Below are 57,090 nucleotides of genomic sequence, written 5' to 3'. Positions count from 1 at the left end.
GGGTTGATCCCGTCACTATGATCACCCAATAAGATGAATTTTCAGACTGTTCTAACATACCCAAGTTTTGACCCCTGCTAAGGGTCTCACTGATTGACATATCAAAGACAACCCAATCCGACACCCAGTGCAGTACCATAATCGGGTTTAGGGATCAGGTGTAACATTCCAATTTTGCCTATCAATCTCCAAGGTCCAGGGCAATACTAAAAATCTGATCCGATTCAAGGGTTCAAGTAATCCTACACTGCGTGTGCCTTGGATCTCACCTTGGCGGCTGAGACAAGCCACCCCAACATTTGGCAACACATCAGTGTCAGCTTTGGCAGGATAAATCTCCCAAAACTTATCCAACGGCTGTGAACATTTAAAATTAACACAAGTCTCATTAAATGTCCAGTTTTAGGGTCTTACATAGAAGCATACCACACAACATGAATCAAACATGTACTTTATTTATTTACACTAAATATCAAAAGTATATCAAAACTGATTGGAGTTAAGGGCATACAAAACTGTCTAACAGTTTGTGCAAGTTTGAGTTGGCATTCAATAAACTAATATTTGAAAGCTCCAAAACCAGGTAAACAAGTGGCCAATTCTAAAATTCTTAAATTGCACATTTGTAGTTGTTTTATTGGTTGGCTAACTCAACACCATCTAGTCATAGGGGACAGAAACACTAAAATAAATGGCATTAATTTTCCTTTTAGAATTTTGTGATAATAATAGATATAACTACAACATAAATTTTCATCGTGGAAGCAAAGGTAGCAAATTAGGACACAAAGTTTAGCAAGAATTTGCAATGAATTTATTGATTTCGATGGGTGTGAACTACTTGAGTTGGCATGACAAGGGAAGAGATTCTTAGTATAGAGAGTGGTTTCTTTTATTGTTGTGGCATATTCTTTTTGGTTTGGTTGTTGATAGAGATAAAGTGGTGGTGGAAAACAGGGGCAGAAGAAGAAAACACTACAACAAAAAACAACTATAGTGGCATTTATTTTTTCCACTATAAATCTGTTTATACGCCGCTATATATTTATACTGGTGTATTTATAGTATCGCCTTTCACCACCAAGGTTTAAAATATCGATACAAGTCGATATGCCCCTATTGGTGTATCGGCTTATATCAAAACTCGCTCTCCTTTTTTTTCTTTTTTAAAATTTGTTCAAAGGGATTGGTTTAAGGTTGTTGTACCCCTTGAATCAGGTCAGACCCTAATACGACCCCTGTAGGAGCATATCATTAAGCCACCAATACGATATGATACTGGGTGTATCATATCAAAATTTTGAACCTTGTACACCGCTAAAACCTATGTCGGTATAGGTTATAGTGGCATATAGTGAAATATTGCCATAAACAATTCAATAGCAGCATTTAATTAGTCAATAATAGCATATAACTATACAACTATAAGTTTAAAAATATTAATTTATATATGTCTTTTGCCGCAAATACAAACGCCACATGCTATAAATGTAACACCTATGATGGCACTACATAAACACCCCTATTGAATTACAAACAATGGCGTTTGTTCATACCACTACTGTCTAAGTGGTGTCTTATAAACACCACTATAGAACTGACTAATTGAACATATAGTGGCATTTATAAACTCTGCAATAGCTTTACTTAATTGAACGTAAGCCGCTATAGACAATTAAAACTTGTTCAGCTATTAGATCCAATTTTACAATCCTATGATTTTTATATCCCTTGTATGTACATTTCTTTTCCACTAAAATCAAATTTGTAAATAATTTTTTAATAAAATTCAAAATATATGTATTCCAAATAAAGTTCATACATTTATATTTTAAAAGAATATTTACACCGAAAAAAAGTATATCATAAATGTTAAATTAATTGTTCTAATACATATGAAACCACAAAAAAACATATCAAATATTAATAAAAAAATGGTAACGGGGCGGGGCGGGGACGGGGAGCCCATCCCCCAAAAATCCCATCCCCGTCCCCGTGAAAATCCCCATCCCCGTCCCCATGGGGATCCCCATTCCCCGTGATTTTTTATAATGTTAACCATTTTGTTTTTGTTTTTTATTTTATTTAAAAAAATAAAAATAAAATAATTAAAATTTACAATCCTATTAGAAAAGATTCAAACATATTCAACCATATTTTTAAAAATATTAATATATAGATGTATGTGTACATATATACATATATAACGTATGCATACATATATACATATATATTAGTGGGGATCCCACGAGGCGGGGATTGGGGTCCCCATGGGCGGGGAGTGCTCTCCCCATCCCCGCCCTGCTAACGGGGATGAAAATTTCCCCATCCCCGTCCCTGCGGGGGAAAATCATCCCCATCCCTACCCCATTCGGGGCGGATCTCCACGGGGATCGGGGAAATGGGGAAAATTGCCATCCCTAGGCTTTGATTGATAAGAATATGCTACTAAAATCATGAGAATGCACTACTTATAAGCTGGAACAAAGGTGAAATAAGGTTAACATGATGAGGATGAATCAGCCAGATTAGCGATGTCATTTTGTATAAACTTCAACTAGGATTGCAAATATGAAAGGGAAAATTTTTCTGCCCAATATGACACAGGCCCATTTGGGCTTGTGCCACGGGCCGTACCGGGCTTCCATTTTGAGGGGTTGCAGCCTTGCAGGCACGACCCTCTACAGTGCTGGTGGCCCGCAAAAGTGGGACCTCTATTTGAAATAATTTTTTATAGCTGTTCAAGCCTAGCAAAGGTTAATTAGTGGCTAGTCCTGTTGTAGCGTTGTCAACCAAAGCAGTGCCGAAACCTCTCTGCAATCAATTAAATACCTTTCAACACAATGTTTTATGGCCACCGGTTTGAATGGATAATTCCCGTGCATAATACCAATTTTTTAACCCCATTATAACCCCATGAATTTTGATATCAAGTAGAGGCCCCACTGTATTAGTGGTCAAACCGGTGGGAATTATCCAACAACCCCAACAACACATGTGACATATCAAGTAGTGGGCTCCGGATCGTCAAACCAACAACCCACTGTTCGACTAATTATAGCCCCATCAATTTTAATTACTCATGTATTCCTAATATTATAGTTGAAATCAATACTTATAAATTATTGTGTTTGTAATTAAGTATCTATCTTTTAATAGACCACATATATACAAATTTTTTAAACTTTCTGTATTTTCAAAAGATAATGTTTACACACACACACAAAAAAAAAAAAGAAATCAAAAGATGACATACTGAACTTGTTTTCATAACTTATCCTTTTGATATGTCACATGTGTTCGACCAATTTTATACATTCATGAACCTATAACCTATAAACTTTTAATTTTTCAATTTTCCAAAAATATAGGCTGTCTAGTCTGACTCAGGATCTCCTGCACACAAAAACTCTACCCACAGCACACTATTCCTGTGAATTGAAAATATTTCTCGTATATAATACTATGTAAAAAAATGAAATGTTCTCCATGTGTGATTGTAATGTTATGTGGGTAGATGTGGGCATAGCTCTTTATTAGTAGGAGATCTGGACTCGTCTAGTCCACTAGGACTTGGAATCTCCTGCCCACGTCTACCCACATACCATCACAGGGGGAAATGTTTCGAATTCATGGGTGGTTAGACGTGGGCAGAAGATCCGGAGTCTGTTCAACAGGTTTCCTGTGGGATCTCCTACCTAATGTGGCAAGTTAGCCCGTATGGAGTCCTGGGCTTCAACAAAAATGCTGAGGCATGATTATATGGGCTAATTTGTCAGTCGAGGAGAGCCTGTGAATAGAATAAGCTGTTGAACATGGACAGCCAAATTAGTGGGGGGGGGGTTGAAGCTGAGATATTACAATAATACCATTTTCTGATAATTATGATATTGTCATCCAAATTTGGTTAAATGTATAGTTATCGATTATAATTGAATCTTATCAAAGAATCCGGATTCAGTTCTTACAAAATTTATCCTAGCAACACTTTAGTCATGCATTTGGAAACATTTCCCCGTGAAAAGATATTAGGGTCCATTTGGTTTGTTGGAATAGGGGTTTAGAATCAGAATCTATTCTGATTCTAACTGTTTGATTGGGCGGAATCAGAATCCCATTTCCATTCCTGCTAGAATGACATTCTTCCATTTGAAGAAATTGCCATTTCCTGTTTTTCCCTTGGGAATGAAATCCCATTCCTACTGATTTTAATTTTCATTCCCATTTCTGTCTTAATCAAACAAACTATAGAAACCGTTCTGGGACTGGTTCCTGAGTTGAATAGTCTGACCAAGTCCGAATGAACGGCTTATTCTGACAAAAAAAAAAAAAAACCACAGCCATTGTCTGAGTCGACAGTTTGATGATTCAACCACCGGATCATCAATTCACTGACCATAAAAACAATTTTGGGTGAAACAGAACCAATCAGATGACCGATTTCCGGTTTTACGGTCTGACCATCCAGTCCGTTCCGATTTTGAAAACACTGATCCTAGCCACTGTTGGGTGTGCTTGATCCAGTCTGGCTTTGCACTAAATTGAGTGATTTCAGTGTGGCCTTGTGTCTGGTCTATGCTCCTATTTTCGTCCTGCCCGAGTGTAGCTGCAGAGCTGATACAAATCCATCTTGAATTCTCAAGCTCTGATTTCATTTCATGTGCACCCACAGTATGCAATGTTAGTTGCAGGCACATGCACCCATTTGTACAAATGTTCCTCCTTAACTTCCAAAATAACTTTTTTGCTTATTAGGCTGCTTTAATCTTTCCTCTCTTCTCTTTTCTTATTTATATATAAATATATATACTTTTTAACTTTCTTGTTCTATTAATAACTTGCTTGGATTTCATTTTATAATACGTGTTTGGCTTTAAAGGATTCTGATGTTGGTCTCTCAAATAACATCTGCATTGTAGTTATCAAGAATTGCTACGCCATATGAAGACAAACTCCATTAAAAAAAACATAAAGAAACCGTGTACAATACATTCATTTATGGGGCTTTGAACTTTTAAAATTCCTAGGACTGGACACAAGTATGAATTAACACTAAATTCAATTATATTCTATTAAAAGAACCCTAAAGGAAGCCTAATCTACTTCAATATTCTACTAAAAGAGAAACCCACAAAGACTCCAAAATAACAGAGAAAACCCAAAAAGGCCTTCTCATTTTTCTTTAATTTTGGTTCATGTAATCTCAATCTTAGTTTGTGTTTGAGCACTTTATCATCTAACACAAATAGGCCTAATGGCCACACTAAAAGAGAAAATAGAGAAAGTAGTGTTGAGAAGCACAGAAAAGGAGGAATAGAGAAGAGCTGAACATTTTAATACTGATGAGTTGTTCTTTATGATGCCTTTTTGTTTCAAAGCTCTGAAATTTCTTTATAGAAAATCTGATTCAATTTTCACTAATGTTTTGGGAAGTGAGAAATATTATATTCCAATATATAGCTCTTGTAAATAAGGTTAGACATCGAGGACAGTGACGAAGGGAATGACCATCATTGCATGCTTTAGTTATTTGCTTAATCAGTTCTCCTCTCTGTAAGCATGGAAGACCACAACTTCCACCCTCCTTGTGTATTTTATGAAGTTCAGAAGTGTCCAGGTATCTACTGACTTTTTTCCTTCTTTTATTGGTCTAAAATAATGGAGAGTTGCCATGTGTTGAAACCCCAGCCATCCTCGACAAACCCAACATGTGGGCAATGTTTACAAAGCTTTCTCTTGAGATAAATCCATTATCTTTAGGCTGACTTATTGTTTATGGGTTTTTGTTGGTGTGGGTACACATTTGCCCATTTTCTAGTTAATATCCGAATTCGGTTGCTCATCAAAGACCTAACATATTTTCATAATTAAAGAAGAGAATGTTCATAGTTTAATATAGAGATTACCCATGTAACTACACCCCTGTGGATATTGAAGGGGTTTAATGCACAAATCTAATACTTATATAGTCTTCCTATCTCTAGAAGAGCTAATGGATTCTATACCGGTTGGATCAAAGACCTACATTGCAAGTACATATTATAGACATTGGATTTCTAGCATTTGTACCGGTTCAAAAGCTAAGCTCAAGTGGCCAGATGGATACACCCCATCTTCTCATCAATTCCAAGAGACCAGTACACCCTAAGTTTAGGCACCTACAGTGTACTCTTGACTAGATATTCTAAACAAAGGTTGGGTAATGATATGAAGTATTGCCATGTCATCATTTTGCACTGGCTCAATTAGAGTTCCAATTGATGCAATGATATTTCCTGCAAACAAAAATTCTATACATACTCTACAAGCATGAGAATCCAGTCGCACAATGGGAATATCGCCTCATGGATTTAATACATATTCCCAATATGTGGCCGAATGTTAAGTATGTAGAAGTTTTGCTTGCAGGAGATCTAGGCTCCCAATTGATTATTGGGCATTGGGGGACATCCTCCAATGGGAAGACTAAGAAAATTACTTTGTATGCAAGGAAACTAGGGAGAGGGATTGTTGTTATTATATGTTATCAGTCCTGTAAGAGACATGAGGGTTTCAATGTGTACAAATAATGAGTTTTAAAAGAGAAGTTTGAGGAAGTTGTGTTGGAAGCATTGTTATTGGGAACATAAATATGCTTAGGGTATGATGGTCTTGTTTGGTGTATGCCTCTTTTTAATTCTACAAGAATACTAGAGTACTTAGCACATGATATAAAAAATTATTTATAACGAAGACTTTTATAAAAGGAAATATATATTATCCCATGAAAAAACAGTTTTCAGCTAAAGATTCTCTCCTGTTACCTTGGTTTTAGTGTTGCCAACTCTGGAGCCAACCCACCATCCGGCTTTTGTCCCAGTTTAATTAAATTTTGCTAATTAGGCTGTGATTGGTTTCAATGCAAATAAATTTGTATTGATGCAAAAGTGTGGCAGCGAAAATGATTCGAGTGTAAATTCTGACTTATTTTTGTTTCAAATTTTAGCTTGTTTTGTTTGATTGCATTACAAGTAAAGTAAATTAATAAAGCAGAATAAAATAAAATCCAAAACAAAATTAAATGAAATTTTGCATTTTTTTTCAGTTGCACTTCCATGCATTTGTACTAGTGCAAATAAAATTGCACTACCACCAAACACAGCCTTAGGCTCAGTTTGGAGAAAGAGTACAAATTTCTTCCATTGTTTTGATTGGCTATAACTGTAAGAAAGTTTCACACTTTCAACTGACATTCTATCATCCAAATTCAAACAACACTTTGACATTCTCTCATCCAACATGTTCTGAGCTAATTTCTTCCATGTTTTGATTGGATAACTGTAAGAAAGTTCACACTTTCAACTGACAGCCATATAACGGACTAAGGTTGTATTTGGTACCAATTACCATTGCTGGTTCTACATGAAATCTTTTGGGTTGATCAATACCTATTAGTGAAAAATGTGTTGTCACAGCATATATGAAAATCATTTCAACTCAAGGTTTTTAAAACCGGATTGGACAAGGAATCGTTCTAGGTCCGGTTCCCAGGTTGAATAGTCCGATTGTTCATTCTAAATAGACGGCCCGTTCTAATAAAAAAATTAAAAAACAAAAAATGGCCAAAAATCGTTGTCTGGTTCAACAATTCAAGTGTCCAAGTCAGTGATTCACTGACCCAATCAATGGTTTTTTGTCAAAAAACGGTTTTGGGAGTAAAACAGAATCGGTCAGTTGACCGGTTTACAATTTTTCTGGTCCAACCATCCGGTCCAGTCTGGTTTTGAAAATACTGTTTCAACTAGAAAATGTATATATGGGAGTGGTATAATTGAAAAGTCAGACACATTGGTATAGAAACAACAATTTTTGTTTTTTTTAGTGTTAATTTTATCACATATGAGAGTCATTTCAACTAGAAAAATGCATATATACATATATATACACATATGGGACAATGTAGTTGAAAATTTTAAATTTGACATCGATAAAACATCTCTCTCACAAACTTGTATTGATCAAACCCAAAATTGTTTCAAGTAGCAGCAATGGTACCAAAAGCAACCTAAATCACCCATTTTAAAACATGCAAAATCTTTGCCTTTTACATATTGCATTTATTGTTAGGCAAACCAATTTTGTATATGTTTGGTTCTGTGGGCATTTATGGATAGGCCGTTTATTTGTATTTTTTCACTTCAAACGTTTCTTGTTTTTGTTGTTTGGTTGGGCTTCACTTTAAACGTTTTTTATTCTCCACCTCAGATTAATACCCATTAAAGTGTACTACATCAGCATTTGGTTTCAAGAAATGCTGGGGTGTTGGAGGAAACAAGAATTTGACATTTCCCCAAATGCCCCATGCACAAACATTAAAATATTTCAATTTTCTACCATTTATTTAATAAGAGGTGAAACCAAACAGTTGTTTCATTTTACAAGATTGAATCTGCCTCGCAAGACTGCCTCCCACAATGTCCCACAGCACATCCCTGCTGTGAATTAGGAACATCTCCCGGTGATGACATCATCATTCCTGGTATTATTATCGGGAGATGTTCCTAATACACAGTGGGGATGTGTTGTGGGATGTTGTAGGGGACTGATTTGAACTCTCATTTTGCTTCAAAACACCAATGCTTACATGGTGCTAACGTGACAACGTTTTTTCAATAAACTCCCAATGCACGGTTGGGATGCGCTCTGCGGGTGTCCATCTAAATTCAACTGTGAAAATTGTTATTTAAGTAGTACCTAAAAAAAGTCATTGGGTCACTGCTTCAACCATCTGGTCGAGTCTAAGTTTTACAACACTAAGGCAAAGTTTAACAAAATCAACTAGGTTAACCTTACATCAATGTGAATGATGTAATGAAACAAATTCAATGGAATATAAAAACAATTTTCAGTACCAGTACCATGAAATTTACCTTGAGCTCTGAATGTTATATGAGCTCTATAACATTGCACCTGCATGTTTGCAAAACCAACATTAATTTTAGTTGCACGGTGCGGCAGGATGCAACATGATGAGCTCTATAGCTTAAGATGCATTTCAGGATTGTTGCAGTCCTGGCACTAACATGTGTTATCTGTAAGGTTGAATTGCTCATGCTAGAATTTAATGTAATAAAATCTACATCTAGCCTCAATTAATTAGAAAACAAGTCCAGTATTGATTAATTGGGTCCCATCTAGTTAATGAACTTCACAAACAAATACAGCTTGTTTGAATGATGAAAAAATCATTAATTTTAGGCGGTGTTTGGTATTAATGTTATTGTTCTAGAAAACGGTGTTATATCGGTGTTACGTTAGAAAAATGTTGTTCTAGAAAATGATTAGATATTTGGTTTTGTTTTCTAGAAAAAAAAATGTTGCCCCAGAACATGCCTAGAAATCAAAAAGGTGTATGTGGTTTGAGACAACATCAAATTTGGCATTTTCTCGTTTTTGTTGCTGCCAATGGTACAACCATGTAGTACCAATGTGACATCAAAACTAGTGTTTGTTTTCCCAGAAAACATCCTATGTGGCAGCATCAATCCAAACAAAAAAAGGGAGCCGTTTTTTGAAAAAACGGTGCAACAAACCCTCATCTATACAGCACCATTTTCTCATAAAATGACTCTGAAGCAACAAGCAATTGCATCGATCTCAAACACCTACTTAGTGTACTCATTTGGGCACAATGAGAAATTATTTAAAATGGATCAGATATTGGTTCAATCCAACCCAATCTAATATAAATTCATTATAGATGAATCAGGTCCAATCCAATCCAATAGATACCTTGGACCATTAAAAATCTAACCCAATCCAATATATCTTAGTGGTCCATTCAATCTGTCTAAATTGATTTTGGGGTCTATATATTGACACCCCTAGAGTCATGCATTTATGCCAATGAAACAAATTAAAGATAAATAAAAATGGAAGCTGTGGAGTCTTGTAGTCAAATATTTATGGCAGTAAGTCTTAATTATATAGATCAATGTATGGTTTAGGTCCTTAAAGCCATCACCATACTTCATAGAACTCAAACATTCTCTTGACTTAGGCCCCGTTTGGTTCATGGGAATAGGGGTCTAGAATTGGAATAGGAATGGACTATTCCGATTCCAACTGTTTGGTTGGACGGAATCGGAATCCCATTCCCATTTCTATTAGAATGGCATTCCCCCATTTGAGGGAATGGTCATTCCCTGCCCCTCCCTTGGAAATGAAATCCCATTCTTGCTGATTTTAATTCTCATTCACATTCTTGTCTGAACCAAACAGACTATGGAAGTGGATCATTCCGATTCCGATTCAGACTATGAACCAAACAGATCCTTATTCTTTCTTTCTTTCTTTTTTGATATTAATACTTCTCCATATTCTCAAGTTCTGCCTTTATATTGAAATTATTTCAGGCTCCATTTGGTTCGAAGGAATAGGGGTCTGTGGATTATTCCGATTCCAACTATTTGGTTGGGTGGAATTGGAATCTCTTTCCCATTCTTGTTGGGATGGCATCTTTCGATTTGAGGAAATGACTATTTATGTCCCTCCCTTGGGAATGAAATCCCATTCCATTCTTGTCTGAACCAAATAAACTATAAAATAGACTATTTCAATTCTAATTCCAAAAGATTTTGATTTCAATTTTAATTCTAATTCTGACTATAAACCAAATAGACCCTCAATACCATTGCCAATCAAATAGAAACATACTGAACTCAGTCCACGCCTTGCTTCGTAGTACACATATCCTCATTATGAAACTAGTTTATTCTATAGATAATTATAAATTAAATGCTAATGCTGTCACTTTATTTCATTATTAAAATTACATGCATTGTTTCGTAATATACTTAATTTAGATTCCAATAAAGCAAAGGAAATCTCTCTCTCTTGAATGTAATGTCATTTTTCGTAATATACCATAATTTTACCTCCAGACTTCAGTGTTTTCACTTGTTTGTGTGGTGTCGTTTTTCTAAAAGGACTGGTACAGATCAGGTTTGGGTATGAGATAGGCTCGGCATAACCCGACCCAAGTCATTTTAACCCAAATTCAAATCCGACCTAACTACCACTATTCTTGGTGAAGGACCTGAATGTTATGATGATGATAACCTTTTCTGACATCACCATATCAAGAATTCTCATCATCTTCCCATAGAGTGCATCTCATGCCCCACAGCCCATCTCAGCTATGTATTGAGAATATCTCTCAATGATAAATATGGAATATATTCTCAATGATCTAAACTCCCACGAGATCATTTAAGACAGACTCAAATCAGATCATGTCAAATGAATTTACCACTTAACCCAACCCACTAAAATCTCTAAACATAACATGCTAAAGAGGCTTTCTTTGGCAGGCTAGGAAGGAACAAAGGGCACAAACTAATTGGGTTACCTCAATGCTTAATGCGGGAATTTCAGTACACGATGGTTCTTTATTGCAAGTGAAAGTGGAAGAACATGCTTGCTTAAAAAAGAGAAGAAAAAAAGAGTGAGAGGATCCTTTTCTCTTTATGCTTAATGATATTATAATGCCAAGCACCAAATACTAATATTAATGTATCTAGACAACTTATGGTGGTAGTTAAGTGGAGATTGAGTTCAATAAAAGGCCGCTGTTGTTTAGATGCCAAAGGTGCAGAAAACAAAGTTAGCTTTGTAAGGTCGGAAATATATCTGACATATTCCGGTGGGAAGAAATTCAACCTCATTTTTTGTTGGAAGAAAAGAAGCTTAAAAGGTTATGCTTGTTTTAGAGATCTAAATAAGATAGGCCTAGGGTTATTTTAAATAATAGCAAGCCCCCGTTTGGTTCGCCGGAATAGGGGTTTGGAATCAGAATTGAAATGGACTTTTCCGATTCTAACTGTTTGGTTGGGTGGAATCGGAATTTTATTCCCAATCCTGTTGGAATTGCATTCCCCTATTTGAAAGAATTAGGGGTGGCAACCAGGTGAGCTCAAGCCCAATTCACAGGCTCGATTAGGAAGCAAGCCGAGCTCAAGCCTAATAGAGCTCAGCTCGTGAGGCTTGCAAGCCGGTTTGATATATATAATTATAGAAAATAATATATATAATAAAAATATTATAATTCTTAATTTTTTAAATGTCAAATAAAAAATGCTTTTATATATAATTTTTTATTTTTATAAAACATTTTTTTCTCAAAATTGAGCTCGAACTGAGCTTGAGTTCGTCGAGCCTTGTAGAACAGTCCCATGATGAGCTCGAGCCTCATGCTATTTGGCTCGGCTCAGCTCAAATCCACCCCTAGAAGGAATGGTTATTTCCTGCTCCTTCCTTAGGAATGAAATCTTATTCCAGCTGATTCCAATGCCTATTCCATTATTATTTGAATCAAATAGACTATGGGAATAGACCATTCCAATTCCAATTTTAAAGGATTTTGATTCCGATTCCAACTATGAATCAAATGGACTCTAAGTTTTGAAACTGAAATGCCAGTCTAAAACAAGCTCTCTTCATTATTTTTTATGTCACCCCTATGTGGCAACTTTTGGAAAACATGCATTGAAGTGAAATGGATACTTGGGATTGTTAAGCAGGGATCAAGCTGACCCTAAGCCTGTGTTTGGTTTGATAGAAAATAAGTGGAAAATGTGGTTATTTGGTCTTGTTTACTTAGAAAACTTCATACTCATGTTGGGGGTGTATTAGATTAAGAATCTAGAGATGTGGCCAATTCAAAGGTCCATTTCTCAACCCTTGGGAGTCGCTGAAACACCATCCATGGTAGGCCATGGATCACAAATTAGTTCTATGCAGGAATACATCCTTCTTTTCTATGTTTAAAGCAAATACCCTTATCTTTTGTCCACTATTAATACCACGTGCCAAGCATGTGACTCCCCACTCCTATATACAATAGAAAAAAGCATCCATTTGGGGTACTTTTTGACCTAAAAAGGACATAAGATGAGTCTCTAGAGTGGGAAGGAAAAAGGCACAAGGAAAAATAATCATGGAATATTCCACTACTTAGGGTACATTTGTTAACAAATGAAGTGGCTGAATTGAAAATCTTATAACTTTGTCTTTGAGTTTATAAGTTTTTAAGGAGGTCTTGGGTCACTTGATGGCTGAAGCTGAAGTTAGATATATTATTATCCCTTTAGGCTCTGTTTGGTTTGCGGTAATTGGGGTCTATAATAGAAATCAGAATGAGCTATTCTAATTCTAATTGTTTGGTTGAACGGAATCAGAATCTCATTCCCATTCTTATTTCAGTTTGAATTGATATTCTCTGTCCCTCCCTTGAGAATGAAATTTCATTCTTGCTAATTCCAATTCCCATTCTCATTCCTGTCTGAATTAAACAGACTATGGGAATAGACCATTCTAATTCCAAGTCCGATTCCGATTCTGACAAACCGACCCTAATATTTTACAATTTAGTTATTTTATCCACTAAAAGGCAAAGCAGAATTATTTAGCTCAGTGGCTTCAACTGTTATCAAATAGCACTTTACCCTGTTCAAGGAAATGGGAGAATAGTGATGCTTATCACTATTTTCTCTGCCATTTGAGTGGATTCTGAAAATCTGAAATGCAAAGGTGACTAATCATTTCATTTTCTCTGTTCATTCTCACCAGTCACCAAACACAAACATAACTCTTCTCCTTGAAGGCTATGTATTTAGGGTCCATTTGATTCACAGACAGAATCAGAATCGGAATCAAAATTTTTTAGAGTCGGAATCGGAATAGTCTATTCTCATAGTTTGTTTGGTCAGACAGAAATGAGAATGAAAATTAGAATCAACAGGAATGAGATTTTATTTCCAAGGGAGAGACAGGGAATGGACATTCCCTCAAATAGGAGAATGCTATTCCAACAAAAATGGTAATAGAATTCCGATTCTGCCCAACCAAACAGGCCCATTTTGATTCCAATTTCATACCCTTATTTCTGAGAACCAAACAGGACCTTAGTTATTGGTCCTGTTGTTAAATGTTGTTAAAGGAGTCTTTATTGGCAAATGACCCTCTTTCTTCGACATCTCTTGATCTTTGTGCCATTTGTAGAGGTTTCTCGGGCAGTTTTCTCCCGGTGTTCATGGTTGGTTGCCTATCTATTATTCAACATGTTTAATTTGCTTTTGTAAATTTTCACTTTTCTTGCTATGCTTTGTATATTTTGGAATTATAATCTGAACATTTATGAATAAATTTTGCCCTCAAATTAACCTAAAAAAAAAAAAAGCAAAAAGTCAAAATAAAACATGCACATACGCAAGGTTAGGTGATGGAACTATGCTTCTGTCCTATGAAGGGGTGACATGAAAAACAATATAAACCCTTCATTTGATTGGATTCATTATTATATGCATTGTCCACCTTGTCCTATTTGCCTTGTATTCCAATGTATCTGCCTTGGCTTCACATCAAAACGATGACCATCCCAAAATTTTAGTCCAGTTGTTTTCCACTCTCCCCACTTTTTCTCTTAAATGCGTGTGTCACTCAACTAGTGTTAGTAATTTCTATACATATTATATTCTAAAATAATAATCCTTAAACGGCATCCCTGCATATCATAAGCATTCGAACCTCTACCATCCACCCATAAGGCTGTGTTTTGTTGCAGTGCAATTTTATTTGTATCAGTATAAATAGACCACCATATAAAAATCATTATATAGTGTGTGTATAAAAATAATAATTATTTTTTTATATTTATTTTTGTTTGATTTGATAAATATAAGATATTAGAGGTGTTTCAAAATGATTTTTTTACAAAATTTATATATTTTTATAATTTTATTTTTTTTATTTTTTTATTTAATTATAACATCAGGGGTTAACATAATTGACCTCAAAAGTTGAAATTTTGACCTACCACCAAATATGAGAACAATTTCGCTTTTGGGTTAGTTTTGAATTCTATATTTCATTATCATCATGAATAAAAATAATTATTTTATGTTGCACCTTTTTCTTTAATATGATTAATAAAATATTATAATTAATACAATATTAGAGATGTTCCTAGATTTTTATACAATTTTTTTAATTTTTTGTTTGATGTGATGAATATATGATATTAGAGATGCACCCAAATGTTTTTTTACACAATTTATACATCTTTTATAATTTTTTGTGCTTTTTATATTTATTTATATTTTTATTATTTAATTATGATATCAAGGGTTAACACATTTGTCACAAAAGGTTAAATTGTTGACCCTCTTCTAAATAGGAAAACACTTTAATTTTTTGATTGGCTTTATATTTTATATTTTATTTCCATCATCAATAAAAGTAGGTCTTATTTATCACACTTATTTGTATTAATATGATTAATATAAAATATTGGTGAATTTTTGTATTTTTGTATTTTTGTGTTTATATCTTTACTTTAAATATTTATTATTTAATTCTAATATTAAGGGTTGATACATTTGACCCAAAAAGGTTGAACTATTGACTTGTTGCCAAATAGGAAAACAATTTTATTTTGAGGTCGGTTTAAATTTTTGTATTTCATTTTCAACATCAATAAAAACAATTATTATTGTTTACTATACATATTTTTCTTTAGTATGATTAACATAAAAGATTAGAGATGTGCCCAAATTTTCTATAATTTTTTTTTGTAATTTTTTGTATTTATTTCCATTTGAAAAAAAAATATTAATTTAGCTATGACATTATAAATACAAAAAAAAAAAAACTAACTATGACATCATGGGTGAATCCATTTGACTTTTTTTTGGGTAATAAAAGATCAGATTTCATTAAACTGATTAGAATGTTGGGTAGTTGAATTACTTACCACCACTAGGATAGAAGAATGTTGTCATTTTAAATATGAAAGTATTGGATATAATCTAATTGACAAAATTTATTTGAAGCAAAAAATGATAAGGTTATTAGTGAGAAAAATTAGATTAAATATATGATTTTTAATGAGATATAATGGAAACTAATGCCTTAAAATCTAAGAGCTAATGAGAGGAAATTGAATGAGGTAAAAAGTAGTTCAAATTACATTTTATGCCCTCACAAGTAGAGAGGGGCCAAATTAAAAGATAAGGGCATTTTAGTCAAGAACAAGATTCAATGAAAGATGATGGAAGTTAATACTTTAAATATAAGAATTAATGAGAGGAAATTAAATAAGGTGAAAAGTAATAGTTTAAATTATATTTTTGCCCTCAAAATTAGAAAGGGACCAAATTTAAAAATTAGAATATTTTAGCTAAACAAAACTTCCTCACTCTCCAAGCAGTATAGATATAGATTTGATTATATAGAAGAACATGAAAGGTTAGTCCCGCCACATCTTCCTTGGCTGACTTGTAGAATTCTTTAAATGCAAATATGCAGCTTCCTTGTTGATTTTCACCACCAGGTACCTACAATTGTACAACTGACTTGTAGAGAAATGTGATTCTCTTAATCATTTTGGTTAACATGCATCAAGAAGCTCATTTCTAAATAATTAAGCATTAACCCCACAAAGTTCTTCTGGATAAATACCCTCTACAATGTAATTAGTATGCACTAATTTTCAATTCTCCCTTTTGAAGTGAAAAAGAAAAAGCCATTCTCTAAGCTATTATGCAGGAAATCTTCAACATGCATTTCCATTTTTCAAGAAGCTAAGAGAGCATGCCACTAAATATATAAATAAAAAAATCTCTTCCTCCAAGACTTAAGAGGGTGTTCTAGAGCTTACTAATTATGTGGGCATAGGAGGGTCTATCATGTAAAAGAATTTAGAATGTCCAATCAAGGCTCCCAACACTGTCCCAACAAGCCACTGACCTCACAACATGTTTCATCAGTGTATTGAAAACATCTCTATATGAATAAAAATTTACAATTACAAAGATACTCCAAATGCATAGCTGAGACGTGTTGTGAGGTCAGTGTGAGACACACTCTGGGATGAATAGATCCGAACTCGAACATCATTCAAAGAAATAACAATGAACCTTAAACAAATTATGCAGTTTTGTGTGATAGAAAGAAAGATTGAGAGGAAGAGGAAAACAAATTGGCTAAGTGTTGGGATGATTGTATTGATTATTAACAAGAGGCTGCAACCTGCAAGTATTGACATAAAATAGTAGGGGTATTAACTACTACCTTCCAAGCCGATTTTTAAGCAAATGCCATTTATTTAACCTGGTGGGGACCTGGCAATTTGTTTGGTCTGAAGGTTTATAAAATTAACTAAGCAATCATAAGTTTGGATTAAACAAGTTCCATAATAATTGTTTAACCCAACTTGACATATAATTAAGAGCAAAACAAATAAAAACTATACCTCTTCTGAGTGGATGATTAAATTTTCTTTAGAGGTCTCTAACAAAAGTCTAGTTAATTCATTTACTTCTAGGTACTCGTTTGGATGGATCCCACATAGACAGCTTATAAGCTATGTTTGGTGTAAAGTCCACAAAATTCAAAACGGCTGTCCGTCAGTCATTTGAAGGGTTGCCCGTTTCAGTCTCTTTGAAGAGTTTATTCAGAATGCTTCAAATCAGCCAAATCAGCTTAGCTGAATCTTCTCCGAATCAATAATCACCCCTACAATATTGCTTAGTGCTTGTTTGGGAGGGCTTTTACTGTTTTACATAACAGTATGGCCTTCCGAGATGGGCTTTACCGGGTCAGCCTACAAACAATATTTAACGAAAATTTCTGAAATCTCAAAATAACCATCTTACAGTAAAAAATATGGTTTTAATGGCAGCTAAAGCAAAGCTCCAACCCTCCCAAACAGCCAAACAGGCCCTTAGATTCCTTATATGCATGAAATGGGCTATTAAATGATTTTTGTTTTGATGTTTTAGCATTTAATGGGAGCAGTTCTTTGCAATTGCTGCACTCAGTTTGCATCACTCTCATCACCAAAAAAAAAAAAAAAGTTTGCATCACTCTGCGGACATAGCTAGAGCTTGATGTACCAGATCTTATCCAAGGACAAAATTGTTAAGGTGATGGTGACGGAGCATAGAAGAGAAGGGTTGTTTAATTAGGAAGGGGATTAATTTGGGCACATCATTTTTTATTATTATCTATAATATAAAATAGATTTTCATTAAAAGTTATGTTTGATTTCAGCAGAGAAAGGTAGGAAAATCTATACAAGTTTTGTAAAGGTTTTTTTACCTTTTTTTATTTTTTCCTTCAAACCAAACACAGCCTAAGATTAATTAAGGGGGAGTGATTTGAATCTCATATATATATATATATATATATATATATATATATATTTATTTATTTATTTATTTATTTGAAGTAAAAGAACAAACAAACACTGATTGAAATGACAAAAAGTCAATACATAGGAATGTACCCCTCCATAAAAAAGTGGGATTTGTTTAGACTTTTTCTTTTGTTATTTTCAACTGTAGAACCTAGTTTATCTGAAATTACTGAAATGATTTTTGATGTCCCTTACCCACTTGCCAAATTATACATCAAGTCTCCCAAACAAGAGGTTATTTTGGTCAAAAGGGCCCTTTTGATAACTGCTGAATTGGCTGAATTCAATTCCTTTTTCGATTTCTTTATTCATAAATATTTTATTACGTGATTATCTTATCCATTAAAATACAAATTAAGAAGTAATTCTATTGCTAAGTGCGGAGTTATCAAATGGCCCTGAAACCCACATATATGTTTTGACCAAAACTCCCATTGCATATGCCATCATTCATTAATTTATGTCCTCAGGTGATAGAGACCTCACATAACAAGGTTTAAATTAAAGAATGACTGAACTTTTCATCAGACCTGAATATTTAACTGTCGTTAATTAAAACCCAGAAAGAGTGGATTAGAATGTGGTTCAAGCATCATTCATCAGAAATGCTCATTTCTTTATTTTCGGAATAATCCATAAAAATCAATTTTTTTTTCCATTTAAAAAAATGTTGACACAGCTAAGCCTTTTTCTCTATCTTCTTCCTATGACTCAATAATTTATTATGATATCTATATATTATATATAAAACCAAATTGTACACTATTTTGCACCCACAATCCGATATATTAAGGGTCCGTTTGTGGGAATAGGGGTTTGGAATGAGAATTAATGCCATTTGATTGGATAAATTCAGCATTCTGTTTTGGAATGGCATTTTTTGAGGGAATGGCCATTCTCTCCCCTCTTTTGGGAATGAGAGTCCCATTTTGGCTAATTTCGATTCTGATTCTAATTCTTGTTTAAACCAAATATACAGAAAATAAATTATTCCAATTCTGATTCTAATTACAAATCAAATAGATTCTAAATTCCTTTGTTTCTTTAACACTGGCAAACAGAAGCCAGGTTTTAGAGGTTCCATGGTGGGCATGGAGTCTCAACAACATGAGCCCAATCCAATACGCAATTTAGGGCATATGCGACGAGCTTGAGCTATTACATGTCTTAGACCATCTTCATGATTTTAGTGTAAGAAATTTTGAGAAAGCAAAAAAAAGGAAAGAATAAAGAAATATTGTTGTGGGTACGTCTCAGGGCTGCTATTATAAAGAAAGTATTACTATGAGTACGTCTGAGGTTCCAGGTTTTAAAAGGGAGACAAAAGTCCACTTAAGAGGGGATGGGCCATGCAAAGGCCTGAGCATATAAATAGAGGCCAAGAACTTGGGTTTATTTTATGATGAAAAAATGGGTATTTGGCATTTGGGTTCCATTTCGGTTGTCCCAGTCCCACTGCAAATGTGCTGATTCCATGAATAACAACCGAAAAACAATGGTGGTTCTTTAGATTCAGATCGGATCTTGCTGCAAGTAAGTGTTTTATTTTTTATATGGTGGTGGGGGGAGGTGTTAGAATATAGGTGGATTAACTTGCAGTGGTTGATCAATTCTTCTTGGGAAGACTTCGTGGTGGTGTGATTAATAGCTTAAGAGTTTCATTGGCCTCTTCTTTGCAGAATAGTTGTTGGGTTTCTTGTGCTTCCATCAGGAATGTTGATATTTGTTTCATGCAAGATGTTTTGAAGATTTTTTCTTATTTTTTCATTTTTTTTTTCTGTTTTTCTCTCTTGGCACTGCTGCTAAAATTTGATGTTATGTTTGTCTTTTTTTCCTCTTCTGTGTATTGGTTTAATTCTGGTTGGTTTCTGACCATGCTCTTTCTTTTGAGGGGAAATGTGATCTCCTTTTCCATCTTAATTCTTGAAGTACGAGGGTGTTGGAACCTGTAATTTTTAGTTTCTGCTTTTGTTTTTGGTTTGAGTTTTAGGAATGGGGTTGGTGGGTTTTAAGGTATGAAGGGGTGTCGATCGAGGTTGCAAGCTGGGTTTAACCGTTCTATATTGAAAAGATGAAATCTTTAAGCCATTTTAAGGCCTTTTATTGATCTGTTTCTTTTTTGTTTTTGTTTTTTTTGTTTTTTTTTTTGGTTTTTCAGGAAAATCTTATAGAAGAGAGGAAACTTCCTTTTAGCTCATTTCAGAGGATAATAAAAGTTAAGCCATTTGACATATTTTGTGGGCTTTTTCAGGTTTCTATTTGTTCGCTTGAGTTTGGTGGATTTCTTAACAGTAACGACGTGAAAAAAAATTGTTGCCCATACTAGGGTTTTAGGGTTTTTGCATCTTGGGTTTGGTTTATGGGATGACGAATTTATGGTGAAAGGTTGGTGAATGGGGATTCAAACAATGGGGTCTCAAGGTGGTGGTGGTGCTGGACAACAATCCCAGTCCCAGCCGTTGGCTCGGCAAAGCTCGTTGTATAGCCTAACACTTGATGAAGTTCAGAACCAATTGGGGGATTTGGGGAAACCACTGAGCAGTATGAATCTCGATGAGCTTCTTAAGAATGTCTGGACGGCCGAAGCAAACCAGGGGATGGGGATAGATGTGGAGGGTTCTGCCTCAGTCAGCCAACTTGCTTCTGCATCTGCTCTACAACGTCAGGCAAGCCTGACATTGACGAGGGCTCTGAGCAAGAAGACAGTAGATGAGGTATGGAGAGATATCCAACAAGGGCAGAAGAAGAATAATGAAGAACAAAAAGCTCAGGAAAGACAGCCTACTCTTGGTGAGATGACATTAGAAGACTTCTTGGTTAAAGCAGGGGCTGTTGCTGAAGCTTCAGATAAGCAAAATGCAGGTGCTGTTATGGGACTTGACCCAGGTGCAGCTCCCCCACAAGGTTTCCCACAGCAAGCTCAGTGGTTGCAGTACCCACTCCCTCCAATGCAACAGCAGCAGCAGCAACAACAACAGTCTCAACATCCGCCGCAAAATATGATGGGGGTTTACATGCCAGGCCATCCGGTTCCACAGCCACTTCCCATTGGTGCAACCCCTGTTCTGGATGCAGGATACCCTGACAATCAATTAGCTATTCCATCCCCCTTGATGGGGACACTGTCAGATACACAGACACCTGGAAGGAAACGGGTTGCTCCTGGAGATGTGATTGAGAAAACTGTTGAGAGGAGGCAGAAGAGAATGATCAAGAACAGGGAGTCTGCAGCCCGGTCACGAGCTAGGAAGCAGGTGGATCTTCTGTTTATCTTGTTAAAATTAGTGGTCTACTGATTTTATTTCTTTTGAGCGTGTCCTTAAAAGAATCTTGCTATGGGCAGGCATACACCAATGAGCTTGAGAACAAGGTTTCACGTCTGGAAGAGGAGAATGAAAGGCTTAAAAAACAGAAGGTAAAATCCCTGTGCCAGTGGATGATAAATTTTGGTTGAGAGGTATTATTTGGTAGGAAAGGATGATTTTCCCTTGTTTTTCATATTGTAGTTCATTTAAAGTTTTAAATTAATAAGTAGAAATTGTTCTAGTATGTTTTTCATTTCAACTTAATATAAAATACAGAAGTAGGAGAAAAGGAAACCTGAAAGGTGTGCCTTGTATGCCTGTTCAATGGAAAGATTGCAAAAACTGTTGGTCTTTTGTGTTTCCCTTCAAGTCAGTTATATTTTCTGAGGTTAATATGCATAAAATTACTTTCTCAAAAATGAAAAAAAAGCATAATATCCCAAGATGGTAGTATTTGGATAAATACATAAAAGGGCCATTACCCAATGTTGGCCCCCAGCTATATGGGGTATTGGGAGGGGTGGGCTGGAGATGGACTTTATCTTCGGCAATTTTCTTTTCGTTTCTTTCTTTCTTTTTTCTTTTTTTTTTTGGTACAAAGAGGATGCACTCACTCTTGAATTGGCATTCTCATGCTTGTTAGCCTGAGATTCTACCATTAAACCTAGCAATATTTTGATAAACAAGTATTTCTTTTAATACCTTTCCTGTGTGCCTCTCCATTTTTATGAATTATTTATGTTAGACATGATTTATCAACAGCACTGTTTCATCAATTAGGAGTTTGTTTGCTTCTTCACTTTCTTTTGAAGTTTGCTAATGAAAGAAGGGAAATCAAATGGCTAATTAGGGGGATTGACATCCAATTTCAGTGGGTGAAAAGAACAGCGAATGTGTTTGCAGATGCTTTAACAAAGCAGGGGGTGGGAAGGGATCAATTGTATTGGGCTGTATTGTGCGCTCTTATGTTACTCTCTTGGAGAGGATTAAGCCATTTTAGCTCTCTCTGGATTGCTGTATCTAATTTTTTATGAATTTAATGAATTTCTGTTATTGATAAAAAGAAGTTTGTTTGCTTCTTCAGAGATTACTTGTGTTTTTACTTTCTTTCCTTGTTTTTCTTTGTTCTTTTGTTTGGAGGGGGGGGGTCTAAGATCCGTTTTTTTGGATGGTGCCAACTGGCTCAGTTGGTAAGTTTCTGGCTGGTTGTAGTGGAGACTTGGGATCAAATCCCCCTGTGGTGTAGGACCAGCTCAATTCTAGTCCTTAGAGAATGTTGAATGGTCTTCTTGGTCAGAGTTTTATGGTTGTTGATGGCTGTAATGGCTTCTTGAAGGAATAAGAGAGAAAATAGGGAAAGAAAGAAGAGAGAAAATACCTGGAATCACTCACAGGGTGCCTAGAATCACTCTAGGGCATGGGAACACTCGCCATAGCTAGCATAAGCTAGAGAAAACTCAATATGTTTCATTGCCTTTGTGTAAAATGTCCATACATACTTAGACTCTAAACTCAAAATAATCCTAGGGGTCAAACTGTTAGACTCATAATAGTCTTAGGAGTCAAACTGTTAGACTTAATAATCCTAGTAGGACTCAAACTAAGCTGTCATATCCTATTTCAATTCAAAGAAGACTCAATAACTCTAATCCTACTTATGCAATGACTCTGAAATTTTAAACATAAATAAACTATAACTAGACAAATTAAACCCTATAATTGGACCCCACAGAAAATTGCAAAATGACAAAAATACCCTTACTGTCCAAAAATACAGAAATGCATAAAATTTCATAAAATTCCAATTTTTCCTCTTCAGCCCCTGCAACACCCTGTCACCAGGGTTTGGGGGGGTGTATAGATAGGGGGATGGTTTCCCCTGTTTTGTGGTGCCATGAAATAAAAAAAAGTGCTTTTTAATCCCTTTCAAGTTTCAACTCCAGGTATATATCATATAGACACATCACTTGCTGATTGATAAGTAACGTGCACATATATGGACTCTCTGATAATGCCTCCTTGAAAAAAAATATTTTTCTTATGTTTCTTATTTCAATCCATATTATACTGAGGCTAATAGTAATTTTATTTGGTTGAGCTTCAATGAACTATGGTTTTACACCAATGTTTTTTCTTTTTAAGGTAGTAAATAAAATAGTTCTCAATATTATAATCAAAGATGTCCCATCATCATCATCATCAAATCCTCATTCAAACTGCTTGGTAAAAAGAATCTTCAATTATGATGTTTATACTCAGCCAATATCATCTAGTTCTTCCAGTACTGCTAGATGTTCAACATATCTTATTTTCTTGTGATGAATAGCATAAAAAATTAAGGAAACAATAGGGGAGATACACCCATTGAGATTGTTAGCCTCAGCTTTCTAGAAAGTTATGGCATTAACACAAATACAATGTAAAAATCCATTCTAAACAGAATAATCCGTTACTGAAACTAAAAACAACCCTCTAATTCTCCCACATAAGATTTATAGTGTAGATCAAAAATTCTTGGTAAGCTCCTTCTTTTTCAAGATGATCTGCCATGCTGTTTGCTGCTCTTTGTACCCACTGTATATTCAGCTAGATATTTCTTGTGACCATTTGATTTTTTTTTTAAATTCCTGAATTCCCAAAAAGCTTTCTTTGTTTTCAGTGACCAACTTATCACAAATTTTGAATCTCTTTCAACTATTAGCTTTTCCACCTCCAACTCCATAGCTTTTTACACCCCACATACAACTGCCTACAGCTCTTCCCTTGTGGAGCTCCCATCCCTAATCGGTCCTGAAAACATTGCATGTATCTCTCCTTTTTCATTCCTTAAAATCCCTTTAAATCCTGAAGGTTCCGGGTTGCCAAAACTACTGCCAATGAAAATTTGGTTTAATAAAACCTGGTTCCAGAAGAGATCCTTACTGCCCTTTGCTTTTTTGTTGAGGACCCAACCACTGCCCCCTAATTCCTCATCACATCAACTGTAAAGTCGGAATTGCCTCCCTGTTTTTTCACCATATTTTAAATGATATCTTCCTTCTATCCTCGAAGACATGATTGTTTTTTTCCTAAATCCTTATTTTGTACATCCCCAATTATTTTTCTCCTTTCTTGTCTACGGTAACAAAACAATACCAAACATTGGAGATATAGCCTTGCTAATATCTTGAAAATTTTAAAATGTCACTGGTATTTTGGTTCTAGGCCATTAAGTTTTAATACTTGATGATGTTTAGAAAAATATCATCAAAATGAATTCCCCGATGGGGAAAAGTTTCCTGAATCTTGAAATCCCTTTATTTTTCTCTTTTTCATTTTTATGATTTGTTTTAGTTTTAGACCAAGATTAAACTCTTTCTGGATATCTGGATCATTGTATTGAGTTGATGTTAAAGCCATTTGAAACCATAGATGCACCTGATTTCTTCTCCTATTTCTTTTTATTTTTTTTAATAGGCAAAAACCCAGATCAGACTGGATAATCTGGACCACAATATAGAACCTGTACCCAGCTGTATCAACTATATTAGGACAGCCCTAGCACTAAAGCACTGTGACTTGGGGAGGCTACTCCCAGTACAATACTCAACTGGAATTCGGATGTGAACTCATTTGCTTGTCTCAAGTCAAACTCAAGACCTGCTGCATCAGAAGTAGGAGCCATGACCACCTGTGCAAGGCGGACTGGCCTCCTATTTCTTGTTATTGTTTCCAAATCATTCCTTATCACAAAATCCAGTTTGTGTCAGCACCACTACATGTAAAGCCAGTATATTGGGAAGTTCACAACCAAAATTATCAATGGTTCAAATTGTAATTGGGTTTTCATAAAATTGTAAAGGGGGCTGGATGTACCTCAGGATTTGAAGTTTTGAACATAGAAGGAAGAGATACACTATAGGTGCATAAAATTCTACAAGTTAGTTACTTGGTTTGACAGAACTGGTAGAACATGGCAGGTTTTCTGCATAGTAGGTAAGGCATAATTGTAAGAAAATTGTATGAGATAAATGCAAATTTACATGGAAGACATACACTATAGGTGCATGATTTTTGATAATAAATGTAAGGAAAATTTTATTAAAAGAAAAGTAATGGAATGGATGTTGAGATAAAACCCCATCCAATGATTATGAAAAAAGTAAAATAAAAAACCAACAACCAAAAACATTTAAAATTTTGTTGTCACCTCAAGAGTCAAGAGTTGACTGAACACATGATCTGAATGAAACTCTCCAGATGTTCTTAAATTCTAGATGCACTAGAATTCAGTCCAAGATCATATTTCTTATTTCTGTGCATAATCTTTCATGACTATTTCTTTCCATGTGCTCCAATAAACTGCAATAGGCACTGTAGAGAACACTGATGTGGGCCCCACGGCTGTGGTCTCCACTGTGTTTGTATGACAGCATGCGTAACCTTTGTTAGTCATGTCAGTGTTAGTTGGTAGTTATCTTAGACAGCTTGTTATTTCAGTTTGTTATTTATTTGTTTTATTTGCCATGTAAGTATTAAGGGCAGTTCTGTCCTTTCCTATATTTAGTGAACATAACCTATAAATATTAAGAGAGTGGTGGTAGCAGACTCATTCAATCTGTCCCTCCTTTCAAAACCCTTGTGCACTTCTGCTTCTCCTTTCCTCTTCTTCTTCCTCTTCCTTCTATTTTTCTCAATCCGAAATCAGTTGAGATTCAAGATTGATTGTAGTCTTGATCGACTACTTGGTATCAGAGCCTATCTAGGGTTTCTCATGTGAGTCTAGTCCAGCCGACCACATGAGAACTATCTAGGGCTGGAAGCTTACAAAGGACTGTTCGTTGGCTGATTCTTGGAGGTTACCAGAAAAATTTAGCAGCTGTTCGAAGACTTGTCGCGGCTTGTAGAGTGTTTTGGTAATCAGGAAGAATTAGAGGAGGTTAGGGTTTAGGCCACGATTGAAGGTAGCGATCAGAATTCTTTGGGTAAGTCTTTATTTTTCCCTTGAGATTGCTATCAGTCAAGATAGGTTGGACCTATCTAGGAGGAGCGACCGAACCCTCCTATTTTCTCTCAGAGGTGATCAGTTTTTTTTAGGGTTTGTCGTTAACCTATGGCTAGACTTGACTGTGAATTCTCTTGGAAAGTGCGGCTGAGCACTGTTTATGTTCTCACAAGGGTCTTCCTAACCCTACGATTGAAACCCTAATTCTACTTCAGCTCTACAAAGTGCTTTCTAAGTGAGTTTGAGACCTGGTTTTGGCTTTCGAGCCTGTTTTGAGAGTGAGAACTGTTATCAGGCTGCATATATTCTGATTGCCGATTGGTTTCAGATCAGATCTGAACTGGTTTCATACAGTTTTCTGATTGTGATCGATTGCTTCAGTGCTGTTTTCTAGTGTGGAAACCCTAATAGTTCTTAACTACTGATTATTGACCAAGAATGGAGTTCAAAAATCTGGGAGGTGTGTTTGGGAACAACAGTTCTGGTAGTATGTCTGAGACTGCGTTTCAGACTACAACCGTGAGATTTGATGGATCCAATTACTTGGAATGGGACCAATCATCCACGATGGCTATTGGGGGAAGGGGAAAACTTAACCATCTATTGGGAGATGTGAAAGAACCTCCCAAGGAGGACCCAATGGGTTCAGGAGAACTACTTGGTTATGACATGGTTGTGCAACTCTATGCAGCCACATATCAACCGAAATTACTTGTGAGCAAAGACAACCAAGGAGATATGGGATGTCATGAAAGAGACCTACTCCCAACCCCTTAATATTGCTAGGGCCTATGAAATAAAGTGTGAAGTGAATAACCTTAAACAAGGAGAGAAACCAGTCTCTTTGTATTTCTCTACACTGAAATCACTGTGGCATGAAATTGACCATCTGGAGACTCTTGAGTGAGTAAGTCCAAAAGATGCACAGACCCATAGAAAGCAAGTTGAGACCAATAGGGTGTTTAAATTTTTGGCTGGCCTGAATTCAGATTATGACATTGTGAGACAACAGATACTGACAAGAGACAGTGTGGCCCTTTCTCAAGCATACTCCCTGGTGCATAGTGAAGAGACCAGGAGGAAGGTTATGATACAACATCAGCCCTTTCCCCCAGCCCTGGTAGCAGTTAAACCTAAGTCTGGGGGTGATACAGAAAGAGACATGAAGAAGGAAGACAAACGGGATCTGGTATGTAAACATTGCAAGAAACCCAAGCATACGAAAGATACATGTTGGAAGCTCCACCCTCATTTAGTCCTAGCAAAACTGGAGAATAAAAGGGGTAATGCTCATATGGCTGTGAATACTGATTCTGCATCCTCGTCAGGCACAAAAGGCACACCCCTAGATACCTTACCTGCTGTTCAGGCTGCCTTGATACAGTTGGAAAAGGAGGTTGGGAATTCGGCCCAGTCATCTCAGTCACCATCAGCCTCTGCCACATCTGCATTTGCTCATTCAGGTACCCGGGCCTCAGCCTACCATGCTTCAGCTCCAGGTAATATTGAACACTGTTGGGTAATAGACTCAGGAGCGTCTGATCATATGAATAGCTTGCCATCATTATTCACTACTTATCACTTGTCTTCTGGTAGAGATAGAGTATCCATTGCTGATGGCTCTCTTGTTCCCATTTCTAGCAAGGGTGACATCAAGTTATATGATACTATCTCTTTATCCTCTGTCTTGCATGTTCCTAAACTTGATACTAATTTTCTTTCAGTCAGTAGTATTACTAAACATCGAAACTGTTCAGTAACCTTTTTCCCTGATCGATGTGTTTTTCAGGACTTGGAGACGAGGAAGGTGATTGGGACTGGCCGTGAGACGAATGGAATCTACTTGCTTGGAGAGAGTCATCATTGGAAAGAGTCAGTGGATAAGAAGTCTTTTGTTTCTCAGTGTGTGAGTTCGGTTATGTTTTGGCATAATCGATTAGGTCATTTATCTTTTCGGTCTTTGAAGAGTCTGTTTCCTACTTTATTTGAGTCTGTTGAGATGCCAAAATTGAGATGTGAGAGTTGTGAGCTTGCCAAACCTTGTAGAACATCTTATTCCTTGAGTAATAAAAGAAGTAATAATTCTTTTGATATTGTGCATACTGATGTTTGGGGGCCATGTCACCTCCCTTCTATGGGTGGGTACAGGTATTTTCTGTTGTTTGTTGATGACCATACCCGTTTTTTTTTATCTACCTTATGCATTCTTGAGATGAGGTTCCCGCTCTGACCCAAAACTTTCATCAGATGATTTTAACCTAGTTTGGGGTCAAAATCAAAGTCCTCAGATCTGATAATGCAAAAGAATAAATTGCTAAGCCACTGGCCTCTTATCTACTTGATCATGAGGTTATTCACCAGAGCACTTGCCCTTGTACACCATAGCAGAATGGGGTTGCCGAGAGAAAGAATAGGCACATTTTGGAGGTGGCTAGAAGCATTATGTTTACCTCCAATGTGCCTATCCGTTTTTTGGGTGATGCTATCCTCACGACAGTGTATCTCACTAATCGGGTTCCTTCACGGGTTCTTGATATGAAGCCTCCGTTTACCCTTCTCTACCCAGGCGAGGAGTTGTTTACTGTTCCTCTTAAAACCTTTGGGTGCACCTGTTTTGTTCAGCTTCTTGGGCCTCATCATTCCAAATTTGACCCTAGGGCCTCCAAATGCCTTTTTCTCGGTTATGCACAAACTCAAAAGGGTTATTGCTGTTATGATCCTGTTTCAGGGAGGAGATTTGTCTCGATGGATGCCACCTTCTTTGAGGAGGCACCCTATTATCCTAGGGTCTCCTCAGGGGGAGAGTAGTGAGAATGCAAATTTGGGTCTTTTTCCTCAGGGGGAGTGCAGTGAGAGTGGGGTTAACTCATCTGAGGTTGTTCCTTTACCCATTCCATTGAGTGATGAAGGCTGTACTGGTGAGGGTTGTCAGAGGGATTAGGAGTTGAAAGTCTACCACAGGCGATGCAGGCAGGTTGATCTCGGTCATTAGCAGTCCAGGCCAGCCCCAACTCCTTCTACGGATCCAGATCCAGGTGCTACAGTCCCAAGGCCCACTGAGATACCTTCCACTGTTGCTACTTCCTCTCCTTTTTGGATGACCTTGACCTCCCTATTGCGGTCTGTAAAGGGAAACAGCGCCGCACCACATCCACAACTCACTGCATTTCCCAGTTTCTATCATATGATCGCCTGTCTCCCTCTTACAGGTCCTATCTCACTTCCATTGCTGATATCCCTATCCCCAGAACAGTGCAAGAAGCCTTATCAGTTCCAGAGTGGAAAGGTGCAATAAAGTTGAAATGGATGCCCTTTTGAAAAATAATACTTGGGAGCTAGTTAACCTACCCAAAGGAAAGAAACCAGTTGGATGTAGATGGGTATTCACTGTGAAATATAATGCTGATGGCTCCATTAAAAGGTACAAAGCCCAGTTGGTTGCAAAAGGGTTCACTCAGACTTATGGTATAGACTACTTGGAGACCTTTGCCCTAGTAGTTAAGATGACCACTATTCGAGTTCTATTAGCCCTTGCAACAAGTTATTCTTGGCCCTTGTTCCAGATGGACGTTAAAATTGCTTTTCTGAATGGAGACTTACAGGAAGAGGTCTACATGCAGTTGCCCCCTGGATTCTATGATACAGAGACAGATAAGAAGGTTTGCCGACTGAGTAAGGCATTGTATGGATTAAAGCAGTCCCCTAGAGCTTGGTTTGATAGATTCAGACTAGCCCTTGGAAAATTCGGTTATGTACAAGCCCAATCAGATCATACACTGTTCATTAAAATAGTGGATGATATTGTAGTGATAGGGAATAATAGTAGTGAGATTGAGTCCCTCAAACAGCTCCTTCATCAAGAGTTTGAGGTGAAAGATCTTGGTGCACTGCGATATTTTCTGGGTATTGAGGTTGCTAGATCTAAACAAGGGATCTTTATCTCTAAGAGGAAATATGTTCTATATCTATTGGCGGAAACTAGAAAGTTAGGTGTCAAGCCTGCCGATACACCCATTGAATAGAATCACAAGATTAGTGCAGTGGGTGGGGAGCCTCTTGAAGACAAAGTTATGTTCCAACGGTTGGTTGGAAAGCTCCTATATCTCTGCCTCACTCGGCCAGATATCAGTTATGCAGTCAGTGTTGTCAGCCAGTACATGCATTCCCCTAGAACTATTAATCTTCTTGCAGCAGGGAGAATATTAGCATACTTGAAGAGATGCCCAGGTAGAGGTATACTGTTCAAGAACAATAATCACATGAAGGTGGATGTCTATACAGATGCTGATTGGGCTAGGAGTGCTGATGACATGAGGTCTACCTCTGGATATTGTGCCCTTGTGGGAGGTAACCTTGTCTCTTGGAGGAGTAAGAAACAAAGTGTTGTTTCCCGCTCTAGTGTCGAAGCTGAATTCAGGTCAATGGCTAACGGAGTGGTTGAAATCCTATGGCTGAAATCACTACTTGAAGAGTTGGGTATTGATTATGAGAAGCCCTTGATGTTGTGTTGTGATAATCAGGCGACTATTAATATAACTCACAATCCAGTGCAGCATGACAGATTTAAGCATATCGAAGTTGATCGACATTTTGTCAGAGAGAGGGTCTCATCATAGAAAGTGTGTCTCCCGCATATCACCTCCAACATGCAGTTCGTAGATCTTCTTACCAAGGCTGTACCAAGGAAGAAGTTAGAGGCAGACTTATTCAAGTTGAGAATGACAAATATCTATTCCCAACTTGAGGGGGAGTGTAGAGAACACTGATGTGGGCCCCACGGCTGTGGTTCCCACTGTGTTCGTATGACAGCATGTCTAACCTTTGTTAGTCATGTCAGTGTTAGTTGGTAGTTATCTTAGACAGCTTGTTATTTCAGATTGTTATTTATTTTAGTCTTTTATTTGTTTTATTTGCCATGTAAGTATTAAGGGCAGTTCTGTCCTTTCCTATATTTAGTGAACATAACCTATAAATATTAAGAGAGTGGTGGCGGTAGACTCATTCAATCTGTCCCTCCTTTCAAAACCCTTGTGCACTTCTGCTTCTTCTCCTTTCTTCTTCCTCTTCCTTCTATTTTTCTCAATCCGAAATCAGTTGAGATTCAAGACTGATTGTAGTCTTGATCGACTACTGGCACACAACTACAGAATATATTTTACCTTCTTACTTGTAGAATAGGCCATAAAGAAAAATTCTCATTAGGAGTCCTTGTCTACCATAGATATCTTCTAAATGCAGTGAAGAAAACCAGCAAAGAAACTTGGCTATACTGCATGAAATAAAATGATGCGTAACATCTTTGTTATGAGCCCAGATCTCCTGTAAGCAAAAATTCTGCTCACATAGCATCCAACTGCACATTTGGAATGTCTCCTGTACATTTATTTTAAATCATGGAGAGATGTTCCCAATGTGATGCCAGATTCCAATGCTTTCACTAGTCAAATGAAACCTCTTTTCTCTCTTTTTATTAAAATTTTTTCTTTTCTATTTATTACCAAAAAAACTTCCTCTTCATATGATCAATTGTAAGAATATCATGAGACTTATAAAAAAAAAAAGAACATTATCATGAGCAACCATCCAAGTAAAAGCTTCCACCCTTGGTGGAATTAGATCACCCCAAATAGGAGCAAAATGCTCCTCTTGGTAACGAATAACTGCATTGTAAAAAGATTTTAGATTAAAACGTTCACATTTGCATTACTACCACCACCTTTCATCTGAATCTTCAGGAGACAGATTTTCTTCTTCAGGCTTAAGAGAAAAATGCATTTCCTATTTTTCTATCCAAATCTTTTAGAACTTGGACACCAAATCACCTCCCTGTTTTTGATTTTCAAAATACTTGATAGACCAGGAATCCAGTCGACAACCAATAACTTCTTTCAACTCTAAGAGGTGTTGCTGAGGAAGATGAATCCCTATTGCTCTTGGATAAGTTGGCTTCCAGGCCTGTTACTGCTTCAAAAGACTTAAAAATCTTTTTTAGATTGACAAGATGCTGATTATTTCCCTTCAGGAAGATAATAATATTGTCTGCATACTAAAGATGAGTGACATTGGATACTCTCTTCCCACCAAGAAACCTCTAACCAGGTTCAGATTTGTAGCTTTCGCCGAAAAGGCATCCAAAATATTTGCTATCAAAGTGAACAGGAGAGAGGAGAGAGGGCAACCCTGCCTTAGTCCTCTAGAGGCCTTGAAGAAACCCAGGGGAGAGCCATTAAATAGAATAGTGAACCAAGCTGAACTGATGCACCCTTTCATCCATTTAATCCATCCATCACCAAAACATTTAACCTTCAGAATTTGCCACAAGCAATTCCAATCAACCCTTTAATATGCCTTATCAGGATCAAGCTTGCACACCACCCATCTCAAGCCTTGTCTTCTTCTTTCCTTGACCACTTCATTTGTAATTAAGATATTATCAATAAGCTACCTTCCCAATAAAAGCACTTTGACTGTTGGCAACTATCTCACCCAACACAGATTTTAATCTATTTGCATACAGTGGCTAACATTTTATGGAGACTGCCAAGTAAACTGATGGGTCTAAGATCATTAACTTCTAGGACTATCTTTTTCTGGAATCATTTTGATGAAACCTGAAAGTGGCATTGTTCTTAATATTGATTTTTCCTGCACTGGTAAAAGAAAATATTGATTTTGCCTGCTCTGTGGAAGTCTTTGAAAACTTCAATTGGATCCCCTTTAATGATGTCCCAGCATTCACGGAAGAAAGTTAGGGAGAAGCTGCCAGGGCCAGGGGCTTTGTCCTCATCAAAAGAAAAAACTATTTCTGTTGATCAAAACAAGAGTAAACTGCTTCCTTAATCTCCGTTCCACTAACTCAGCTTCTAAACCAGTCCTCTTGTCCTCCAAGAGGATAGGTCCATTCCAAACTGTCTAAAGAAGGTCTCCAGCTTCTGTCTCTAGAATAGAGCATCTTAAAAAAATAGAGAATTTCCTTGATCATCTCTTAATTCTCCACCTCCACCCCATTAATTATCACTTTAGAAATATGATTTTTCCTGTTTCTGCCTTTAGCATGTTTGCAGAAGAAATGAGTGTTTTTGTCCCCTTCCTTGATCTGTTTCACCCTGGATCTCTGTATCTAATAGATCTCTTCCCACCATATTAATTGCTCCCATTCCATTCTTTCCACTTCCCTTTCTTGAATGTCATCATTATCCAAAGTCCCTTCTTGATCTTTTTCATCAAGCTGAGTTATCTCCTCTAAGATTCTGTCTTTCTCCAAATCAAAAGCCTTGTATTTCTCTTCTCTCCAGTCCTTCAGTTTGCCTTTGAGGAACTATAATTTTTTTTCCAAATTTAAATCCTGCCCACCTATTTGGGTTGCTTTCGATCAGCCAATTCTCCACTTTTTGAAGTTTTGATGGAAGACCCAAAACTTCTCAAATTGAAAAGGGGACTTGGACCTCTGAATTTGGGCTGTCACCTGAATAAATTGGAGAAAGTGCATCTTCCATTCCAGAGAAACAAGAAAACTGTCCAATCTACAACAAATTGCCTCCTCTTGAAGATTTAACCTCCCACCATTAGATTTCTCATGCACAAAATAGACAACATTGAAATCACCACCAATGCGTTAAAGGATTTGGTGAGGACAACCAATAGTTTCCAATTCCATCCAAATTCCTCTCTTTGTCTTGGATTATTTGCAGTGATTTAAAAGGCGCACCTAGGCGCACAGGGCCATAGGTGAGGCGCATTTCAGGGTATGCGCCTTGCCTAGGTCCTAGGCGCAGCCCTTTCAAAAGGCGCACACCTGGTGTGCCTAGGCGTGCACCTGATGCACCCTACGCCTCAGCCCAGGCATGCACGTTTTGAAAATTTGTTCATTCATTCATCCTAATAAAATGTCTTCTTAAAAAGCAATTAAAACTATAAAATCATTATTTTTTGTGTGAAAACTAAGATTTTAGACTAACGTGGACTTGTTTGGGCTTGCCTCGAGGGGCATGGCACAAAGGCAGCTCGTAGAATCAGGAATTTAATATGTTTTACATTACATTAGCTACGTGAAGTAATGCAATTGAGTGAAAAAAGAGATTAGAGGTTTTAAATGCTTGAAAATGTCTTATATGTTTGATTTTGTTTTTAAATTTTCATTTGAATATGCTTTACATCTTATGTTTATGTATTTTAATTTTAGATTATAGGTTTTTTAAAACAATATTTTAAAATTTAAGTTTATATTTTTATTAATATTATGTTTAATATTTTTTGAATTTTCTGACTTTTTTTTAGCATTTTATTTTATAATTTTGCACCTTGCTTCAAAAAGGTGCGTGCTTCGCCTTGCACCTTGTGCCTTGCGCCTCAGGCGCAAACTGACCCATGCGCCTTTTTTGTGCCTTGTGCTTTTAAAACACTGGATTATTTGGTCCATAAACTCTTTTAAAAACCTGGGTGAAGCCATCTGACCTATTGGAGAAAAAAATAGGGATGGAGTATCAGCCTCAGTCAGTTTCCATTACCTTTCCCTTACCTGTACACCAGGAGCCATACCTCAACCAATCAAATAGCTGTTTAGGCCTTCCTCATTAATGCCCTTCACAACGAGAGATATACCATTTAAAAACAAGTGCATTTCCTTAATAAGCACTTGCAGTTTGTCTAATTATCATTAAATGCTTTAGTGAGGTCATTTCAATGCACCTCCCAATCCATTAAACCACTATCCTGTATTTCTGGTCAACATCCTTGTGTCACTTTCTCGTGGCATGATTAGGGATAACTGTCAGCACAAAAGGTGGCTAATTGTGCCCTATCCCATGTAGATTTGATTCATTATTCACTGGATCTTTTTTGTATGAAGCCATGCACATGCACACTCATTTGGATACTGATACTTCAATCTGATAAAGCAGACTTGGGAGGAGGCTATATATGTATAATTCCCATGTACATAGAGGACAAGAAAGCACCAAGGCGATAGCTAAGTCTCAGACTCCATAGCTGTACTCTTCTATTGCCCATCTCCCACCTCTTCCTAGATATCCTCTACCTTTTCTCCACTGACAATGAAAGATCTTCCCCTGAACAGACGTAGAAAATGACTCTTATGGGTGGTAATGAATAATATGTTCCAGTGAACTCCAACTATGCTTCATTCAATCTCCTTAGGTTTCACTAAGGTTGAAATCTCATCACAGACTTGGCCTATAAATAAAATGGTTATAACTCTCTTTAAACTCATTGGATTTTCAAAATCTTGGTACAGTTGAGAGAAACCTAGTAACCTATCTAATGAAACCAAAATCAAGCACAAGAAACAAATTTTGACTGAAAAGAACAGGGAAGTTATTGCAACTTTGACCTTTCAAGTTCTAAAATCTAAGACTTTCTAATATACTATGACCCTTTAAGATGATTAAGTCTACTCCTTTTGACATAAACATGCTAGAAAATATGTTTGAGAAGACTCACTGACCAAAATTAGTCAGTAAAAAATTACATAATGGTCATTTTACAAGGTCCCAGGAGAAATTGATATCTTTATCTTCTGTTTTTGCATCATCCTCTTGACTGGTTGTTAACTTTTTTTTTTCTTTTTTAATATGTTAATTGATAATTAGGCAATTGGGAACATTGTTTTAGAGTGTGTCTAGGCTTGCAAGCAAGATTCGTTTTGTTGGGTGTGCCTCACCTTGCTTCTTGCAATCTTTTGGAGAGTTGACCTTGAATTTGATGTGCAAGGTTGTACCTATGATGTTTGGATTTTAAACTGTTTAGCCTCTGTAGTAGTTAAACGTAAAAGGCCCCAACCTTAGTGTTAATACCAATATCATAGTTTTCAAGGCACCAAGGCAAGGCTAGGCGACAGGGGGCACCTTGTCACCTAGTCGCCTAGGTGATGGATTTTTTTTTAAAGTAAAAACATATATCCTAGGGTAGTTCCCTAGGTTCCATAACCATATTTCCTTAATAATTATCCATAAGAAAATTATAAACTTCAAGTTAAAGTCTAGAAAATCAACATACTCATGAGAAGAAGTGTTGATTAGACAAAAATTTAAGTTCTTCCTTATTGGTTCGGATTTTGAAGTCTTTGAGGGTTCAATACAGTGGTTAGCAATGTCTGTGTTGAATAAACCCTAACAAATAAGAAAATAATAAAAAGAAATTAGTATATAAACACGCAAAATGATTATTTTAGTTTAATAATGTCTATTTTATAATTATAATCTAAAAAGTTTAAGAATATAGTAGTATTTTATAGCATCATATACAAAACTGCTTGGCGATTAGTCGAGGTGAGCCTCCAAGGGTGCCTTGTCGCCTAGGCGTCGCCTTCACCACTATGATCAATATGCTCTATTTAATTGAGATAATATTTTTTTAAATATTTTATTTCTTTATATTCATAACATTTGAAATTATAAGACAATTATAAGATCAGCATTGCTATATGGGATAGGGTGCTTGATATTCATGATTCATGGAACAAGATGTTCAAAAAAGGAATGTAGCTGATATGAGGATGTTGTGATAGTGAATACCAAGACTAAAAATGATATAATTAGAAATTAGTGCACTATAACGGACTCGGGAGTGGCTCTGATTAGTGACAAGATGAGGAGAAGTCAACTGATGCAGGATAAAAGAAACCAAAACTGGAAGTTCTGTATTCTTCGACATTAGGAGTATTTGGGTAAACTTTACATGTCTGGGGGGTTTGACCTTAGATTTTGATTTGTTAGTCATAGTTCTATTTTGTTTAAAGTTTCAGAATCATTGGTTTTGTAGTTTAGGAGTTGTTGAGGTTTCCTATGATAATGGCAATTTTGTAAATTTTTAGTTCTTGCAGCCACTCTATAGTTTCTTTATGTGTGTATTTTAAGTGCAAAAACAATATGGATAAATGGAGATTATTTGAGTTCTTTCATCTTATGCTAAGGGTGGTGAGTGATTCCATGCCTTAAAAGTGATTCTAGGCACCCTGTTAAATGATTTCAATTTGTTTTCTTTTCTTTTTTTATCAATGATTTCAACTCTTTCTTCTTTCTCTGATAATTTATTTTACAGCCGGCCATTACAGCCATCAATATCCATGAATTCTTCATCAAAAGGCATTCATTGAACATTCCCAAAGGATAAGAACTGATCTATGTATTTGTTCCTTTATTTTCCATCAAAATCTGAAATTTTTCCTAGCATCTTTGCCCTATTGTGCCAAATCATCTTTGTTGCTTCTATATTTTGTTACCCTAGATCTTTATAACCTTCATCTTACCAAATCCCACCTCAAAATTCCATGTAGAGCTCAAGATTCCATAGTTTGGCTCAAAAACTGTGATAAAATGGTTGCAAAAAGGGGAAGGAGTGACCTGGCAGCTGAAGAGTGATTTCAGAAGGTTCAAATTGGATGTCAAGAAATATGTCTATTCAGGTGGGTTGGGTTAGGAGATCGGCCAACAGCTTGGCTGATAGCTTAGCAAAGCAAGGGGTTCAAAGAACAGATATGTTTTGGGCACATTTGTAATTCTGTCTTGGGTCAGCTTCTATGCTGATTTCTTTGTAACTTCTTGTATATTAAAGCATCTTAGTTGATGAAAATTTTCAGAGTTATTGATAAAAAAAAAAGATTCCATACTTTGGCTATTCTTTACAAACTGGGTTTGACTATGATACTGGAAAGACATCATACTGGAAATAACTTGTAACCAATCAGATATTATTTATCAAAATTCACCTGGGGGGTTGATTGGTCAAATTTCTCCTGGTGTCGTGGGAGGCGTATGCCTGGAGGTGCGCTTCCAGGCGAGGCTCTCCCAAAACGCCTGAGGCATATGCCAGAGGCGCTGACACCTCTGAAGCGTACACCTCAGGTGCAAGAGGCGTACGCCTCTTGTGCTTTTTTCATGAGGTGTGCTAGATGTGTATGCCTCATGCGCCTCATGCACATTTGTTATAAAAAGACAAAAAAGAAAAAAAAGGAAAGGAAAGGATAAGAAAGGGAAGGGAAATATAAAGAAAGAGAAGAAAAAAAGAGAAAAGGATAGAAAAGGAAAGGAAAGGGAAGGGAAGAAAAGACAAGGGGAAAGAAAGTGGTTTGCCCCTTGCCCCTTCGGCTGGGGGGGCTTTGCCCCCTTTTCGATGTAGCCCAATTTGTTTTTTTGAGTTAGGGGGGTCTTGCTCCGCCTCCACTTCAACAACCCCCCCCCCCCTTTTAACTAATGTTATGCATCTTTATTCTTCTTAATATAAAAGATTTTTATTAAAAATAAAGAAAAAATAAGATCCCCTCTTACTCTTCATCCTCCTCCTAACTATGCCTCACGCCTCTAGGTAGTGGAATGCCTCGCGTCACGCATCCGCATTTTAAAACATTGTTTCTAACAGCATAGATTTCTTTTTTTATGAATGTTCTAACAGCATAGATTTTCCTTACATCCTTTTTGCAAGACATAATCTAAACCCTACTAATGCGGACAAGGATCCAAGAAAAAAATCCATGGAAAAATATTACCAATTTTAGAATTTTTGGTGATGGTGATAGGAATGTTGGCATTTTTCTGAGCTTTTAAATTTATTTTCTAGTTGCAGGCGTCTTTAGGAATGGAGTTGATTTTAAATCTTTTGGAAATTTATTATTTTTAGTAAAACTCGAAGTTATTATTTATAGTAAATTCTAGTTGTGACCGGTGGGTGTATCATGGCAAGCAGATCATCATTGTTTTCATCATTCAAGCCCTTATCCCAATTATATGGGGTTGGTTACATGAGTCCTGTTTTTCCATTCCGTTCTGTTTATTGTCATATCCATTGTTAAATTATGATCACTAGAATCATTTCTTACTACTTTGACTCGTGTCCTTTTCAGTCTGCCCCTAGCCCTTCTAGTCCTATCAACTTATAACAGATCACTTCTTACAGGTGCTGTAGGTGGTCTTCTATACATGTGACCAAACCATCTTAATCTTCTTTTTCTCATTTTCTCACCTATTGGAGCCACTCTTAAGTTCCTTCGAATGACTTCATTTCTGACACTATCCTTTATAGCTTTTCCACTCATCCATCTCAGCATACAAATTTCTGCCACACCCATTTCCTGTGGTCAGCAGATCTGGACTTAATTTTAGTAGGATTATTAAAGTGTTATCAAACTGCCAGTGTGAACATGTCTTACACTGCTAGTTCCTAGCCTAGATAAAGGAGGAGATTGTGTTAGGTTGGCAACTGTCTATAAAGCTTTGCCAAACTTTTATGAAGATGGGTCCTGAGTTAATTGTTACTAGAGTTATTTTAGGAGTTAGATTCTGTATTTGAGTGTCTCTATAGATTGCCTATGCTGTCATAGTTTGAAGTAATTAGAAGTTGTTTTGGGTCGATTTGAGTCCAAATTGGAGGTTATAAAGGGACTTCTGTGTTCTTCTGTTGAGTCTATAAGTAGAGTCGTTGTAATTGACAAAAGAAGAGTTGATTTGATCAAATATGCTTCACTGACATGTGGGTATATGACGGTTTGTTTCAAATTAACTTACTTTTTTTTTATGAATTTCAAATTAACTTATTTTCAAGACAAGTTTATGTTGTGCAATACTGTTATTTGATGGTATGCAAGTTGTCAGTATCTTAAGAAGCATCTATGGAACACACCTTGAGCTTTAGGCTGTGTTTGGTTGCAATGCAAATCAATTTGCACCGCTGTAAAGCTATGGCAGTGCAAATGATTTGAGTGTAAATTCTGGCCTATTTTTGTTTCAAAATTTAGTTTATTTTGTTTGATTGCAGTACAAATGAAGTAAATTAAGACCTGGAGCAGAATAAAATAAAACCCAAAACAAAATTAAATGAGAATTTGCATTTTTTTTCATTTGCACTCCAATGCATTTGTACTAGTGCAAATAAATTTACACTGAAACCAAACACAGCCTTAAGGAAAATGGCACTGAGTCTCAACTCTGAAGCTACCTAAACATACAAGGAATATGCCTGACAGGCTCACACATCGAAAACTTGGGATCCTTGTATAAGGAAAATGTGTTTCACATTATAATTAAAGAGGTTCTCATCACTAGGCTGTTAAAGACAATTCTAAGTTTTCCTTATCTGCTTGTGTATGCACTATTTGTTTAATTATTTAGAGTTTGTTTACATGTATTTCGTGTTTTATTTTATATTATGAACTTTCTAATAATGCATTTTGTTTTTTTATCTTGTCTGAAGTAAATTTATATAATGGTCAATTTGTCTGTGCACTAAATACAATCTTAATTCATGGTTTTATTGAATGTATGAAGGTTAAGTGTCATGTCAAAAAGCTTATTACCTCTCGTTGGAAGATAATGCCACCTTGCCATGCTTTCAAGTTTTAAAACGTTTTATTTTTTTTTTCTATCAGCAACAAGAAAAGAGTTTCATTCATTAATTAGAAAAAAAAGAAAGTACGACAAGAAGTCATGATTACAATCAAAAAGAAATCAAATAGCATCTGCTATCCCACCTGGCCCTTGCATTTTACAACACTTGACATCGTAGCCCAAAAAAACTGTTATCTATGAACTCCTTACTTTGCCAAACCAGCAGCCCAAAAAAAACTGTACCTAATGAACCTCAATCTGCATATCCTTTGAAAACCATTTAAAACGCTTAGTTTCATTTCTGAAACACCAAACTGTCTTTGTCCCATCTAATAACCAACAGTTGTTGCTTTCATCTCTGCCCTTACTGAATCACCTTCATCTATCGGTTATAACTACATTGCAAGAATACATCCATTCTCATCTCTTATTACTCCCCCAACTCCACTCCAGATGGCCCGGTGTTGCCCACACTGCTCCCATAAAATTTAACTTCCACCGACCTCTGCTTGGTTCTGTCCATTCTTTAACAATTTTTTGTTGTTTGGAAGAAGTTGCAACTGTTCCCCATCCCAATTATTGATTATGTCATTCAACGTAAATTCTGCAAACAATTCCACTATCCTCACCTAATGTGCAACTCTTATTGTGTTCCTTTCCTCCCACAAGGTCCATATTACAGCAGCCCTTGTGCACTTCCCCATTAACCGTCTTCTTCTGTTTGAGCACCTCATTGAGGAAGCATCAAACAATCTACCAAAGCTTGTAGGAGTCCACCTCCAAAAAGGGGCAGTAAACCAATTCCAAATACAACAAACCAACGAAGAGGATATATGTATGTGGTAGGCAATCTCACCATTCAATTTACACATGGTACATCAGTTAGGGGAAAGAGGCCACCCAGGTCTCCTTTTTTTTTTTTTGTTTTTTGCAATAAATCACAAGTATTGATGCTTCCATGGAAGACTTCCTAACAAAAGACTACTTTAGGTGGAATAGGGCCTACCTAACTTCCTTCACAGGAAAGACTCAACGGAGGAGTTAGTCAAGACCAATGAATTGAAGAATGATGCACAAGAAAAACTTCCCTCGGGATTTGGAGCCCAAAGACGTTTGTTCCCCTTGGAATTATCAATAACCACCCCTTCCAGCAGGTTCAGGAGGCAAGAAACAGAATGGATTTCAGACTCTCGTAGATTTCTTCTAAAGCCCAAATTCCAGTCAAATCCAAAGGGTGAGGAAGAAGGGATTACAAGTCAGATATGTGTTTAACGTTTAAGGTTAGAGATAGAAAGAAAGAGAGAAACAAATCTTTCAAAGGAGACTCCCCAATCCATAAATCTTTCAACTTTTAAAACATTGGTACAGGCAAGGTTGGTCTAACGTTAACTTTTATTCACACCATATCAGATGGCTTATTGTAATTGCATTTTTATGTTTGATGATAAAAACATAAAGAGAATACAAAGGAGGATGACCAGCAATCACCCAAAAGGAAAAGAGACAACTTCACCTCCAAAGACTGCTCAAATTGTTGTAGTAGTCATCAACTAGGTTAATTTAAAATAGTTTGGTCAGAAATGTAGCATCTGATATATACAGTCTCTGAATCAATCTGAACTAAACAAATCATAATCATCATATATCAATTTTCTTGTTTCTCTCAGTTTATTAGTATCAGCTTTGAATGCCTGGGTCCTTGTCTCACCGCTTACTGGGTACTCATAGTTAAAGAAATAGTCAATTTGACATAATATGTTACCGTCTTGCATTACACGACCTTCAATAAAGGGAATTCCAAGTTTCTATTGTGCAATGCTGAAGGGTGATGTTATCCTGGAAAAATGAAATGTTCTTAATTTTCTCTATTGCTTGCCATTGTTAGACCCCAGATTCACAAATCGTTCTGCTTTCCTGCAGGCACTGGAAAATATATTGCCATGTGCACCACCTCCTGAACCAAAGTATCAGCTTCGAAGAACGAGCTCAGCACCTTTCTGATGTGTTTATATGGAAGTTTTGTAGAGTTGCATGGGTGGTTTTCATCAATTAAGATGCTGGGTAACTTCTATGTCTCAATCTCTCAAAATGATGTTGTAAGCCGGTCGAGTGCCTTGGAAGTTTTCTCCCCAGAGCTACTTGTTGCTTCTGCTGCTTGCTCTTACTGTTGGTTTCTCCCACCCTAGGCCATTGGCTGTATGTACATTTATGTTCACTTGTCTTGGTATTTAAAAAGCACCCTAGTTTTGCATGTTGAATATTTAAATTCTCTTAAAAATCATAATCATGATTCTATCAGTTTCAGCCATGGGCTCTATTTGGGTGAAGTTGCCTGTTAATCTTAATGTCTGTCTAATCACTCTATCCTGACATGTTTGTGTTAACCCAGTTAATGTTTAAATCAAGCATTTAGTGATCATCATGGCACTGTTCGAGTTATTCGCGATAATAGTTAAGGTCATTACATGAAGAATAGCTCGCTGTTCCCAGAAATTTCTTGTTGGACATGCTACGGATGATGAAGATCCGTCTCTATGATTCATACTGGATTTAAAGCCCGTTTGCGTGTTAAATTTCTAAGCTGCCATGTAGATGACAGAACCATTGTGTCTACAGATTTCTGGGTAAAAAGCAGTATGAGCATGTGCTCTGTGATAGCCATGACCTATTAACAGATGCTTCACCATGTGACTGCCACTAGCATCCGGAATTTCAAGTCATTCATTTATTTGTTCATTGTCTTCTCTGGATCAATCTTCCGGAACTCAACTCTGATCGAATTCTTGATAGAAAAGCATGCCAGCATTATGTGCCTTGCTTCAATTGTTGCAGAAAAAGGAACCCTTTCTCGAAGTGAACCGATTCTCCAGATGCCCCAAATCCCTCGACACCTTTGCTGGAATTCCATCGCCTGTGACAAGAGTAGCACCTCGCAGTTGAGATTTGCTGCTCGCACTGCTGTAAGCAGCTACATAACCAATCACGAGTGAATGCGCCAGTGTTCCATATACATGAAATCCACACTCGAGTGATATCGGGATTTGGCATCGGTGCAGTAACGTTGCTGTGCATGTCTGAGTTATAGGCACCATTTTCTCGTTATTTTTTGTTTGGAAGCAGTGCTGCCACATATACTGTTTTCTGGGAAAATTTAATTGGTTTTGTTTGGTATCAATGCTATAGAACCGTTTTCAGCATTTGTCATATTATCCAACGTCTAAGATGATGCCATATCATTATTCCTTTGGCGGAAATGGGTTTTTTTTTGAGAAAATATTGAATTTGGTGTTACTTCATATCACATTTTCCTGATTTTTAAGGCATGGTCTAAAGTAATGTTTTTTTTTTTTTTTTTAGAAAAATGGTACAAATAAGAGGCCATTTTCTGAAGCAATGTTTTTGTGATGTGGTATCAGAGATAAAAGTTGTACTTCATCCTTGATCCTTGATAGAGATGGGTTCACAAGGAACCGAATTCTTAAAATTTGTAAATTAATAGTATTTTTTTTTGAAAAATAAATTTATCTAAAATAAAAGAAAGTTTTAAAATATAAATAATATTCTAAATTTGTTTTAATATATATATATATATATATATATATATATATATATATATATATTATCATGGTTAAGGCGGGATAGGATTTCATTCCCCACCCCCATCCCCGCCTTGCCAAAGCAATCCCATCCTTGATTCCATTAGGTGAAGGAAGTCGGATATGGGATGAGAAAAATTGCCATCCTTATTAACCCATCCTACTTCTTGAAACGCTTGCGTTTTAGAATATATTAGTTGATTAAGTTAAACTGTAAATTCAGTATATTACGTCTATTAGGGGGGGGGGGGTTTGTTTGATGGGTCAAAACCCTTCCATTATCATTTCTTGATAGCATAGTTTTTTCCATTAAGAAAAATAAATCTATAAATTTTAGTTAAATTAAAACAATAATTTAATAAGTTAAATAAAAAATTAATTGTTAAATTATTAGTCTACATTTTAATATATTTGCTAATTTTATTTGATATCATAATTATTTAAGTCAATTTCATATGTAATTAATTAAGGAAATTTATTATTAATTAATTCAATAATGCATATATGCTTCGTGTTATACTGTTATTAGTATACAACAATATGGACCCATATAGGGTACGGAACAGATCCAAATATCAAATACCCATACATTGGAAGGGTCTTTATATTGCCAACGCATTGAACTTCAGAGGACATGTTTTGTGTGGGTTGTGCCAAACGGGTCACGAGAACCCGTATTAATCTTCTTCCTTTCCCGGTCCTTACTTGCCAATTGCCATACAAGTTTTGCGAAAAGTATCTACACATCCCTCGTTCTCGTTCTCGTTCTGTGTCATCCAAATATCCAATTCCTCCTCTTTAAAATCAAAACGACCGCTGTCTTTCTCTCGATCTCGGTATATATTTGGATTTCGTGATGGCCGTGGAAGGAGGGACGTTGTCGGAGATCTACCAGAGTTCGAAGAGATTGTTACTAAAGACGAGAGGCGGATTGGAGAGGCTCGAACGATTCGAATTTTCATCCTCTAATGGCGTCGACTCACCTGAACTCTCCTACGCTATCAAGAGGGACATCTCCCAGATCCAATCTCTCTGCGTCGAGATGGATCGTCTTTGGAGATCCGTCGCCTCCAAACCCCAACGTGATCTCTGGAAGAGGTATCCGCTTCCTATTTGTTTCTAAGTTGGTTTCTAATTAAGCTTAGGGAGACCATAGAACTGATAATTGGATGTGGGTCTCGCGCCTTTTTCAATTAATTCATTTTGATAACGTAATAATTACTACCTTGGGGACATTGTACAGGGGAATTCTTAGGAATTTCTTATTTGCCTCCTTTTTGCATCATTTATTTATCTTGAGATTAAGGTTCTCGATTATCATTTGAAGAAAATTCTGATATAGTGTTATTCAATTGATTTTTGTCAGATTTATCTTTCTGTTTTATTTACGGTTATGTCGCTTGAAAACAAATGAATCAGTTCGTATTTCCTGTTTCAGTCATGACCAGGTTGATATACTTGTTTGATGCTTCTCTCCAGGGTTCAAGTGCAAATTGTTTTCAGATTGTGAGAACTACTCCATTTTCTTGTTTGTTCTACCATGTCTACCTGTTGAAACCCCTTTGAACCTAGAAAAAAAAATATGCAACATGATGCTATGATCAGGTAATTTCTTGTTTTGCACCTAAGTAGTTATTTGTGAAACATAAACAATTTGGATGACAAGAAAATGAAAACATAAACATTTTCAAATATCCAATGGCCTTCACTATGAACCATAGTGAAATTAGAAATCGTCCATCTGTAACTAAGCATAGATTTGGTCTTTAATCCTTTTTATCTAGGATGGATTAGCCTAGTTCATTGTTACAAGGAGCATTAAATGTTGATAACGATCCTTCTGTTGTTTTAATAATGCAAGGAACAAAGGTCATTTGCACCTGACGCACAAGGCACAAGGCAGGTGCACCTTTTTGAAGCAAGGCACAAGATTAAAAAAATAAAAAATGTAAAAGAAATTGCAAAAAATGTAAAAAATCAAAATAAATTAAGAGAATATTAAAGTATTAATTAAAATTAGAAACTTTACTTTTAAATTAAATATTTAAAAAAGATTATTAGCTCAAATTAAAATACACAACCAAAACATATTCAAAGTGAAATTGTAAACAATAAAATAAGAAATAGCATATAAAACATATTCAAGAATGTTTTACAGGCAAAGGATCAATTAAAGAGAGTAGCGTGGTGGATCCCAATGTTAGTGGTGGCTGTTGGGAACTGAAGAGCCAAGATGGGAACGAGGCCCAACTGAAGATTATTTTGGTTCTTAGGGAAGAACCACATTTATTGGAAATTATTGGGGACGACATGGAGAAAGTAGTGGTAGGACACGTGGAAGAACAGAGGAGAAAGAGTGTTAGGTTGGATAATGATAAGCTTGTGACTTCATTAGCGGATAAGTCATGTTGGGACGTGAGATCGAGTAGAGGCTTGAGTGGGGAGTTTTTAAGAAAATGTTTAAGGAGGGTCCAAGGAATTCGTTGTCCAGGTTACCACTTGACAAAAGTTGCAACACTATTTTCAAATGCTCAAGGACTAAAAAGGTCAGGGTTGTCTTGGAAATAATTCTCTTAAGTTGCAAAAGGGGAATAAAGAGAGATGGGTCTAGGTGGTTACAAAATATGACACAAAAGGCAAGAGGAAGGTTGATGTTGATGCTGATGTTGAGGAAGTGCATAGTGATTATAGTTGCTGCCCATGTGACGGTGTGGGTGATCAGTCTCCTGGAAATTGTGATAAGAGAAATGCTGAGTGCGTTGTGGACTGTGGTAACTCAATTCTTTAGGAGGTTGATGTTCTGTTGAATCAAGGAATTTTTTCTACTTTGGTGGAGCCAAGTTTGAGAGGTCCAGAGGAGGAAGTTTGGGTTAGGGGGTGGAAAGGAGGATGGTGAGGTAGATGTTGAAGTTTGTCCAAAAGATGAAGAAGTTGGAGGTGCTTTAGAAAGGGGTTTAGTATTGTTAGATGGAAGGGGTGTCATTATGGACAAGGTACCATCTTTGTTTCCTCTGAATGTTGAGGATGTGGTGATTGATAAATTAGGAATAAATTTGGGCCGTAGGAGGAAGGTTGAGGAGAGAAATGAGGCCGAAGGCATTGGGGTGGTTCCTAAGGAATCTCGTTATTCCAGTAAGTTGCACATTGCCCATGTCACAAAGTTCTTCTCATGGCTGAAGCTCAGTATGGTTGGGGTAGGTCCCACAAGGAACTTTAAGAAAGTTTATAAGAGAAATGGGGTGAAGTCAAAGGCATTCACATCGGTGAGCCTGGGTGGGGGAGAGTCTATTGTCCCCATTACTTTAGATTCGTAGCAGATAGTTAATTTGCAGTAGAAGAGGAAAAACAATGTGGATGGGGATGAAGTTAATTTAGTGAAGAAAGGTTATTTGGATCTTGAGAAAATTGTTGAGAAGAATGTTGAGATTGGAAAAAGCCTTGGTTTGTTCTTTTTGGGTGGTGAGGCGTTTTCTAGAAGAGCTATTGAGGAGTTCAAAAGGAGGGAGGAGAGTTTGTAAAAAGATGTAGTGGGGGAAGGGGGAGAGGGGAGTTGAGGTTTGGAATACAATAGATGTTATGTAGGAGGAGTTGTTTGAGGGGAGGAGTGGAGGTGGCTCTCGCAAGATGTTTGTTGTCTTGTCTTGTTGGAAGTGGGAGGAGAAAAAATTGGAAAAGTCATCCAATGCAATTTTCATATCCCTTATTCTGAAAGTGAAAGGAGCTATTATAGTAAAGGATTTTAGGCCGATAAGCCTGATCTCCAGTCTGTAGAAAATAATGGCCAAGGTGCTATCAAGTAGGTTGAAGATGGTGTTGCATTTGGTAGTGGGCCTGACTCAAATGGATTTTGTCCAAGGGAAACAAATTCTAGATGAGGTCTTGATTGCAAGTGAATGTGTGGATGCAAGAATTAGGAGTGGGGAAGTTGGGGTGATTGCAAGTTAATGTATGATCATGTGGAATGGGGCTTTTTAGAAGAAGTTATGAGGAGGATGGATTTGGGTAAAGATGGAGGAGTTTGTGTTTTGGTGGGTGGGGTTTCAATTTAGTTTTTTAGTGCTTCAAGGTGCTTGAGACAAGGGTATCCACTTCCCCAGTGCTTATTGTGCTAGTGGTGGAGGTTTTGACCAAGTTGATAGTCAAAGGAAGGGATGCGGGGTTGTTTGCAACATTCAAGGTTGGTAGAGATAGAATGGCCATCTCTCACCTCCAATATGCTGATGATACATTAATATTCTTGGATGCTTCAGTGGATCTAGTTTATAACAATGTTTTAAAATGCGGAGGTGTGGCGCAAGGAGTTCCACTACCTAGAGGCGTGAGGCATAGTTCAGAATGTAAGAGGCGTAAGCCTCCTTAAGAGGGGGGGGGGTTGAGGAGGTTATTTTTAATTAAAATATTTTATATTAAGATGAATGAAGATGCATAGCACCAATTGAAAAGGGAGGGGGGTGTCTTGGTGCCAAAACAAGACCTACAAACAGGCTCTTGAGATATCTTTTGCTTAGGTAGTAACTGATGGTGCCAAAACTATCCTTTCAAATCCTTTCCCTTGAAGGCAAGAAGACAAAAGGAATACTGAACCTTCTATGGGCCTACAATTAGGCTCTTTGGCTTCTTTGGGCCAGTCCAAGCGTGACTCTTTAAATGGGCCTCTAGTTGAAGGTTTGAAAACCTGGGCTAGAAGGAGATGGATGTTGGGACGAGGCCTAATGACTCTTCGAGTCCTTTTAGAAAGGCACATGCTGCTACTAATTCTCACGTGGCAGGGCTGAAATCTTTGATAGAGGGCAAGGGCCCTCTATCATCTTCCTCGTTGAGTTCTCCAAGTCACTTGACTAAAACTCAATGTCGTCTAATAAGAGCTTGTTGTGCTAATCGATTTCAATTAAAAAGTTGAAGAGTCTCTCGCCAGATAGAAGGAATCCAAGATGTGTTCACCAAAGTGATCTTGAGAAGCTGGAACAACCCTGGCAAGAAGAGGAAGATGGTAGTGACTCTGACACAGAAGATACAGTCAGCCTTGGAAGCATTGATCTGCATCATTCAAAAAGTGTTTTGGAAGAGGATTATATTGATACAGAGTTCTTTTCTTTGAAGAGGACAGTTTTTTTGAACAGAAGTCTGGAGATGCGACTGTCACTTGCGGATTTCTAGGGATGAGAACCTTTGAGCTTGCTGAGGTAACATAGGTGACTCCTGCATTGGTAGAGGAATCCTGTCCAATAGTTCAACCTTTTCAAGATAATTGTTTTATTAGTCATTCTCATGTGCCATTTGGTTATTTGGTATGCTGAAGTCTATGGTGGAATATTCCTTATATTATCATATTTATGATTTGAACTTTGTTAAGTTAGTTGTGTACCTTTTGTGAAAAAAAAAAGAGAAGTATGTACTTTTGTAACTGGGAATGTACCTAGAGGTGGACTTAATGAATGGTCAGAAATCATGCAAATGCCTAAGCGCTTCATAATTGTATCTTTAGGATATAAAGAATCTGTACAAACAATGACCATTTGAACCTGATGCTTTTTAGCAATTATCAAAGTTCTCGTAGTTGCTTTCAACTTGACTATAGAACACCATCACTTGAATGTGCTTTGTTTTTTGTTGTACAGAAAAGTAGAACAGGTGGCTGAAGAGGCTGACTCCTTGAAGGAAAGCCTAGATAAGCACTTATTACGCCATCAGAAAAGGATGATGGAAGCTAAAGAAAGGGCTGAACTACTTGAGAGAGCTGTATGTTATCTTTTACTCTTAATTTCCACTTTTACTTTCTGTATCATTTTTTATAACTTCTGGCCCTTTGACAATCTTGTCTATTTTTTTCTCTATTTTAGAATGGGGACTCTGCTCATGTTTTGAGAATTTTTGATGATGAAGCACAAGCAATGCAATCAGCCCGTAATTCATCCAGGATGCTTGAAGAATCTTATTCTACAGGGGTAGCTATCCTTTCAAAATATGCAGAGCAAAGGGACCGTCTCAAGGTTGTTACAATTTATTGCTTGATATTTTTCAGCACGTTGGTTTCTCTCTCTCTCACACACACACGTGTGTGTGTGGAAATACCATCACTGGGATGCTGAGCCTGTACTGTCTTTTATGATCACAACTTTGCTTATTCTCAGTCATTACTATCATATGCTAACATGACTTACCCTTCCCATGCAGAGAGCACAAAGGAAAGCACTTGACATACTAAACACAGTAGGGCTCTCCAACTCTGTACTAAAGCTGATTGAGAGGAGACACCGCACAGACAAGCGGATTGCATATGCCGGAATGGTGGTGACAATCATCGTTGTGTATGCCTTTTGGAGGTGGACACATTGATCCCCTAATACGTAAACCAGTTTTTTGTTACAAAGTTAAGATTGTTTCTCTTGAACGCTGTTCTGCAAGATATTAACAAATAAAAATAGAGATGCATTAAGCTTTAGTTGGGTTATCTGATGCCATCCATGAGACTATGGCTGAAGCCTGAATCGCATTGAAAGGTTATGCTTGATGTTACCGATTTTAACAGGAAAAGCCCGTGATTTTAAACCAAAAGAAGAGGTAGAGAGAAAAAATGAAGACCATAAAAGGTCGGAGAGAGGTGTAGTGTTAATGGGTCAACTTGCTACCATTAGATAAAATGCATGAATATGACTTTAACCGGCTCGTAGCCCAACGAATTGGAAATTTTGCTTAAGGATCTGTGTTAAACCCCAATTTTAGGCATTTTGACTTTATATTATGTTTTTAAAAGAGCATAATTTGGATGAGGCCATAAGCTTTTGTTTTTGGGATTTGGTAACAATTGCTTTAAAAATTTTATTAGCCGATGCATGGACTTCGTTGTAAGAAATTGATCTAAAAGGAGTTTTATGTCATTTTTTATTGGGTTAAGTAAAATTAAATTCGTCACAAGCATTATTTTTGTGGTATGTATTGTTTGATAGAGATGTTTTAAATTTCATTAAATTTTTATTTTTAATGATATTTATTGAGGTTGATTATCAACCCGGAACCAGAACAATTTTGGTCAGGGGTGTTTGAGTCAAAGGGCAATTTAAAAATAATTAAAATAAAAATGGTCAAAAACCATTATTCAGGTTGAATGGGTTGATGGTTTGATTGCCCAGGGGTGAAATGAAACAACTCAAGGGTGAAATGGAACCGGTTTGTCTGGACAGTTTTTGGGTTGAATGGTCTAACCGTTTGAGTCAATCATGCTTCAAAAACCATAGATTATATAATATAAATATTATATTTTTTATAGGAAATATAAAATATTATTTAATATATATTATAGATTTTATATTATAATATTTATATATTAAATGTAAAAGATGATATAAAGTAATATGTCGTACACATTATCTATTGGAAGATAAGTGTTAGGTTCAAGGTGGGTTAGACAAATCATGGTTTTTGAATCGTCATTAACTCAAATGGTCGAACCGTTCAACCTGGAAACCATCCAAGCGACTAGTTCCATTTCACCCTTCCGATCTTATGCCAAAAATCATTGACTTGGTCAGTAATCATTAACTCAGGTGGCCAATCATCAACTTGTTCAACCCAGACAATGGTTTTTAGTTGTTTTTTGTTTTTATTTTAAATTGCAATAAGTCGATCATTCAAACCTGATGGTTGAACCGTTGATCTAGAAACCTATGGCCAAAACAGTTTTGGTCTGAGTCGGTTTTTAAAACATTGGGACAAATATCACCCTACGTCCTTGGTCACCAAAGTTTGTGCTTCCCTGAAACCCTCCCTAGATCAATGATTAAAACAATTTTCTAGGGCAAGTTGGAGCCCTAGTAGGAGTGTGTTACATTGCCATCTTAGGTTTTCAAATGCACTATGGAAAAATACAATCGAAAAGATGAAGGTCTGGTTGGTATCGAGTTGAACCTCTATAGGGTTGGATCAAGTTCAGAAACTATGTCATTATGTTGGGTTTGAGTAGAAGCATTGGAGGGTTGGGATAAGGTGAAGGCAAACCCATACTGAACCCAACTTGAACTTGTTGTGTTTATTTTTCATTATTTTAAAATTGAATTTAAACCAATTTTAAATTAGTAATTTTTACTTTTATTTGGTAAATTGTTATTGGTGTTTAATTCAAGTTATGATATTGTGCTAAGTTTACTATAATTTAAATTTTTAATAATGTTAGAATTTGTTATTATAAATTAAGTGTGAAGGCAAGTCCATATTGAACACAACTAGTTGTGTTTATTTTTCATTATTTTAAAATTGAATTTTAATCAATTTTAGTCTATTTAGTAAATTGTTATTGATGTGTAATTTAAGTTATAATTGATGGAGCGCAATCCGGTCACTCCTAGCTGGCACTTATGTGGCTCTTGGAAGGTACCTGAGATGGAGAAGAAGAAGAATCCCTGGGGGCTTGCCCGGCAGGAACACTCCGATGCTTAAGTTTGTATTCTGTAGGAGAAGCAAGGAGAAGATGAAGGCTAAGAGTGCAGATAGCATGTGAGTAGAAGATCATACCTCTCTCCCTTGATAATAAGCTCCTTATAACAGAAATCCATTGCATCAGGCCCACTGGCCTCTGACAAGGCAGGTATAACCGCCATTGTCAGCCTTCCGCAGCCGTTACAGACAGGGCTGAGGTGGCAAACGCGGGGCCGCCATTGCAGGGTACGTGCCTATCAGGTGTGAAGCACCCTCTAAAGGTGGCAGGCACGACGCTGCCTGACGAGGGATATGGCTGCTGCCCCCAGATTTGTCGGGTACGGTGGTCGGGCAGGAGGTCTTCTTGCGATATGCCGAACTACCTTTCCGTGAGTTGCCCTGTGCAGGGCTACCTCGGAAGCGGCGAGTTGCCTGTGGCAAGCTAAGCCGAGCTATGTAGCCTGAGGTGTCTTCACCTCGGGGTGTCTATAGGCGGATCGGTGAGTTCCTGTCTGGGAGTGGTTCGAGATCCACTAGGAAGAGCTTGGGTATTAGGAAAGGTCAGGGGGGCCTGAGCTCAGAGGTAGCTCGAGGTGCCTTAGCCCCTGGGGTGGCGGTACAGGCCAGGCGGCTCCCGGCGAGTAGTCTATTCCATCAAGTTGTCATGCTGAACTCGGTGGGACCTTCCCTCCGAGTTGCGTTTGCGCCTGCTGTGTTGTCGCGCTGAGTCATTGTTTGAGCAAGGTCACGCACACGTGCACTCGGGCTACGAGGTCGGGCCAAATCACCCTCCATCAATTTCCCCCCACTCCCTGTATTGGTCGTGTTGACCCAGCGCGGGGAATTCATGTCGGGCCGGGTGGATTTGGCTTCGACACTTATGCCGCTTCGTCACACGTTCCGTCCAGCTGGACCGGTCTAGTTCCTGGCTCGGTTAAAAGGAACCCGGGTCACGTTTAGCTTACGCGCGGACGTCACGCGGTTTGGAATTCACGGACGCGAAAAAATGCGCTAAACCGATTTCGCCTAGAGGAACCCATAACCGGTTTTTCTAAGTCGTTGGATCGTCTTGATCGCGACCGTTGATGCTCGGGCATAGTGGCTATAAATAGTGGGGGGCCCTTGGCCATTTCTTCGCCACAAAGTCTCCAGCGTCAGTGTTTGAGCTCACGTCTGAGGTTCTTAGCTCAGGTCTTCTAGCTCGGTTCGTTCCTCTAGTCAGTTCGCGTCTCCAATGGTGAGTCCCCGAGCTCCTCTTTCTTTTCCGGACACTCTTTCCTTTTTTCCTTGCAATGTCATCCAGCGTATATGTAGATAGTCTCATCGACGAGCTCAAGGTGGGTACCTCGGCTTAGGGTGGCTCCTCTGCAGCCCAGCCGTCCGATGTACGAGCGGCTTCGGGTCAACTGGCATCCACCTCCCACCGAGGTCGGGTGCCAGATCAGTTCGACCCTTCCACAATGACTTCGGAGAGGCTCTAGGACCTCATACAGAGGTTCAACCTCCCTAGGGAATACTCATATAGCCTTCCTACCGGCAACTTCCCATGGGAGCACGGTCCTGATGAGATCGTGGTCTTTAGGGAGCAATTGGTAGCCAGACTCCGACTTCCTCTTCACCCCTTGATTGTTGAGGTGCTGATGCACTTTAACATCACCTTGGATCAACTTCACCCGAACTCCATACGAAATGTGGTGGCATCCATCTCCCTTTGTTTTGACCGTTCTCTCTCCATTGACCTAGACATCCTTAGCACAATCTTGGCCATAAAGAAGAGTGCTTCGAGCACTCTCCCTAGGCACAGACGGTCTTACTACCTGTCTCCCTGCCCGTGTTTCAAACTCATGCACAAGCTCCCGAGTAAAGTCCCGGCCTAGAAGCGGGACTACTTCGTAGTTTGGAGCATCACGGGGTGACCCTTCCCCACTGACTGGAGGGTGGCCGTTCAAGACCCTGGTGCCATCCTAGACGGGAAGATCAAGAAGGCACTCCAGTCGCTGGCTCAACTCAGGTTGAATTACAAAGACTTCACATCCGAGGAGAAGATCATCCAGGCCGGCTTGAGCCTGGGTAGGTTTTTCTTCACTTCGGCTTTTCTGTTCATATATTTAATTTGGGGTTACTAACACCGAGCTTCACTGCAGGTCCTATGGAGGCAGAGAAGATTGACGGTCAAATACTCTTCCATCAAATGAAGAGGAAGAAGCGCGTGGCCAAGAAGGCTTGCGTTGAATCTCCGCAGGCCTCCACCGAGGCTCAACCTTCACAAGTCCCGGCTCCGAAGCCCGAGCTCCCCTGTCATCAACTTGGAGGAGGACATGGTGCCTCAAGGCCCCGAGATGGCGGCAGAGCCCACCACGGAGCCTGCCTAGACCGTTGCTAGGAGTAACATAGGAGCTGCCCCTGGGGCACGCCCTGCGGAGACTACTGCCAGGGCCTATCCTACTAATACTGTTGCCGAAGCTTCCGATGAGTCCGCCCATGTGGCAGAGGTGACTGTCTCAAGCTCAGATAGCCCGGGGGGTGAAAGTATTCTGAACCCCCAATGTAGTCTGCAGAAGAGCAAGGAGGTTGCTTATCCGGAGGAGGTCATCGAATGGGCTGATCTTACTCCCGGTCAGCTCGGTGGCCGAGCTGCCGCGCATGCCATGGTGGTGAGTTCTTCGCGAAGGGTTCTTCCCCTCTCCCTCACTTCTTTCTTTTCTTCTTTCCCCCCCCCCCCTTTTTTTTACTGACCGGTCTTGCCTTTGTGTAGGTGAACTCCGTCGTGCATGCCTTGACCTTTCAGTCCAATCGGAACTTGAGATGGGCTCTGGATGCTGAGAGGTCATCCCGTGAAGCCCATACCGAGCTGAGGGCAGCACAGGGTCAAATCCACCGCATTCAGAACAACGCCTCAGCTCAGAAGAGCTTCATTGAGGTGCTATTGGCAGAGAAGAATGAGTTGGCCCAAGACAAGGACAGGCTGAGGGCCGAAGTAAACGGCTTCAAGGTCAGTCAGGAAGCACTGAGGCTAGAGGTAGACAATCTCAAGGCAGACCGAGACAGCCTTAGGGCAGATCGGGATAAGCTTAGGGCAGACTGGGACGCCTTGAAGCTTGAGGTGCAGAGCCTTAAAGAGGCCAAGGGAAAGTTAGAGCAAAAGGTGAAGTTCCTCCGAACTGATATCAAGGAGAAGACAGAAATTTTTGAGGACGCCCTCGAGGAGACCAAAGTGCAGTCCGTCATCGATTACGTCTAGCCGTCGAGGTTTGACAACGTGATGACCGAGGCTTACCGCAAGGGCTTCAAACTCAGCCGATGGCTGATCAGGCACCTCTACCCCGATCTGGATACCAGCGTCATCACTACTTCCCGGATCACTGATGACATAGTGCATCAGTCGGTGGATGATCCAGACTTTGAAGACGAGGGCGCCGATAATGAAGCGGAGGCTACTGGCCCAGTTACTGCCTCCGAGGAGGTCCCTGGCAAAGACATCGAGCCTCCAAAGTAGCTCGGTCCTTGTATTAATCTTCTCTTTTTCTTTTTTTTCTTGTAACAAAACTTTGTAATGAAATCTTCATAATGAAAAATTCACTTTGCCAAACACTTGTGCAATTTTCTTTTACTTGCTGAAGTGGTTGTCTTATTCTAAACTGTTAGGCTACTAGGCTAATTATCCAAAGTGAGGGTTCCTCCATTGTTGTGGTCCCGAACTGTATTCCAACACTTAGTAGGGGTAGCCTTGTGTACATCGAGGTGAGTGACATAGTAGGGTACATGCCCGACCTGTCTGCATCCGGGTTAAGTTGACATCAGTTGTCCTTTACGGGTTTAACTTGTTGCATGCCAGGGCGGGCTATCCGTCACAAGGTTCTCGCCCGAACTGCCTGTGCCTTAGGCATTGCAAGTACTTAGCCTATGCCGACGAGGCAACTAGGTCTCGTATGGTGCCGAGGTCTTTCGTTAGCTTAGTGTTTTAGCCCTTAGGCTGGAGGAGCGGCTTATAATCCATTCTCCTATAGTTTGCCCATGCCGTAGAGGCGACTGGGTGTTATTGCGCTGATGTCATGTTAGCTTGGTATTTTGGCCCTTAGGCTCGGGGAGTGGCTCGTGGCCTACTCAGTTGTTACAGATAGTATTGTCTTAAGTTGACAATATTCCATGCCCAAGGTACTTGTTTTCCTTCGAGGGTCGAGCTCGTACGTTCCTTCCCTGAGCACTCGTTTCACTCGGTAAG

At 37.8% G+C, this 57,090-nt stretch overlaps 2 protein-coding genes across 3 annotated transcripts; both read left to right on the top strand.

Annotated features, from left to right (window-relative positions):
* The first annotated feature begins 19,501 nt into the window (after window positions 1-19,501).
* Window positions 19,502-43,187, top strand: LOC148845703 (ABSCISIC ACID-INSENSITIVE 5-like protein 2). Of its 2 annotated transcripts, XM_088956212.1 has the most exons (5): window positions 19,532-19,768; window positions 20,487-21,489; window positions 21,579-21,650; window positions 28,314-28,396; window positions 42,781-43,187. In XM_088956212.1, the coding sequence occupies exons 2-5, from the start codon at window positions 20,629-20,631 to the stop codon at window positions 42,911-42,913; spliced, it is 1,149 nt and encodes a 382-aa protein (XP_088812338.1). In that variant the 5' UTR covers window positions 19,532-19,768; window positions 20,487-20,628; the 3' UTR covers window positions 42,914-43,187. The 2 variants fall into 2 exon arrangements, with proteins under 2 accessions (XP_088812339.1, XP_088812338.1); XM_088956213.1 differs by lacking the exon at window positions 28,314-28,396 and having other exon boundaries at window positions 19,502-19,768.
* A 1,873-nt stretch (window positions 43,188-45,060) lies between these two features.
* Window positions 45,061-50,898, top strand: LOC148845702 (membrin-11-like). Its single transcript, XM_088954773.1, has 4 exons — window positions 45,061-45,554; window positions 50,075-50,195; window positions 50,297-50,446; window positions 50,631-50,898. The coding sequence occupies exons 1-4, from the start codon at window positions 45,313-45,315 to the stop codon at window positions 50,790-50,792; spliced, it is 675 nt and encodes a 224-aa protein (XP_088810899.1). The 5' UTR covers window positions 45,061-45,312; the 3' UTR covers window positions 50,793-50,898.
* Window positions 50,899-57,090: the final 6,192 nt, after the last annotated feature.

Source organism: Nelumbo lutea, chromosome 7 (genome assembly GCF_056320005.1).
Source record: "Nelumbo lutea isolate HS-2025 chromosome 7, American lotus-T2T, whole genome shotgun sequence".
NCBI classification, from domain to species: Eukaryota; Viridiplantae; Streptophyta; class Magnoliopsida; order Proteales; family Nelumbonaceae; genus Nelumbo; species Nelumbo lutea.
This window is presented reverse-complemented; position numbering and strand designations above follow the sequence as displayed.

Excerpts from the sequence above, each read along its gene's own strand:
- LOC148845703 (XM_088956212.1), top strand. The coding sequence starts at position 20,629 with ATGGGGATTCAAACAATGGGGTCTCAAGGTGGTGGTGGTGCTGGACAA. Across the intron at positions 21,490-21,578 it reads GGTCACGAGCTAGGAAGCAG|GCATACACCAATGAGCTTGA; the intron begins GTGGATCTTCTG and ends TGCTATGGGCAG. Across the intron at positions 21,651-28,313 it reads AAAGGCTTAAAAAACAGAAG|GACTTGGAGACGAGGAAGGT; the intron begins GTAAAATCCCTG and ends TGTGTTTTTCAG.
- LOC148845702 (XM_088954773.1), top strand. The coding sequence starts at position 45,313 with ATGGCCGTGGAAGGAGGGACGTTGTCGGAGATCTACCAGAGTTCGAAG. Across the intron at positions 50,196-50,296 it reads CTGAACTACTTGAGAGAGCT|AATGGGGACTCTGCTCATGT; the intron begins GTATGTTATCTT and ends TCTCTATTTTAG. Across the intron at positions 50,447-50,630 it reads AGCAAAGGGACCGTCTCAAG|AGAGCACAAAGGAAAGCACT; the intron begins GTTGTTACAATT and ends CTTCCCATGCAG.